Source organism: Helianthus annuus, chromosome 4 (assembly GCF_002127325.2).
Source record: "Helianthus annuus cultivar XRQ/B chromosome 4, HanXRQr2.0-SUNRISE, whole genome shotgun sequence".
NCBI classification, from domain to species: domain Eukaryota; kingdom Viridiplantae; phylum Streptophyta; class Magnoliopsida; order Asterales; family Asteraceae; genus Helianthus; species Helianthus annuus.
Window position 1 is genome coordinate 178,815,129 of NC_035436.2, and position 72,089 is coordinate 178,887,217.

Consider the following 72,089-nt stretch of genomic DNA (forward strand, 5'->3'; position numbering starts at 1 on the left):
ATTAGGTTGGGGATTTCGGTCTTTTAAAGTTGAAGCATGCAGCCTTTTTATCTGCTAGATCCGCGGAGGGACGGTAAGACCATTTTCTTTCGCTATTTTCTTGGTGAAGTGTCAAAACTGGCAAAAAAAATATTGATTATGGTTATGTCTTTTACAGCCTCAATGGATGGCACCTGAAGTTCTTCGTAACGAACCTTCAAACGAGAAGTACGATTCAGTTAGTATCTTGAAATTAGTCATTTGAGAATATGAGTTCCAACATAATATAAACTTTTAGTGCATACAACATTTTAATCGTTTTATGTCAAAATAATATTATTTTTGAAAAAGTATACTATTTGACGCGGCACAAAAATTTTAAAAAATACATTATTGATTCATGATAGAAAGTACTTCGGGCCATCCCAGCCCAAAACATTTGAGAATATGGTTGTCTTTAAAGACAAATAGCGTTGTTATTGTTTTTTTGTTATTTTGTTTTGATTATTTTTGGGTAAGTAGGGTTTGGAGTTTGGGGATTATTGATTCATCTTCTTCAATGAGATGAATCTGATGGTGAAGTATATGTATATCTTCTTCCTGTTGCCGGTATACGCCATCGTTGGTTCTTTGGTTGTTCAAGAAACTTCAGGTGATATTAATTCTATGAATTATTGTGGTCAGGTAATGATTCTTCATATTATTAAAATTGTCTCATTATATCATATTATTTCATAATAAATTATGTATAGATTTTAGGGTTTTAACTAGGGATATTGATTAATGAGGCTTTTTACATACCACAATTGCATGAACATTCAATGGGGCAATTTACGGTAGGCTTTAATTGCATTGATTATTCATCAATTTCTTCCTAGGAAGGTGAATGGTCTTAATTTCTATTATATGACCTCCACCCTCCCTATTGTTGTGGGCCCATATTCAGAGTTGTTACTCTACTGTCATGTCTAGCTCTGTTAGTGTTAATACATCAGGAATTGGTGTTGGCAACCAATTGGTCCTTGCTGACCTCCGTGAAGGGAGTACCGGCCCCATCACGGTTATGGTTTGCAGAAAGTGGGACGTCACAAGTGTCAATGGACGCTTCATGAGCACTGACTATGTCGTCAGTGATATAAAGGTAACTATCACCCTTTTAACCCCCGTACCCTTTCCCTTTTACGAGTTTCATCGTTATTAAAAGTCTGCTGTTTGGTTTACGCAGGGAGGTGTCATGCATTGTACCGCCCGGAATAACATTGCACATTACTTCTTTGACAAGCTAAAAGAGGGTGGGGTATATTTACTCAAGGGTTTTGTAGTCCAACGCACCGATCAATACCGGATTCTGAAAGACAACCCCTTTGTTATCGGGTTAAATGGCTCCATGGTAGTTAAGAAGGTTGACGATGCCGGTGGTTCATTTACGCGCTACCCGTTCTTACTTACGGCGTTTGAGGAACTCGAACCAACAGAGGGCAAGTACTTTCTTGGTATGTTTACTCTCCTCATGCTGGTGTAACGATTTTGCGGCGGAAATCAGGTTCGAAAACCAGTAGTAACACCACATAGTATGGAACTGATCTTTTATTTAGTTTGTAGACTGCTATGACCGGCTGAGAGAAATAAAAGGGAATCCACATAGAGTGGATAAGATCGCAAATTAGTAAAAGTCGGGTGTTCCATTGGTGTTAGGAAGCCTTTGACGTCTGTCCACATAAGCCAGTGGGAACCACCCGTTTCTACCTCTGCATTATCCTTCAACCCATCCCAAAGGGCTCACCCGGGTTGAAAATCATTTTACTCTTAAAATTTACAAAGACTACTAACTAAATGTAAAACATGTGCATAGTAAACGGGCAGTAATGGGCCAAACTGGTTGGAACATTTAAACGTAAGAACCATTTTGCTTTACGAATCTACAAAGACTGATGACTATCTAGTGTAGAATAGCAGCTACTCTGTCGTGATACGTTGTTTCTCCTTCAACCTTCGAATGCATTAGAAATTCTCTTGGGAGTTGGAACATTTAAACGTTATTCTTCTAGGTAAAAATTCACATGCACACAAATCATTGAAACAGAAAAGCCAAAAACCAAAAACATGTTCGTACGAGAAATAACCGAACGAATGGTGAAACCGGTTTTTAATTCAGCCCCTAGCTGTATTCGAATATAAATTCAGAATCCGGGTTCCACAAACCTTGCATATTCGGATAACCAAACTGAATGAAAATGAATAAACCAGACAATAACTGGTTCGATCAGCTAACTAAACCGAATAAATTAGTTTACTCAGTTGAATTTGGCTCAAATTTGGCTCAGTTAGGCTATTGGACACATTTATAATTCAGACTAATTTTCGTTATACTGCAGATGTTATCGGATATGTTACTGAGGTGGGGCCGCAGTCTGTGAAATCATCGGGTGCTCGCGCAGTTGAGTTCAATCTAACCAACGAACGGTAGGTACCTCATCCTTATTGCCTGTTTGGTCTTTCTTTTTCCCTAACCTAACCCTTTAAATTTTTGACCTTTTTTAAATTCTCACAGCAATCGCCGGGTTAGAGTGACGCTGTGGGGTGATCTGGGTGATGTTATGATTAAGAAGAAGGACGAAAACCCGGCTGTCTATTGTCTAATCCTGACTTCCATGAGTGCAAAGTTTTACCTGGGTACGATTGTTTTCCGACACGTAAATTATGATGCGTACTACTTAGAAAATCTTCACCTAACTTAAGATAATGCAGGTGTCCTTGGTTTGTCCAGTTCATCGTCAACTATGCTCATTGATTCCTCCGAGGTTCCCGCACTGCAAACTTTTAAGTCGTCTGTCAGGTACTGTTACAGCCTTTGTCACACACACTTTAATTATCTATTTTTTATACGTTTATTGCTCTGGCTGAATATGAAACTATGCTTCCCAGCTATGTTGCTATTGGAGATACTAGTGATCCAGTCACCGAGGAAGTGGTAAGTGTTGGTATCCTACAAGAGCTTGTGGACAGAGTTCGTGCTGACAAATCCAAAAAAAAAGGTATTCATCCCAACTGACTGTTTGCATTCGTCTCTCCCCTTATACCGATTCAACCAGTAAACCAGTACTTTACCCAACGCACTACTCAAACCCTTTTCTAAAAAAAACTGTCTTTGGCAGCTACCAAGAAACTAAAAGAAATGATTAATCAACTTTATGAGCTTTAAACCACCCTAATGATTGGTTGATAGTTACAAATTAAATCAAACAAGACCTTTTTCATAGGTTCAGAACTATATATTTGAGAAAGGGTACGTTGTTGTGATGGTAACGGCAACCTGGTGGTCCTCGCTTGGGTTGGTCGGGGGAATAAGTACTGAACTGCTACACACACTCTGCATTAAAACCATTCCTGCATACTAGATTTTATTGAATATAATTTAATAAACTCTCATATCCTGTTTTGTTTTTTTAAATCTTTTATTATTTTTAAAAGTTAGTATAAGTTAATGAATAAATCATTCCATCTTCGCCATTCTTAGATTAAAACATCAGAAGATGACCAGTGCCCAGAGTATGTGCAGACAACCATTATTCTGTATAAAACAAACAAGAACATAATTAGCATATGCTTTAAATTCCAAGATTCACCACCACCGCTACCGCCGGCGCCACCACACCACCACTGTGACCCACCATCGTTGGGTTCATACCAATCTCATTTCTTCAACTTTTGATCATAAAAAAAAAAAAAACCATAAAAAACATCTAGGGTTCTTAATTTTTTATTAATCCACTGCTAAACAGAACTGCCTAATCTACCAAATGTATGGAAATAGGGATTACCCTCCCCGACACAACCTGTCTATGTGCCTACTTGTGTTTTGTTCGTTGTAGGCCATCCTTTTCCGGCACGTTGTAGAGATTACGTCTATTAGAACCAAGAACAGCTGGTATCTTTTCGCGTGTTTCGGGAGCCAGTGTCGTAAGGGACTAACAAGAGAGGGCGGTTACTTCATTTGCAAGGCGTGCAAATCCAAGGTTGACTATCCAAGGACGAGGTATACACTTCAACATCTCATGCACAACTTCATGACTTTGTTCCCCTTCCCATATGATGCCATGATTCTTTGTTGTCCAGGGTGATTTGGTGCCCTTCTACCTTCACCACCAAACAATTTTGGCCCCGTAGTACCATTATTATTGATCTACTATACCCTGCTAGGTTTCGGATTCAAGCGGATGTAACTGATGGAACGATGAGCACCGTTGTCACCCTCTTTGATGAAGTTGCTGAGCAGTTGGTCAAGAGGACCGCAAAATCCTTGGTAGAGGAACAGCTGAATGTATGCGCACTGCTCATTACAATGTGGTTTTGAAGCATATGTGAAACTGCTACGATAACTTTTCTGGTTTGTATTTGGTATGCAGGATACTTCTATAGATGCTCCCATACTACCCTTCGCCCTCGAATCCCTTATTGGAACAAAACACACTTTTGAGATAAAGAGCCACACATACTACCGTTATGGAGAATATAAGAGCTTCAATTGCGCGAAGATTGTTGGCCCTGGTTTGGATGATACAGATGGGAGCGTTAAGGTTGTCACGTCGGATTTGGGTGCCATACCATCTGACTCCCCAAAGCGTGGTTCGAGCCTCCCGCATCCGACACCCGGAACTGGATGCAAACTTAGAAAGCTGTAAGTTACACCTACCAATTGTCCCCTGTTTTGAATGTTTACATGTTGGAACTTTGCGCCAATACATGCATTCCCATCTTTCTTTGCAGCTACGTTGAAGAATCGGATGACGATGATGAGGGGGTGTCCGTTGACCGTGTGCATGTTACCGGTGTGGTAGACAATAGTGGGGATGCTAAGAAGGGCTCTTGCTGATATGGCGGTGGTCATTTCTCATTTTCTTCAAGTGTTTGCGCTCTTGTGACTTTTTCTTTTATGGATTCAAATAATGTGGCGACATATATGACTTGTGCCCACACCAAAACTGTGATGTTTTACTATTGTGCAATATATGTAATTTTCCCGCCTTACCACTCTCTCTGGATTTATTAAAACAATTCAGCCACGTATTTACAACGCATAAAGATACTCCGCCTAAAAAGCGATGGTATAGTCCAAATAGGATCATAATATGCCACCTCGGAACATACGCTTCCAAATACGTTTACCCAACCCTTTTGTTACATCTTTAAAGTCACATATAACTTCCAATCACTGTAAAAGGGTTCTATAAATGTTTGTTCGGAATCATGCGTACTCCAATAGAATAATACCAATGAACAACGTAAAATAAGTTTTGGAATCATATAAGACTTACATGAATTTTTATCCAAGATGTTGAATAAATCATATAGATGAATGCAAATATACAAGCGATGACCGTGTCATTATACAACCTTCGTGAGCACTTACGTGGAAGTCTGCCTTACAAACAACAACGAAATAAGCAAATTATGACTTGTGCTAAACAAATACCTTACCACATACGACCTTTTCCGTCCGACTGTGCCTGTATATGTTATTTTGGTAAAAAAAACAGACGCGTGGCCAACAATATATATAATATTTAAACCAGCTTTAGCATGCATTCTTTAAGAATTATTTTGCCGTAGATGCTGTGCCTTTTCCTTCACAGCAACTTGCTTTGTTTTACCCCCCCCCCCCCCCCGCGGGGACATGTATGAATGCTTCATTTTGGACGATGTATTATGTAACATTGTATGCAACATACAGCTGGCTGTGCGCCCCTTTGTGATGCTCGAAGCCTCTTTCGCCTTTCATGCATATTCACGTGTTTTGCCTAACGGGTTGATCCAATACGTTTGTGGGCTAAAACTGCTTGAACAGGCTGGAACAAACAGAGGTATGAAACTTTTAATTGCAGTGTTACCCCCGACCCCGCATATGGAGTTTTAAATACTAAATTCTAACCCTTCCTGTTCCCTCATAAAAGACGAGGTTTGCAGGTTATGGCCTACTGCTCCTGATGTGGTTAGTAATTCGATACAGGCCCGCCGTTGTTCCCATACGTTGTCTGACGGAAAGATACAAACATATTTTGGCCTTACATTGATTAACAGCTGCAGCGATGCTAGCATCGTGGGTAGCAAACATTCTATCCATATACAAAGTCGTAATTATGTGGGTCTTGGTGGGAAGGTCGTGACATACTGTGGGCCTACCCTAACTACCATAGATGCATCTACTTCCTCTGCTGACCCCAACGCAGGTTAGTTATACTGTTCGTGAAAACGGAACCTTTTAGCCATAATGTCTGCTTACCGACATGCGTGCACGCACAAATTACAACTCTAACTAGGCTGCAAACAGTTTAGGCACTCCAATTTTGATGCCGCTGCTGTAAAGCCGCACACAATGGATTGGAATTTACTTTCTTAGTTAGTTATTTATACGTTTTCTACCTACTATGTTGCATTTATTCTATCTGCATGTTTTGTGCCTCTTGCAGGTTGCACTCAAATACAACCGCCAACTGTTACAGTGACCACTGGTACTGCCGCTAAAGTGCGCACAAGAGAATCAATAAAAGGTCGTCCCCATATTTCCTCATGAACGTCCCTTGGGACGCAGTACGCCTATTCATACTTTCTGGATTGCACGCTTACATTATCCCTCATCCCGCTACGAGCCCTACATAATAGTTGTTCTTTAAACATATGTTACAGGTAAAAACACCATGCGGAGCGATGCAGTGCAGACGCAACCTGTTTTATGTCCACCAACAACATATTCTCCCTCCGTACCTGCCCAAGGTCTGCAACGTTATCTACGATGTTTACTACTATCCTTTTATCATTTCCGTAACTATTACGTTTTTACAGACAATATTTCCTGCACTACACGGAATTCTCATCAAAACGTAGCGGGCCCATCGCGCCTGCGCCCTTCTTGGCCTAAAAAAACAGAAGGTAAATCTCCATCACCACCCTGTACCCGACTATCCTTCGACCCGTCTATCATGCAACTTAGGAATAACATTGCCATATTTTAATATGTTACCAGGTGTTCGTGTTCGCACCCCACGTAGGGCAGCGTTTGCATCAACAGGTATTTTCCAGCCCTATTTCTTGCCATGCACGTTTTGCTCCCTTTTGCATCTGGCTTTACTATGCTGTTTGATACGCTACTCTCAATCCGTGCGTTGTGCTAAGTTTGCTTGTTATAAATATCATAGGTGCGCATGTTAGGTACCAAAGCCTTGGCCGTCCAACCTTCACGTGCCATAATTGTGCAGCGATCATGTGGTATGAAGAGAGGAATAAAAATACAAAGTCGTCTGATGGGACGACTTTCTCTTCGTGCTGCCAGGATGGCAAGGTTTTGCTTGCTCGCCTTCTTGATCCTCCTGAACCATTAAGATCATTACTTGAATATAACGACCCGGAGACACTTAGATTCAGAGAACATATTAGAGTTTACAATAGCATGTTCTGTTTCACATCATTTGGGGGAAAGATTGATCATGCTATAAACAGTGGTCGAAGCCTATACACCTTCCGAATAAGTGGTCAGAACTACCACCGAATAGGCGCCATGTTGCCAGTTGAAGGTGAACAACCCAGATATGCTCAGCTGTATTTCTACGACACGCAAAACGAAGTTAAAAACCGTATAACTGCTTTGTTTGGCCAGACCCATTGTCACGACACATGTGATGAAGCAATTGTTGCGTCCCTCATCAGAATGTTAGACACCCACAGTCCTTTGGCTACCGCCTTCCGCATGGCACGCGACTGGTGCACTCAAAATGAAAGCAACAATTGTCAACTACGCTTACTAGGCCAAATAATAAACAATCCACAGTACAATCGCCCTAATGTGTCTGAAGTTGCTGTTCTTATCACAAATGACTTTGGGGACAACACCGAACCACGTGATGTTATCGTCAGCACAAAGCACGGCGCGCTTCAACGCATATCAGAATTACATCAGCTTTACATGCCTTTGCAGTATCCGTTGTTGTTTCCGTACGGAGAGACCGGGTTCCACGAGCGAATACACTACCATGACAACACCGGACGTCGGGCGACTAAACGACAATGTGTCACAATGCGGGAATACTACTGCTACAGAATCCATTATCGCAATAACGAAGGCACCACCCTGTTAAGATGTCACACCCCCAAAATCCACCTGCGGATACCACCCGCTTTGAGGGCGTGACTGACCAGGATCCAGCCACCAATTATACTGAATAATTAAGTTGGTAACAAAAGTAATATTTACTAACCATAAGATTAGCAAATATCAAGTCCAGAGTTTAAGGTTTCAAGTTCAAACAGTAATAAGTAGCGGAAGCATAAATAGTTTTAAACAATGTTCATAAGGTAAGCATGATAAATGCCCAACACACGGGCAGACGACCACTACACATCCCAAGCAGCTGCTCCAGTCACTGGCCACCTGCAAAGCATGCAGTAAGGGGTCAACAATAATGCTGAGTGAGTTCACTAGTTGTCCAGTTTTAATTACCAAAAACTTGTTTCACCTGTTAATTTATCCGTTTATACATGCCATGGGGAGCTACCCCAAAAGTTAGCGACTAAACTGTTTTTCCAATACCGAACACTAGGTAATCGTTTGCGTTTCCGCAGGATGCCCTGATGTCAATGTTCTATCATCATTGACGGATGCCTGAGTACATTAGTTCACGACCGATCCCATACCATGGCACGGTGTGAGGTTGGTAAAACCTAAATAGCGCTATCAACTAATAACCCGTTCGCCTGGCCCCGGCGACTAATCGGTATTATGTAGTAGGGACTTGAGTGATAGAGTTGCGTTTAGTGCCGTTTGGTTGCATTCCGCATAAACAGTAATTAACTAAAAGGTTTCCCAATGACAAGGGAAGGAAAAGTAAGTTTGTTCCCAATAACTAGGGAAGGAATGTAAATGGTATCCCCTTTACAAGGGGATAGGGTTGTTCTAGTCTCGTGTCCCAAACCACCGGGACGCATGCTTTTAAGTTGTGAACTCACCTTGGGTTGCTCGGTAGATATTTTACCCGGTCAAGTATGTTGGTCACCACGTCCTAACATGGTTACCAAATATGGGTCAAGTCGGGTACAAGTAACACATATATAGCAAACATGTATAACATGCGAATACACAAACAGTTGGGTTATTGGGTCAGCCCTATACATACAATCAGCAGCAACAACACGTAGTCCAGTCAACAGAAAGCCCAACAGTTAAAGCCCAATAACACCAAAATAGCCCAGTCGAGACAAGGGTGGTTGCGACTCGCAACCGAGGTTACGACTCGCAACCGAGGTCTCGGTTCATCACGTTTTGGTTACGAGTCGCAACCAGAGGTTACGACTCGCAACTAGCGGTTCCGACTTAGCAGCAGTGGTTACGACTCGCAACCGGATTCGACACACGTTGATTGCGACTCGCAACCGGGAGATCTCGACAAGACTTGATGTGGTCTCGAGTCGCAACCGAGGGTTCCGACTCGCAACCGCCGTTGCGTGCACCTGAAATCCTTCTAGAACCTGTGCAGTGTACTATCCAATGGTATTGCATTTTCATGTAATTTGTGTACTATTCCCACTAACATGTTTTGTTGTCTGAATATACGCCAAAACAGATCAAACAAGCAGAATTTCAAATATTCATCATGTTCATAACATATTCAAATTGTTCATCAAAATCACCAAATGTTCATCATGTCTAGACTATCCTTTAACCGACCCAAAACAAGTATTTTCCACCTTTCATTTGCAATAATATTGGCATTTCCGGCAGCCCTACGTTACACACATCCAAAACATTCGAAGCATGCCAAGTTACCCAACTAGATTTCATACTTGATCCTATTTCTAGCATGTATGACACAAGAACATATAAACACATAATATTCACCCTAGCTTATATCTATATCATTTAGTTATTTCAAGTCATGCATTTAGCTCACACAACACATTGTTTGATTTATCATAACAATCCATCACCTTTCAAACAAAATAAACCAACATCCAACTACTCAAAATAGTTTAAGCATCAAGAACCATCATTTTGAGGCAAACAACTATAGTATACTAACCGGTTAGATGTAAGGGTGTGAAGATCCGATGAATCGACTTTCGGGTGGTGATCTTGAGCTCGATCCGGGGGTCTTGGTGTCTCCGGTTGGTTCCGAGTAGGAAGAGGAGATGAGAGGAGGTTGATGATCTTAGGGTTTTAGGGTTTAGTGAGAGGAGATGGTGGTGAAAAATGGTAAAAGGGTGTGAGGGTTGGGTTATATAATGTTCCGAGTTGGGCTAGGGGGTTCCGGATTGGGTTTCTCGGTCACCAGGCCCAAACCGGCCTAACAGTTGTTGTTCACTCGAGACTAGGTGGTCTCGAGTCGGGTCTCGGGTTTGGTTGTGGTTTCGGCTCACTAATATAACACACGCGTATATATATATATATATATACATTATTGGCACATAGCACAAGCAAATCACGACTTTCATTTAATAACACACATATACGCAAAAATGTAATTACAAGGTGTTTGCTGGGAAAACCTAGAGTGTCACATTATCCCCAAGTTTTAAGAACTTTCGTCCCGAAAGTTAAGGCAGTCACTGTCAAGCTAGTGTAAGTGAGAACGTTTCAACGGGGTGTCACATCATCCCCCCGTTAGTTTGGAATTTCGTCCCGAAATTCGGTTGTAGCTTCAGCGCTGGGGTTTTCGTTTGGGAACAACTGGGGATACTTGTGCTTCATCTGGTCTTCCTGCTCCCAGGTATACTCTGGGCCACGTCGCGAGTTCCAACGGACTCGTACAAGAGGTATTTGGCTACGTTTGAGGATTTTGATCTCTCGATCCGTGATCTCAATCGGTTCCTCAGTAAAGTGTAGCTGTTCGTCAATAGTCAATTCCTTAAAAGGAATCACAAGTGTTTCATCCGACAAACACTTCTTCAGGTTAGATACGTGGAAAACGTTGTGTACCGCACTCAGTTCTTCAGGCAGGTTCAATCTATAAGCAACCTTACCGACCTTCTCGGTAATTTCGAATGGTCCGATATAACGCGGATTAAGCTTGCCCCGCTTACCAAAGCGAACCACACCCTTCCAGGGTGAGACTTTAAGTAGAACCCGGTCACCGACCTGGAATTCCAAGGGTTTCCTACGCTTATCAGCGTAACTCTTTTGACGGTCACGAGCTGCCGCCATGCGTTGTCTGATCTGGGCAATCTTTTCCGTTGTATCTACCACCATCTCTGGGCCCGTGATTTGACTATCACCGATTTCCGCCCAGCAGAGAGGTGACCGGCATTTACGACCGTACAATGCCTCAAAAGGTGCTGCCTGAATACTAGTGTGGTAGCTGTTGTTGTAGGAGAACTCTACTAGCGGTAGATGCTTTTCCCAGTTCTTGCCAAAATCGATCACACACGCTCTAAGCATGTCTTCTAGAGTCTGGATGGTGCGTTCGGACTGTCCATCCGTTTGCGGGTGATAAGCAGTGCTCATGTCCAAACGTGAGCCAAAGGATTTGTGCATAGCTTGCCACAATTCCGAAGTAAAACGAGCGTCTCGGTCGGAAATAATTGAGGTTGGCACTCCGTGCCTCGAAACTACCTCCTTTAAGTAAATCTCCGCCAAGGTAGAAAACTTGTCTGTTTCCTTAATAGCCAGAAAGTGTGCGGACTTGGTCAATCGATCTACTATTACCCAAATAGTATCATTTCCGCGTTGAGACCTAGGTAGCCCTGTAACAAAATCCATGGAAATTTGCTCCCATTTCCATTTCGGGATTTCTGGTTGCTGAAGTAGACCTGCTGGCTTCTGGTATTCTGTCTTGACTCTTGCGCAAGTCAAACATTTGCTGACGTATGCTGCTATGTGGGCCTTCATACCAGGCCACCAATACGTAGTCTTCAAGTCGTGGTACATCTTGTCCGAACCAGGATGTACTGAGTAGCGGGACTTGTGGGCTTCGTCCATCACGAGTTCACGTAAATCTCCATAGAGAGGGACCCAAATGCGCCCTGTTACATAGTAAGCACCATCTTCTTTCTGTTCTAGTCGTTGTCTCGATCCTCGCAGAGACTCAGCCCTGATGTTTTTCGGTTTCAATGCTTCAACTTGAGCATTTCGGATCTGGGTAGGGAGGTTAGACTGGATGGTAAGTTGCAATGCTCGCACGCGCTTTGGTATAGTGTCCTTTCGGCTGAGGGCGTCTGCCACGACATTGGCCTTGCCCGGATGGTATTTGATGGCGCATTCGTAGTCATTCAAGAGTTCGACCCATCGACGTTGTCGCATGTTCAATTCCTTTTGCCTAAAGATATGCTCGAGACTCCTGTGATCGGTGTAAATAGTGCACTTGGTACCGTACAGGTAATGTCTCCATATCTTAAGAGCAAAAACCACTGCCCCCAGTTCCAGGTCATGCGTTGTGTAGTTCCTTTCGTGTGTCTTGAGTTGTCGTGAGGCGTAGGCAATAACTTTCTCGCGTTGCATTAACACGCAACCGAGCCCATGGATAGACGCATCGCAGTAAACCACAAAGTCGTCAGTGCCTTCAGGCAACGAGAGAATAGGAGCGCTACAGAGGTTATTCTTAAGCTTCTGAAAAGCAGATTCCTGTGCTTCATTCCACTTGTAGGCGATGCCTTTCTGAGTGAGTATAGTGAGGGGTTGTGCAATCTTCGAGAATCCCTGAATGAATCTGCGGTAGTAACCTGCCAAACCCAAGAATTGGCGAACTTCAGTGGGAGTCTTAGGGGTAGGCCAGTTCTTTATCGATTCGATCTTAGCTGGGTCAACATGAATTCCGTTCTTATTAACTACATGGCCGAGGAAATGGACTTCTCGAAGCCAGAAGTCACATTTAGAGAATTTTGCGTACAGCTGCTCGTTGCGAAGGAGTTCCAGAATAAGGCGTAGGTGTTGTTCATGCACTTCTTGACTTTTCGAATAAATCAGGATGTCGTCGATAAACACGATCACGAATTTGTCGAGGTAAGGCTTGCACACTCGGTTCATAAGATCCATGAACACTGCCGGTGCGTTGGTCATTCCGAAAGGCATAACGAGGAACTCGTAATGACCATAACGAGTCCGGAACGCAGTCTTAGAGATGTCTTCATTACGAACTCTCAGCTGATGATAGCCTGATCGCAGGTCAATCTTAGAATAGTAGCTCGATCCTTGCAGCTGATCGAATAAGTCGTCGATGCGCGGGAGGGGGTAACGATTCTTGATGGTAACCTTGTTCAACTCACGATAGTCGATGCACATTCGGAACGTGCCATCCTTCTTCTTAACAAAAAGTACTGGGGCTCCCCAGGGTGATGAACTAGGACGGATAAATCCTTTATCCAAAAGTTCCTGTAGTTGCGTAGAGAGTTCCTTCAGTTCTGCAGGGGCTAGACGGTACGGTGCACGAGCTATGGGTGCTGCTCCGGGAGCTAGCTCGATTTGGAATTCGACCTGACGGTGGGGAGGGAGTCCAGGTAGTTCCTCAGGAAATACCTCGGGATAGTCTCGTACTACAGGAAAATCTTACATCCTCTTTTCCTTTTCATGGGTGTCGGTGACGAGTGCTAGGATAGCGGTGTGCCCTTTTTGCAAACACTTCTGGGCCTTTAAAAGCGAGATAATGCCTGTGACTTCTCCACCTTTGTTGCCTTGGACGATGAGGGGTTGGCCAGAACGACGAGGTATACGAACTGCTTTCTCTTGACAGAGGATCTCAACGCGATGTTTGGATAACCAATCCATACCAATGACGACGTCAAAGCTTCCAAGTTTGACAGGGAAAAGATCGATACTAAACGTGTGGCCAGACAGTTCTAGTGTGCAGTCGTGGATCATGTGCGTGGCCTCGATGTTCTTACCATTAGCTATCTCGACGATGTGCTTAGAACTTAATAATGCAGGCGAGTGCTTAAGTTTCTTACTAATGCGAAGGGATACGTAACTGGCATCGGCACCGGAATCAAATAACACAGAAACATAACGATCATCGAGTAGGAACTTACCCGCCACGACGTTGGGATCGTTCCTTGCTTCACCAGCTCCAATCACGAAAGCTCTTCCCCTTGCACCATTTCCAGCATTGTTGTTTTGCTCATTGTTCCCAGCTCCCTGATTGTTGTTGCGATTCTGATTCAGTTCAGGGCAATCCTTTCGCATGTGCCCTGGTGCCCCGCATTTAAAACATGCCCGGTTGTTTCCCTGCTGCTGTTGCTGTTGGGGTTGTTGCTGATTCTGCCTTGCTGGGAACTGACTCCTACAATCCTTGGCTTCGTGCCCCATCTTGTGGCATCGCTGACACTGGCCCTTGTTACACGCCCCATTGTGGTGCCTGTTACACTTGTTGCACTTAGGGTAGCTTCCCCGGTAGCCACCCTGTTGCTGAGTGCCCTTGTTGTTGTCAGTTTTCCTTTGCTGAGCTGGGGCCTGAGTAGAGTTAGCATCTTTGCCCTGATTTCCATCCCACTTTCGTTTGCCATCACTGGAAGTTCCTTCCGCAGCACTGATCCTTTTGGGCAACCTGCCCTCCTCCACAGCCTGGTTGGTGAGTTTGTGGGCAAGACGAACCACGGGCTGTATGGCAGTGAGGTTGGCCGAGGTTACGTGGCTCCTGATTTCCGGGACTAAACCCTTGATGTACAATTCGATCCTTCGATACATGGGTCGGGACATGTTTGGACAAAGAGCAGCGTAGTCGTTGGACAGCTTGGTGTAGGTCTCAATCTCTGACCCAACCATCTTGAGTTCATAGTACTCGTCCTCGAGTTTGTGGATGTCATCCCTGTGACAGTACTCTTCCTTGATCATATCCTTGAAATCTTCCCATGCAGTAGCGTTAGCAGTCTCCAAACCAAGCATTTGAATTTGCGCCTTCCACCAAGAAAGTGCGCTTCCCTCAAGAGTACCAGTAGCAAACTTCACCCAATTAGCAGGGGGACACTCGCAGACAGCGAAGACAGCTTCGACCTTCTCGATCCAGTGCAGGAGGCCTATGGCACCCTCAGTGCCACTGAATGGAAGAGGCTTGCAATCCATGAAGGTCTTGAAGGTACAGACACGTGGTTGCACAGGCGCAGGCTGACCTATAGGGTGAGCTGCGAAAGCTGCAGCCACTGTGTTGAGTAAGTTAGTGAACTGAGCCTGGGTCATGTTGACGTTTCCTCGTCCGCGTCCACTCATTGTCTTCATAACCAGAAAACATAATATGAGTGTGGTGTCGTAACATAGCGAGAATGAGATAGAAGAGAGAAGGAGTATCTATCTAATCAGGCAAACTAGTACGTATAGTAAAGCAGAAAGCATAAGACAAATAAACAAGTAAATACGGGTCCGAGCTATGAGGTCAGATAAGTTGAGCCTTGCACTTGGAGTGTAGTGTCGTCACGAGTCACGGGTTATAGTCTGGTTTTTCTCAAAAAGATTTCCCCTTTTTAAAACCAAGTTCACTATAACCAATGGCTCTGATACCAATCTGTCACACCCCCAAAATCCACCTGCGGATACCACCCGCTTTGAGGGCGTGACTGACCAGGATCCAGCCACCAATTATACTGAATAATTAAGTTGGTAACAAAAGTAATATTTACTAACCATAAGATTAGCAAATATCAAGTCCAGAGTTTAAGGTTTCAAGTTCAAACAGTAATAAGTAGCGGAAGCATAAATAGTTTTAAACAATGTTCATAAGGTAAGCATGATAAATGCCCAACACACGGGCAGACGACCACTACACATCCCAAGCAGCTGCTCCAGTCACTGGCCACCTACAAAGCATGCAGTAAGGGGTCAACAATAATGCTGAGTGAGTTCACTAGTTGTCCAGTTTTAATTACCAAAAACTTGTTTCACCAGTTAATTTATCCGTTTATACATGCCATGGGGAGCTACCCCAAAAGTTAGCGACTAAACTGTTTTTCCAATACCGAACACTAGGTAACCGTTTGCGTTTCCGCAGGATGCCCCGATGTCAATGTTCTATCATCATTGACGGATGCCTGAGTACATTAGTTCACGACCGATCCCATACCATGGCACGGTGTGAGGTTGGTAAAACCTAAATAGCGCTATCAACTAATAACCCGTTCGCCTGGCCCCGGCGACTAATCGGTATTATGTAGTAGGGACTTGAGTGATAGAGTTGCGTTTAGTGCCGTTTGGTTGCATTCCGTATAAACAGTAATTAACTAAAAGGTTTCCCAATGACAAGGGAAGGAAAAGTAAGTTTGTTCCCAATAACTAGGGAAGGAATGTAAATGGTATCCCCTTTACAAGGGGATAGGGTTGTTCTAGTCTCGTGTCCCAAACCACCGGGACGCATGCTTTTAAGTTGTGAACTCACCTTGGGTTGCTCGGTAGATATTTTACCCTGTCAAGTATGTTGGTCACCACGTCCTAACATGGTTACCAAATATGGGTCAAGTCGGGTACAAGTAACACATATATAGCAAACATGTATAACATGCGAATACACAAACAGTTGGGTTATTGGGTCAGCCCTATACATACAATCAGCAGCAACAACACGTAGTCCAGTCAACAGAAAGCCCAACAGTTAAAGCCCAATAACACCAAAATAGCCCAGTCGAGACAAGGGTGGTTGCGACTCGCAACCGAGGTTACGACTCGCAACCGAGGTCTCGGTTCATCACGTTTTGGTTACGAGTCGCAACCAGAGGTTACGACTCGCAACTAGCGGTTCTGACTTAGCAGCAGTGGTTACGACTCGCAACCGGATTCGACACACGTTGATTGCGACTCGCAACCGGGAGATCTCGACAAGACTTGATGTGGTCTCGAGTCGCAACCGAGGGTTCCGACTCGCAACCGCCGTTGCGTGCACCTGAAATCCTTCTAGAACCTGTGCAGTGTACTATCCAATGGTATTGCATTTTCATGTAATTTGTGTACTATTCCCACTAACATGTTTTGTTGTCTGAATATACGCCAAAACAGATCAAACAAGCAGAATTTCAAATATTCATCATGTTCATAACATATTCAAATTGTTCATCAAAATCACCAAATGTTCATCATGTCTAGACTATCCTTTAACCGACCCAAAACAAGTATTTTCCACCTTTCATTTGCAATAATATTGGCATTTCCGGCAGCCCTACGTTACACACATCCAAAACATTCGAAGCATGCCAAGTTACCCAACTAGATTTCATACTTGATCCTATTTCTAGCATGTATGACACAAGAACATATAAACACATAATATTCACCCTAGCTTATATCTATATCATTTAGTTATTTCAAGTCATGCATTTAGCTCACACAACACATTGTTTGATTTATCATAACAATCCATCACCTTTCAAACAAAATAAACCAACATCCAACTACTCAAAATAGTTTAAGCATCAAGAACCATCATTTTGAGGCAAACAACTATAGTATACTAACCGGTTAGATGTAAGGGTGTGAAGATCCGATGAATCGACTTTCGGGTGGTGATCTTGAGCTCGATCCGGGGGTCTTGGTGTCTCCGGTTGGTTCCGAGTAGGAAGAGGAGATGAGAGGAGGTTGATGATCTTAGGGTTTTAGGGTTTAGTGAGAGGAGATGGTGGTGAAAAATGGTAAAAGGGTGTGAGGGTTGGGTTATATAATGTTCCGAGTTGGGCTAGGGGGTTCCGGATTGGGTTTCTCGGTCACCAGGCCCAAACCGGCCTAACAGTTGTTGTTCACTCGAGACTAGGTGGTCTCGAGTCGGGTCTCGGGTTTGGTTGTGGTTTCGGCTCACTAATATAACACACGCGTATATATATATATATACATTATTGGCACATAGCACAAGGAAATCACGACTTTCATTTAATAACACACATATACGCAAAAATGTAATTACAAGGTGTTTGCTGGGAAAACCTAGAGTGTCACATAAGAGGCGGTCGTTTATTCCAACAGTATTTGGTTGACTCATACGCAGCTATCGAAGAACAAAGGTTGCGCTGGATGAGGAATAACCAAAATGAGCTGCGCGTTGAGCTCTATCATAATGTTTGTGACGCTGTGACGCGTGGGGATACAAATGCTGAGGCTATCGGGCAACGTATAGTTTTGCCGGCAACCTTTACGGGCAGTCCAAGATATATGATCCAAAATTACCAAGACGCCATGGCTCTGTGCCGTGCTTTTGGGAACCCCGACCTGTTTGTAACGTTTACAGCTAACCCAAAATGGCCTAAAATCGAAGACATGGTGTCTCTCATACCAGGACAAAAGTCTCATGACCGTGCAGATGTTGTATCACGTGTTTTTAAGCTAAAGCTGACCTTCTTGATTGAAGATATTATGAAGAAACAAATCTTTGGCAGCTGCAAAGTAGGTAAAGTTTGTAATGCCTCGCCTCTTTCTTTTGCTATCAATTCTCCCACAAATACTAACCTTTTTTAACTTTCTAATTTTCCCCTTTTCCCTCGCTGACTTGAATCTTTGTCCCCTTAGTTATATACAGTTATTTATACAATTGAGTTTCAAAAACGAGGCCTACCGCACGCGCACCTTTTGTTGTGGCTTGAACATTCTGCCGCGTCTCGCACGCCGGCTGGTATAGATGATTTGATTTCAGCAGAGATCCCATCGGAAATTGACGATCCATCCGGCTATAAGGCTGTAACAGATTACATGTTGCACGACCCATGTGGGAATGATGCGCGCAGTGCTCCGTGTACAACAGATGGAAAATGCATGAAACACTTTCCGAAACCATTTTACCAAGAAACAACAATTGACGAAGACGGTTACCTGGTTTATCGACGACGAGATACCAAGATCTTCTTTAAGAAGGGCAAAACGAAGCTTGACAACCGGTTTGTCGTCCCATACAACCGCTATCTCCTCTTAAAGTACGAATCGCACAACAATGTTGAATGGTGCAACCAGTCCCGAGCGATAAAATACCTGTTTAAATACTTAAACAAGGGGCCAGACAGGGCTACAATGGTTGTTCAGGAAAACATTGGCAATAACGGTGAAAAGCGTACACAACAGATTGTTAAGGTCGATGAGATTAAAAACTATCTGGATTGCCGGTACTTATCGCCATGTGAAGCTGTGTGGAGAATGCTTGCATTTCCTATACATTACTCATTCCCATCCGTCATGAAGCTAACGTTCCATACACCTAATCAACATCTGCTCACGTTACGTGATTCGGACAGCTTGACGGCCCTGTTAAACCGGGACGGGATACGAGACACAATGTTCACCCAATGGTTTGCGCTAAACAACAGAGAAGAAGCGGCAAGAGAGTTAACGTACGCCGAGATACCAACAAGGTATGTGTGGCAAGAGGATAACAAGGTATGGAAAACGCGGTTGGAGCGGACAGCCATTGGGCGGATTGTGTATTGCAATCCAGCAGTTGGGCCAAAGTATTATCTAAGGATGTTGTTGGGAATTGTGAGAGGGCCTCAAAGTTTCGAAGAAATAAAAACGGTCGACGGAGTCGTATATGCAACGTTCAAAGAAGCCTGCTATGCGTATGGCTTGCTTAATGATGACAAGGAGTGGAATGACGCCCTGTCAGAGGCTAAATTATGGGCGTCCGGTTCCCAACTACGGGAATTGTTTGTTACCATGTTGTTGTTTTGCGAAGTGAATCGCCCGGCACAACTGTGGGCACAAAATTGGGAGATACTATCTGATGATATTTTGTACCTGAAACGTAGGCTCTTCATGTTCCTAGGGTTACATTTATCAGACGACCAGCTTAAGAACTACTGCCTGATTGAACTAAATGAACTATTGGAGAAAAATGGAAAATCGTTGGCGGATTTCACAGATATGCCACAACCGGATACGTCGCTCCTCGATAAGATGGATAATCGTCTAATCAGGGAAGAGTTGAGTTACAATAAAAAAAAGTTGACAGTCGAACAGGATCGATTATATGCATCACTGAACATGGAACAAATGGTCATATACGACACAGTCATTGATTCTGTTACCACCCGAAAAGGCGGGTTCTATTTCGTGTATGGTCCGGGTGGGACAGGCAAGACGTTCCTGTACAAAGCCATTCTGTCACGCTTAAGATCTATGGGCATGATTGCCCTTGCGGTTGCATCTTCAGGTAAAAAAATAGTTCTGTAATGTTGTATTATTATTCTCGTGATACATAATGTATGTGGTCGCGTACGCAACTCCATTTTTACTCACTTTACCTATCTCCGCACGTCAGGTATCGCGTCCCTTCTATTACCCGGTGGTCGGACAGCTCATAGCCGCTTCGCTATCCCTATAGAATTACTTCACAATAGCACGTGTGCCATCAAACAAAATACCCAGTTGGCACACCTGTTACAAGAGGTAAGGTTAATCATCTGGGACGAAGCACCAATGATGCAAAAATATGCTTTTGAAGCACTTGATAAAACACTTAGAGATATCTTGGGGTTTCCTACCTACGCAAACAGGGAACGCGTGTTTGGTGGCATGCCTGTTTTGCTTGGTGGTGATTTTAGACAAATCCTTCCCGTCATCCCAAAGGGAAAAAGAGAAGATGTTGTTCAGGCATGCATAAATAAATCGTATCTGTGGAAAAGTTGTGAACTCTTCAGACTCCACCGTAGTATGCGTGTCAACGAATACACCTCAACAGGTGTGCTAGACATGGATAGGCAATGTTTCAACAAATGGTTGTTAGAAATCGGCGATGGAATCGTTCCTTCAAAAGCCAAAGAAGGTGAAGATGAGCCAACCTGGATCGAGATACCCACCAGGTTCATCGTTAATAGTTGTGGCCTTCCTGTGGAATCGATTGTTAACGCTGTCTTCCCGTCGTTTACAGAAAGGCAGGTCGATGACGATTTTTTGTGTGAAAGAGCAATACTAACCCCGCGCAATATAGACGCGGACGAAATCAATGATTACATGTTTGCACAATTGAGGCGGACCACAAAGACCTACAAGAGTTCGGACGAGATATGTCGCACATCCACGGATGTATTAGAACAGGAACAACTCTATCCGTCTGAATTCCTAAACTCTTTGACATTCCCAGGTACCCCCACCCCCCACCCCCCGGCACTAAAATATTAGTTACAGACAAAAAAATTGTTTCCAGCTAAATTCTTTAATTATTTGACATTGTCAGGTATGCCACCGCACGCTTTGCATTTAAAAGAAGGCCTCCCTATCATGCTTTTAAGAAATGTGAACCCCTCGCAAGGATTATGTAATGGCACCCGCCTTATTATCACAGACCTTGGGAAATTTGTTATCAAGGCTAGGATACTTACTGGGTCTAATCGTGGAGATACTGCATTAATACCGAGGATAACCCTTTCATCCACGAAATCAAAATGGCCATTTATTATGAAAAGACGCCAGTTCCCAGTGAAACCATGCTATGCAATGACCATTAATAAAAGTCAAGGCCAATCATTAAAAGTTGTTGGTCTGTATTTGCCCCGACCTGTGTTTAGCCATGGTCAGCTTTATGTCGCGCTTTCAAGGGTTACGACACCTAAAGGTTTAAAGATTGTCATCGTCGGGGATGGCAATGGTAGCATGAAAAACCATACCAGAAACATCGTTTACAAAGAAACATTTAACAATTTGGTGACATCAGATCAGACACAATAAACAATACTTGCCGTACCATATATTTTTGGACTACCAAGAAACTTTTATCACCTTTATCGCTGTTAATCCAACATAATAACTGATGCATGCCCTAAACCAATTTTTTTTGTTTGTTCCATCCCAAACACAACAGCTATATACGTACCACGTTGAGTATTATGCATCTACCCTCCGACGACCAACTATCCCCATATTCTGCCAGTAACGCCAACGCAACAGCTATTTATGTGCCACGGGTGGTGGGAATGTAAGTCTTTATAGCTTCCACTAAATTTTGAAAACTCATAGTCTTTTTTATTTCTTGGTTTTTTGTTTGTTGATTTTATTCCGATACATGTGCTGATTGGTTTATTTGTATATTTTAGGAAGAAAAGGCACCGATGATTCAAAGACTATTGTTTGTTGCTGGTTTGAACACATTTACACAAACGCATCTTGGGACACGGTTGCCAGCTGTCGTTGGGGGGGGGTCATACACTTTCGTGCCCACTACTATTTCAATCATTTTGGCTGGTCAATATAGCGACATCGTTGATCCTCAAGGTTGCTAAATGTGTTGAGCTTGGATTGTATGAGTTTGATTTGCCCTTAGTATGCATATATAAATATGTGCGTGTATATATATATATATTATCTGCATATAGGGGATATGTATATAGATTGCTGCTAATTATGCCTAAAAAAATTAGTTTTATATGCTTCCTTAATGTTCTGTAAGTTGCTAAATGTGTTGAGATTGGATTGCCATAGATTATGCCAAGAAACTTTTATCACCTTTATCGCCGTTAATCCAACATAATAACTAATGCATGCCCTAAACCCAGTTTTTGTTTGCTCTGTTCCAAACACAACAGCTGACAACCAGCTATCCACATAGTCTGCCAATAACGACAGCGCGACAGCTACTTCTGTGCCACAAGTGGTGGGAATGTAAGTGTTTACAGTTTCCACTAAATTTTGAAAACTCATATTCTTTGATATTTCTTAGTTTTTTCTTAATTTTATTCAGAGACATGGGATGGTTGGTTTATTTGTCTATTTTAGGCTGAAAAAAGCAACAATGATTCAAAAACTATTGTTTGTTGCTGGTTTGAACACATTGACACAAACACATATTTGGACACGGTTGCCATCTGTCGTTTTGTGGGGGGGGGGTGTCATACACTTTCGTGCCTACTACTGTTTCAATCATTCTGGCTGGTCAATATAGCGAAACTGTGGAACCTCAAGAGGTGGTTACACACTTGCACATCAACCTTTTATAAAACTTATAGTGTTTCGTTCAATATTACATCCAATTGACTCCCACATGTTGATGATTATATAGAAAATTGAGAGGATTATGAGAGGGACTCAAGGAACTGCTGCTATTGTTGCTTCAACTCTTCAAATTGTGCTTCGTTTTAGTTAACTTTGGCCTAATATCACACGGTTAGTTTTGAATCATGTTACACATTCTATCTTTTACCATTCAGAATTTAATTGGTTGGAAATGTTTCTGTTTTTATGATTTCAGATTCATGAGACCATTATCTGCAGTTTCATTGGTGGCTCTAACCGGTTATAGATCATAAGAGCTTGGTTTTACCTTGGTATGCATATCTAAATATGTGCGTGTATATATATATACTTCATATAGGGGATATGTATATAGACTGATATAGATTTATAGATTTATATAGATTTAATAATGTAGATTTATATATGTATAGACTCCTCATATTCAACTTCCATAACATCAAATTATTACTATTGACACAAACACATATTTTGACACGGTTGCCATCTGTCGTTTTGTAGGGGGGGGGGGTCATACACTTTCGTGCCTACTACTGTTTCAATCATTTTGGCTGGTCAATATAGCGACACTGTGGAACCTCAAGAGGTGGTTACACACTTGCGCATCAACCTTTTATAAAACTTATAGTGTTTCGTTCAATATTACAACCAATTGACTCCCACATGTTGATGATTATATAGAAAATTGAGAGGATTATAAGAGGGACTCAAGGAGCTGCTACTATTGTTGCTTCAACTTGTCACACCCCAACCAATGGCGGAAACATCGGGATGAGACGAAGTGTGAAGATTGCTCGAGACATCATAACGCTATTTGTGACAATAATTTAATAATCCAAATTTCATTTCCAAACTTCAAGTAATCATTAATACAAGATCCAAATAACAACAAGTTTAATCAAAATAACAAATCAACATAACCAAAATTCGATACAACATATTAAACCTAACGTCTAAAGTGTGTATCTAGGCATCGTGCTACCTCTTTCATTTCATCATCATCAACCTGTAACATGTTTAAAATACATTTCAATGCAAAAGCAAAGGCGAGTATACAAGTTTGGTACATACATAGCATAAGATAAAAGTGTGAACAATTCCTCATAGCAAGCATGCGATTCAAGATAAACATTAAATATGGCATGTGTATAACATATCAAACCAAGAAAACGCAACTTGCTCATGACATAACCAAAGTTTCAGTAGAGGCGGGTCGTTAATCCTATAGCGCTACATATGTCAAGGTTTGGCTCGTACGAAGTTAATGATAAGTTCAACACATAAGAATCACCCAAATTTAAAGTATCAAGTCATCACATATACAAGCATGTTATAGGAATGTTCATGTGTTTAGACAAAAGTTCATGTGTAAGTTTCAATAGGTAAACATGTTACACCCCAAAAGTGGTAAAAGTAAAAAGGGGAAAAGTACGAGTATACTCACGGTTTACAAGTGGTGACTTGAAATTCCGAGAGCAAGTTTGTAGGTGAATTAGTTCGGAGCACCTTGTCCTTCTACACAAGGAAACGTAGGTGTGTGAGTTTGGCGTATAACAGAAGATTATAGATTCGGAGTTTTTAAAGTATATAGAAAGTAACATAGGTGAAAATAATCATCTTGTACATATAACTCTTGTTCTTGACACTATTGAAACTCAAAAGAGTTGGTATGATTTCATGGATTCTAAGATCCATTAGAGTCGTAACAAGGGCATGGTCATAGATGATGTAACGTCCACTTAACAAATAACTATTAAGTCATCATCAAGTCTTAGTTACTTAGATGTATACATATAGAATAACTTAGATATTATATAGTTTACAAGTCTTATGATTCAAGCATGAGGTAGGAGATTAATGTCTCCATTTAGGTACCTCTTTGTGTCATAGAATGCATACATGAGGTAGGAAGAACAAGCTTCCATTTAGGCACCTCTATTGTTCACCACTACACTTGTTGTTATAAACAACAAGGAGGGTCATGAACATACAAGTATTAAGGTAATAACAACAACTAATCTAAAGAAAAACATCAAGTAATGAGTGGATTCTTATGAAGGATAGCCTAGGCTAAACCAACCATCACACATACATCAAGTTTCACACTTGAACACTACTTGTGGGTAAAACCCTAATTAAAACAGAAAGTTTGTGAGGTTTTAACCTCTGATTTAAGTGTCTCAACCATGTTTTTAAGCTTAACCAACCATAAGAGAGGTTGTAAGCATTAGGACATTGGTGTGAGATGTGTTAGACACAAGTTGGATAAGAAATAACATGTTGTTGATTAATAGTAAACAAAACAGAAAGTTTTAGTCCATTTTAGGGCAAATCCAAGCATGATTCTTCCAAGGAAAAACCAAGGATTCAAACCCAAGGACATAACAAAGCAATAGGAAGAAGAACCAAGTGATTTGGTTAAGAAATAAGCAAGTTACACTCACTTTAGTGAAGTTACAAGAATCTGTCCAAAAACTCAGATTTACTGCAGATTGAGAGTGAATTTGTGAAGATTAGAGAGTTGTGAAAGTGTCAAATGGGTTGGAGAAGGTGGGTATTTATAATGAATGAGTTAGAAGGTGATTGGAGGTGATTAGAGGTGGATTAAAGGTGATTGGGTGGGTTGGATTATTGGGATTTCGTGCATGCAGCTCAAGGAAACACACATTCTGCCGAAACAAGGGGCTCGCGTGACGTCTAGGACCCTCGCGTCACGCGGCTCCCTAGTGCCGGCAAGTTCCATAATTTTGCATTTCACCCCCTGAAGTTTATGCTTGAGTCTATTAGGTGCATTTTTGATAGTTTAGGGACTTGTTTTGATATAAAAGCATAGTATAAGGTGTAGTTAAGCATGATGATCATAACCAAAGTATGTTTAAGCGTATAAATGTCATAACCAAGTATCGTTCTCGTTCAAAAGACGTTCAATGCATAAGTTTAGATTAATTACAAGTTTCGCACATAGTTTCCAAGAATAACAATTAGACATTGATTGATTCACGAAGTCGAACATACGAGCATTCATAGAGTGTGTATAACATAAATGTAACAAAATACAAGCTTCATTAATGATCCAAGTCTCGGTTTGATAATGATTACAAAGAAAGGAACAAATACAAGAATACAAGGTTTCCAAAAATAGAAATACGAACAAAGCTTTCTATAAATGGAAAGTACAAAAGAGCCGGGCGTTACAGTCTCCTCTCCTTTAGGAAATTTCGTCCCGAAATTTAGGAAGACTCGAGGAAAAGATGAGGATACTTCGACTTCATTTCACTTTCAAGCTCCCAAGTAAATTCAGCGCCACGTTTTCCTTCCCATCGAATCTTGACAATAGGAATTCGACTGCGCCTCAATTGCTTGGTTCCTTGGTCCATGATTTCGACCGGTTCTTCCACAAAGTGAAGCGTTTCATTGACTTGCAAGTCTCCGAGGGGAACGTGAAGTCCTTCGTCAGCTAGACATTTCTTTAAGTTGGATACATGGAAGACAGGGTGTACATTGCTGAGTTCTTCGGGCAGGTCCAGTCTATACGCAACCTCGCCAATCCTCTCGAGGATTTTGAAAGGACCGACGTAGCGAGGTGCGAGTTTCCCTTTCTTGCCAAATCGAACCACGCCCTTCCAAGGGGATACCTTGAGAAGCACGAAGTCACCTGTCTCGAATTCCATAGGTTTGCGTCCTTTGTCAGCGTAACTCTTTTGTCGGCTCCTGGCTTTCAATAAGTTGTCTCGAACCTGTAAAATCTTGTCCGTCGTCTCTTGTATAAGCTCGGGACCGGTGAGTTGGGCTTGACCAATCTCGTGCCAACAAATAGGCGAACGGCACTTACGACCATACAATGCTTCGAAAGGTGCCATTTGAATACTCGCGTGATAACTGTTATTGTACGAGAATTCGACCAAGGGCAAGTGTGAATCCCAGTTGCCACCAAAATCTATTACGCATGAACGAAGCATATCCTCTAAGGTTTGGATAGTACGCTCGGTTTGACCGTCAGTCTGAGGATGGAAGGCAGTGCTAAGGTTGAGTTTAGTACCCATAGCAGATTGAAAAGTTTGCCAGAGACGAGACGTAAAGCGAGCATCACGATCAGAAATGATGTCGATGGGAATACCATGACGACAGATTATCTCCTTCATGTAGACCTTAGCCAATTTCTCGACTTTGAAATCTTCACGAATAGGGAGGAAGTGAGCTGACTTGGTCAATCGATCAACGATTACCCAAATGCTGTCATGACCAGCCGTAGTGCGAGGAAGCTTAGTGATAAAATCCATGGCAATGCTCTCCCATTTCCAGATCGGAATTCGTGGTTGTTTGAGTAAGCCAGAGGGACGTTGATGTTCAGCTTTCACTTTGGAACATGTTCAGCTTACACACTTGCGCATCAACCTTTTATAAAACTTATAGTGTTTCGTTCAATATTACAACCAATTGACTCCCACATGTTGATGATTATATAGAAAATTGAGAGGATTATAAGAGGGACTCAAGGAGCTGCTACTATTGTTGCTTCAACTTGTCACACCCCAACCAATGGCGGAAACATCGGGATGAGACGAAGTGTGAAGATTGCTCGAGACATCATAACGCTATTTGTGACAATAATTTAATAATCCAAATTTCATTTCCAAACTTCAAGTAATCATTAATACAAGATCCAAATAACAACAAGTTTAATCAAAATAACAAATCAACATAACCAAAATTCGATACAACATATTAAACCTAACGTCTAAAGTGTGTATCTAGGCATCGTGCTACCTCTTTCATTTCATCATCATCAACCTGTAACATGTTTAAAATACATTTCAATGCAAAAGCAAAGGCGAGTATACAAGTTTGGTACATACATAGCATAAGATAAAAGTGTGAACAATTCCTCATAGCAAGCATGCGATTCAAGATAAACATTAAATATGGCATGTGTATAACATATCAAACCAAGAAAACGCAACTTGCTCATGACATAACCAAAGTTTCAGTAGAGGCGGGTCGTTAATCCTATAGCGCTACATATGTCAAGGTTTGGCTCGTACGAAGTTAATGATAAGTTCAACACATAAGAATCACCCAAATTTAAAGTATCAAGTCATCACATATACAAGCATGTTATAGGAATGTTCATGTGTTTAGACAAAAGTTCATGTGTAAGTTTCATAGGTAAACATGTTACACCCCAAAAGTGGTAAAAGTAAAAAGGGGAAAAGTACGAGTATACTCACGGTTTACAAGTGGTGACTTGAAATTCCGAGAGCAAGTTTGTAGGTGAATTAGTTCGGAGCACCTTGTCCTTCTACACAAGGAAACGTAGGTGTGTGAGTTTGGCGTATAACAGAAGATTATAGATTCGGAGTTTTTAAAGTATATAGAAAGTAACATAGGTGAAAATAATCATCTTGTACATATAACTCTTGTTCTTGACACTATTGAAACTCAAAAGAGTTGGTATGATTTCATGGATTCTAAGATCCATTAGAGTCGTAACAAGGGCATGGTCATAGATGATGTAACGTCCACTTAACAAATAACTATTAAGTCATCATCAAGTCTTAGTTACTTAGATGTATACATATAGAATAACTTAGATATTATATAGTTTACAAGTCTTATGATTCAAGCATGAGGTAGGAGATTAATGTCTCCATTTAGGTACCTCTTTGTGTCATAGAATGCATACATGAGGTAGGAAGAACAAGCTTCCATTTAGGCACCTCTATTGTTCACCACTACACTTGTTGTTATAAACAACAAGGAGGGTCATGAACATACAAGTATTAAGGTAATAACAACAACTAATCTAAAGAAAAACATCAAGTAATGAGTGGATTCTTATGAAGGATAGCCTAGGCTAAACCAACCATCACACATACATCAAGTTTCACACTTGAACACTACTTGTGGGTAAAACCCTAATTAAAACAGAAAGTTTGTGAGGTTTTAACCTCTGATTTAAGTGTCTCAACCATGTTTTTAAGCTTAACCAACCATAAGAGAGGTTGTAAGCATTAGGACATTGGTGTGAGATGTGTTAGACACAAGTTGGATAAGAAATAACATGTTGTTGATTAATAGTAAACAAAACAGAAAGTTTTAGTCCATTTTAGGGCAAATCCAAGCATGATTCTTCCAAGGAAAAACCAAGGATTCAAACCCAAGGACATAACAAAGCAATAGGAAGAAGAACCAAGTGATTTGGTTAAGAAATAAGCAAGTTACACTCACTTTAGTGAAGTTACAAGAATCTGTCCAAAAACTCAGATTTACTGCAGATTGAGAGTGAATTTGTGAAGATTAGAGAGTTGTGAAAGTGTCAAATGGGTTGGAGAAGGTGGGTATTTATAATGAATGAGTTAGAAGGTGATTGGAGGTGATTAGAGGTGGATTAAAGGTGATTGGGTGGGTTGGATTATTGGGATTTCGTGCATGCAGCTCAAGGAAACACACATTCTGCCGAAACAAGGGGCTCGCGTGACGTCTAGGACCCTCGCGTCACGCGGCTCCCTAGTGCCGGCAAGTTCCATAATTTTGCATTTTACCCCCTGAAGTTTATGCTTGAGTCTATTAGGTGCATTTTTAATAGTTTAGGGACTTGTTTTGATATAAAAGCATAGTATAAGGTGTAGTTAAGCATGATGATCATAACCAAAGTATGTTTAAGCGTATAAATGTCATAACCAAGTATCGTTCTCGTTCAAAAGACGTTCAATGCATAAGTTTAGATTAATTACAAGTTTCGCACATAGTTTCCAAGAATAACAATTAGACATTGATTGATTCACGAAGTCGAACATACGAGCATTCATAGAGTGTGTATAACATAAATGTAACAAAATACAAGCTTCATTAATGATCCAAGTCTCGGTTTGATAATGATTACAAAGAAAGGAACAAATACAAGAATACAAGGTTTCCAAAAATAGAAATACGAACAAAGCTTTCTATAAATGGAAAGTACAAAAGAGCCGGGCGTTACAGTCTCCTCTCCTTTAGGAAATTTCGTCCCGAAATTTAGGAAGACTCGGGGAAAAGATGAGGATACTTCGACTTCATTTCACTTTCAAGCTCCCAAGTAAATTCAGCGCCACGTTTTCCTTCCCATCGAATCTTGACAATAGGAATTCGACTGCGCCTCAATTGCTTGGTTCCTTGGTCCATGATTTCGACCGGTTCTTCCACAAAGTGAAGCGTTTCATTGACTTGCAAGTCTCCGAGGGGAACGTGAAGCCTTCGTCAGCTAGACATTTCTTTAAGTTGGATACATGGAAGACAGGGTGTACATTGCTGAGTTCTTCGGGCAGGTCCAGTCTATACGCAACCTCGCCAATCCTCTCGAGGATTTTGAAAGGACCGACGTAGCGAGGTGCGAGTTTCCCTTTCTTGCCAAATCGAACCACGCCCTTCCAAGGGGATACCTTGAGAAGCACGAAGTCACCTGTCTCGAATTCCATAGGTTTGCGTCCTTTGTCAGCGTAACTCTTTTGTCGGCTCCTGGCTTTCAATAAGTTGTCTCGAACCTGTAAAATCTTGTCCGTCGTCTCTTGTATAAGCTCGGGACCGGTGAGTTGGGCTTGACCAATCTCGTGCCAACAAATAGGCGAACGGCACTTACGACCATACAATGCTTCGAAAGGTGCCATTTGAATACTCGCGTGATAACTGTTATTGTACGAGAATTCGACCAAGGGCAAGTGTGAATCCCAGTTGCCACCAAAATCTATTACGCATGAACGAAGCATATCCTCTAAGGTTTGGATAGTACGCTCGGTTTGACCGTCAGTCTGAGGATGGAAGGCAGTGCTAAGGTTGAGTTTAGTACCCATAGCAGATTGAAAAGTTTGCCAGAGACGAGACGTAAAGCGAGCATCACGATCAGAAATGATGTCGATGGGAATACCATGACGACAGATTATCTCCTTCATGTAGACCTTAGCCAATTTCTCGACTTTGAAATCTTCACGAATAGGGAGGAAGTGAGCTGACTTGGTCAATCGATCAACGATTACCCAAATGCTGTCATGACCAGCCGTAGTGCGAGGAAGCTTAGTGATAAAATCCATGGCAATGCTCTCCCATTTCCAGATCGGAATTCGTGGTTGTTTGAGTAAGCCAGAGGGACGTTGATGTTCAGCTTTCACTTTGGAACATGTGAGACATTTTGAGACGAAAGTGGCTATATCCTTCTTCATTCCAGGCCACCAATAGGATGTACGCATATCATGGTACATCTTGTCGGCACCAGGGTGAATAGAATACTTCGTGTTATGGGCCTCCTTCATCAGGAATTTGCGAAGATCATCACGGTCGGGAATCCAGATACGATTGAGATAGTATAAAATGCCATCAGATTTGGACAGGAGACTATTTTCAGCACCACATTGCATCTCGTTGTAGAGGTTACCCTCATTAACGGATGTGTACTGAGCGTTACGTATGCGATTTTGAAGATCGTGGACGAGTTGGAAACAACGGATACTCTTGACGTGAGTTTTACGACTAAGAGCGTCGGCTACTACATTTGCTTTACCTGGGTGGTATTTGATTTCGCAATCGTAGTCGTTTAACAATTCCACCCAACGACGTTAACGCATATTCAGTTCTTTTTGGTTGAAGATGTGTTGAAGGCTCTTATGGTCGGTGAAGATCACACATTTAGTACCATAGAGGTAGTGTCGCCAAATCTTCAATGCAAAAACGACTGCACCAAGTTCAAGGTCGTGGGTAGTATAGTTTTTCTCATGAATTTTGAGTTGCCTCGATGCGTAAGCGATAACCTTGTCACGTTGCATAAGAACACAACCAAGGCCGAGGTTTGAAGCGTCGCAATACACGACAAAATCATCGTTACCATCAGGAAGCGTTAGGATAGGAGCATTGCAAAGCATGTCCTTGAGCGTTTGAAAAGATTCCTCTTGTTCGGGACCCCAAACAAAAGGTCTCTCTTTTTGAGTCAAGGAGGTCAAAGGAACAGCGATTTTTGAAAATTGGAGATAAAACGACGATAGTAATCAGCAAGACCAAGAAACGAGCGAACCTCAGACGGAGATTTAGGTGCGATCCAATTTTTCACAGCTTCGATTTTTGCGGGGTCAACGTGAATTCCAAGTTTGTTGACAGTATGACCAAGGAATTGAACCTCTTTTAGCCAAAATTCACACTTGGAGAATTTGGCGTATAGACGTTCAGCACGAAGGAGTTCAAGGATAAGGTGCAAGTGTAGCTTATGCTCTTCTTGCGTCTTAGAATAGATGAGAATATCGTCGATGAAGACGATCACAAAACGGTCCAAGTAGGCTTTGCACACGCGGTTCATTAAATCCATGAAGACAGCAGGTGCGTTGGTCAAACCAAAGGGCATGACCACGAACTCGTAATGACCATAACGTGTACGGAAAGCGGTTTTAGGTACATCTTCTTCGAGTACTCGAAGTTGATGATACCCAGAACGAAGATCGATCTTTGAAAAGCAGGTCGCGCCTTGCAATTGGTCGAAGAGGTCATCAATGCGAGGAAGAGGGTATCGGTTTTTGATAGTAAGCTTGTTGAGCTCACGATAGTCAATACACATACGAAATGATCCATCTTTCTTTTTGACAAACAAAACGGGAGCGCCCCAAGGAGAAGTACTAGGGCGTATAAAGCCTTTGTCAAGAAGCTCTTGAAGTTGACTCGAGAGCTCTTGCATCTCAGAGGGTGCCAAACGATAGGGGGACTTAGCGACAGGTGTAGCACCAGGCACTAAATCGATGCGAAAATCGACAGAACGAGCAGGAGGCGGACCAGGAAGATCGTCGGGAAATACATCAGGAAAATCACGTACGATAGGGACATCGCTTATACTTGGGCCTTTGTCCTTCTTTTCCACAACGTGGGCAAGAAAAGCGAAGGTACCCTTGCGTAAGCATTTGTTCGCTTGGATACACGACATAAGCTTGAGACCTTGAGAAGGTTTCTCACCATAGACGTGTAGAGAATCACCGTTTGGAAGAGGAAGGCGGATAAACTTTTCAGAACAAACAACTTCAGCACGAACTCGCCTAAGCCAGTCCATGCCTACTATGATGTCAAAGCTACCCATTTGCATAGGTATAAGGTCGATCGAAAACGTATGATCGTTGAGAATTAAGGAACAATTGGAGAGAACGGAATTGACAGTGACAGTTTTACCATTAGCGACTTCGACAGCGAAAGATTTTGGCAACTTAGAGCGTTTACACTTGAGCAAAGACTCGAATTCTAATGACACAAAACTTTTATCGGCACCAGTATCAAATAGGCATGAAGAATAGACATGGTTAACGAGAAACGTACCAGTAATGACGTCGTTTGCGTTTTGAGCCTGAGCTGTGGTGAGGAGGAAAGCTCGACCCCTAGCGGGTTCTTGAACCTGTTGCTGTTGTTGCTGGGGTTGTGGCTGTGGTAGTTGCTGTCGAGGCTGTTGTGGTTGATATCGTTGAGGACACACATTGGCCATATGGTTGGTATCACCACACGTGAAACATGCTCGCACAGGAGCGACTTGGGTTGGAGCTAAGAGAGCTTGGTTTTGGTTGACATGAGTGGTGTAGCGGCAGAATGGGGCGGTATGCCCACCTCGGCCACACCTGTCGCACTTCCGACATTGAGTGTTTAGAGGGTGATGATATCGGCACTTGTCACACTTTGGGTGCGTTCCAGTATACACCTTGCGTGGAGTTTCATTGTTGGTAAAAGCAGGCACAGTTTGTAGAGGTTGTGGGTTTGGCGGAGTGACGACCGCACAGTTTTGGCTTGAAGCCTTCCGTTTCTTGCCTTGGTTTCTCTTAGACTGTTGGGAGGGTTTGGGCTCATCAGAAGAGTCAACGGTAGCTTGGTGTGCATTCTTTGTTGAAACCTTGTCATAGGTTCCATGAAGAACGCAGTTGTTGTTAAGTTCGGTGGCTATACGAAAAGCATCTTCAATGGTTTGGGGATTAGCAGAGGCAAGGTGGTTTGTCAGGGAAGGTGCAACACAACGGACGAATTTGGCTACGGTTTTGGGTACGGTTTCAACTTGTCCAGGACAGAGAACACTGAGTTGTTTAAAGCGCGTAATCAGACCATCCATGTCGCTCCCCTTCTGAGTAAGGTTCCAAAATTCGTTCTCCAATTTTTGGAGTTCATGAGGAGGACAGAAGTGGTCTTTCATAAGCTGTTTGAGATCGTCCCAAGGCATAGCATGTGCAACCTCGTTTCCCCTTTTGTTGCGTTCAGTCGTCCACCACTCGAGTGCCTTTTCACGAAACACCCCAGTTGCATTCAAGGTTCTTAGTTCGTCAGGGCAACCACTTTGCAAGAAGGTAAGCTCGATGGCATCAAACCAGTTCATCATGGCGGTAGCGCCATTCTTGCCGGTAAATTCTAAGGGTTTACAAGCCATGAATTGCTTAAACTGGAAGGTCGGTTTGGGTTTGTCTGCCTTTGAGTCAACAGAGCCATGCGGTGAATCGGTTTGAATCTTGCTAACGATGTCGGGTAGGACTTTAGCAAATTGTTTGGCCATAAATTTCATGCAATCTTTTTGAGACATGGCGGTAGAAGTCGAACCCTTCTTTGACTTGCGTCTCTTGGAGGAACTAGACGAGATCTAAAAGATTGAAAAGGAGAAGGAAAGGATGAGACTTTGATCATTAATTGAAAACAAGGTTTGTGTATGTAAAAGCAAGTAAATGTTTCATGTACCAAGTAAAGTTCACATAGAGCATAAGTTTCCAACATGCATTCAACAAGTATAACACGTAAGTTGCGTAAAGAGGTATAAATTTAGTTTGTTCACGAGGATTATTATTGTTTGTGATTGCGGTAACGTGCGAAATGATTAAAACGACATGTCGAAACGAATGAACGTTCAAGTATAAAATCACATATAAATTGAGATACATAAAAGAGAGGCTCAATAAAACATAGGATTGTTTCGGGTAGAGAAACGTCGACAATTCCAAAGTGGGTCGAAAGTCCTTTCGATTTAGAGATATTGTGCTTTGGCCTATAAGTAAGATACTCTCGTCGAGAAGCGATTAACGGTATCTTACCCTTCCAGTTACTACACATCTCTAAATGATTGGAACATTCGGGACTTTGGCGAGAATAAAAATCAAGGAATGGGACTTAATCGACAAGATGCGGGTTTCACCCCTAACTTGACGATTTCGTACCCTAAATGTGGTTGGTACTCGTCGGCCAAAATAAAATTTTGACACTTTGACAAGGGTCCACTAGAGTTGAAATGGAAATTACCATTAAGTTGTGGATGTCACTCCTAGCTTAATGGTGAAATTTCGTGCAAAAATAGATTAAAGGTAGGGTGAGAGTCGTTTACCAAATTGTGGGTTTCACGCCTATTTTGGTAAAGTTGTCTCGTTGATGTTACAAGAGTATAAAATAGCATAAGTGTATTCGTGTTAGCCTTAGGAAAGGCGCATAAGTTTAATAACAAGAAGTGTAGCTAGGAAGCATGTAAGGTAGAGTACAAATGTTTTAAACAACAAATAAGAGACAAAGTTCCTAAAACTATAGACTAGGGCAAAAGCATGGCAATTTTCCTAATTCCTATAGTTATGGCTCTGATACCAATCTGTCACACCCCAACCAATGGCAGAAACATCGGGATGAGACGAAGTGTGAAGATTGCTCGAGACATCATAACGCTATTTGTGACAATAATTTAATAATCCAAATTTCATTTCCAAACTTCAAGTAATCATTAATACAAGATCCAAATAACAACAAGTTTAATCAAAATAACAAATCAACATAACCAAAATTCGATACAACATATTAAACCTAACGTCTAAAGTGTGTATCTAGGCATCGTGCTACCTCTTTCATTTCATCATCATCAACCTGTAACATGTTTAAAATACATTTCAATGCAAAAGCAAAGGCGAGTATACAAGTTTGGTACATACATAGCATAAGATAAAAGTGTGAACAATTCCTCATAGCAAGCATGCGATTCAAGATAAACATTAAATATGGCATGTGTATAACATATCAAACCAAGAAAACGCAACTTGCTCATGACATAACCAAAGTTTCAGTAGAGGCGGGTCGTTAATCCTATAGCGCTACATATGTCAAGGTTTGGCTCGTACGAAGTTAATGATAAGTTCAACACATAAGAATCACCCAAATTTAAAGTATCAAGTCATCACATATACAAGCATGTTATAGGAATGTTCATGTGTTTAGACAAAAGTTCATGTGTAAGTTTCAATAGGTAAACATGTTACACCCCAAAAGTGGTAAAAGTAAAAAGGGGAAAAGTACGAGTATACTCACGGTTTACAAATGGTGACTTGAAATTCCGAGAGCAAGTTTGTAGGTGAATTAGTTCGGAGCACCGTGTCCTTCTACACAAGGAAACGTAGGTGTGTGAGTTTGGCGTATAACAGAAGATTATAGATTCGGAGTTTTTAAAGTATATAGAAAGTAACATAGGTGAAAATAATCATCTTGTACATATAACTCTTGTTCTTGACACTATTGAAACTCAAAAGAGTTGGTATGATTTCATGGATTCTAAGATCCATTAGAGTCGTAACAAGGGCATGGTCATAGATGATGTAACGTCCACTTAACAAATAACTATTAAGTCATCATCAAGTCTTAGTTACTTAGATGTATACATATAGAATAACTTAGATATTATATAGTTTACAAGTCTTATGATTCAAGCATGAGGTAGGAGATTAATGTCTCCATTTAGGTACCTCTTTGTGTCATAGAATGCATACATGAGGTAGGAAGAACAAGCTTCCATTTAGGCACCTCTATTGTTCACCACTACACTTGTTGTTATAAACAACAAGGAGGGTCATGAACATGCAAGTATTAAGGTAATAACAACAACTAATCTATAGAAAAACATCAAGTAATGAGTGGATTCTTATGAAGGATAGCCTAGGCTAAACCAACCATCACACATACATCAAGTTTCACACTTGAACACTACTTGTGGGTAAAACCCTAATTAAAACAGAAAGTTTGTGAGGTTTTAACCTCTGATTTAAGTGTCTCAACCATGTTTTTAAGCTTAACCAACCATAAGAGAGGTTGTAAGCATTAGGACATTGGTGTGAGATGTGTTAGACACAAGTTGGATAAGAAATAACATGTAGTTGATTAATAGTAAACAAAACAGAAAGTTTTAGTCCATTTTAGGGCAAATCCAAGCATGATTCTTCCAAGGAAAAACCAAGGATTCAAACCCAAGGACATAACAAAGCAATAGGAAGAAGAACCAAGTGATTTGGTTAAGAAATAAGCAAGTTACACTCACTTTAGTGAAGTTACAAGAATCTGTCCAAAAACTCAGATTTACTGCAGATTGAGAGTGAATTTGTGAAGATTAGAGAGTTGTGAAAGTGTCAAATGGGTTGGAGAAGGTGGGTATTTATAATGAATGAGTTAGAAGGTGATTGGAGGTGATTAGAGGTGGATTAAAGGTGATTGGGTGGGTTGGATTATTGGGATTTCGTGCATGCAGCTCAAGGAAACACACATTCTGCCGAAACAAGGGGCTCGCGTGACGTCTAGGACCCTCGCGTCACGCGGCGCCCTAGTGCCGGCAAGTTCCATAATTTTGCATTTTACCCCCTGAAGTTTATGCTTGAGTCTATTAGGTGCATTTTTGATAGTTTAGGGACTTGTTTTGATATAAAAGCATAGTATAAGGTGTAGTTAAGCATGATGATCATAACCAAAGTATGTTTAAGCGTATAAATGTCATAACCAAGTATCGTTCTCGTTCAAAAGACGTTCAATGCATAAGTTTAGATTAATTACAAGTTTCGCACATAGTTTCCAAGAATAACAATTAGACATTGATTGATTCACGAAGTCGAACATACGAGCATTCATAGAGTGTGTATAACATAAATGTAAGAAAATACAAGCTTCATTAATGATCCAAGTCTCGGTTTGATAATGATTACAAAGAAAGGAACAAATACAAGAATACAAGGTTTCCAAAAATAGAAATACGAACAAAGCTTTCTATAAATGGAAAGTACAAAAGAGCCGGGCTTTACACAACTCTTCAAATTGTGCTTCGTTTTAGTAGACTTTGGCGTAATATCACACGGTTAGTTTTGAATCATCTTACACATCCTATCTTTTACCATTCCGAATTTAATTGGTTGGAAATGTTTCGGTTTTTATGATTTCAGAATCATGAGACCATTATCCAATTGACTCCCACATGTTGATAATTATATAGAAAATTGATAGGATTATGAGAGGGACTCAAGGAGCTGCTGCTATTGTTGATTCAACTCTTCAAATTGTGCTTCGTTTTAGTAGACTTTGGCGTAATATCACACGGTTAGTTTTGAATCATGTTACACATTCTATCTTTTACCATTCAGAATTTAATTGGTTGGAAATGTTTCGGTTTTTATGATTTCAGATTCATGAGACCATTATCTGCAGTTTCATTGGTGGCTCTAACCGGTTATAGATCATATGAGCTTGGTTTTCCCTTGGTATGCATATCTAAATATGTGTGTGTATATATATATATGTATATATATAGGATAGGAGTTGGCCAGAAAGTCCAAATTTCCTAAAAAGTGTAAAAAGTCATAAAACACCATAATGTCAACCATAAAACACACCAAAAACCCACAAATAATATGATGAAGATTACTAAAACATCATGTATGTGGGTTTTGTGTTGTGTTTTAGATGTTAAGGCTCTGATTGTGGAATGACAAATATTATTGTGTTTTATGTTGTTTAGCATTGTGTGTTTTATATTCATAATTCTACGATGGTGTGTTTGAAGTTTTTATGGACTATTAGAGTTTGAATATGGTGTTTTAGTAATATTCATTCTATTATTTGTGAGTTTTAGGTGTGTTTTATGCCTGAAATTATTGTGTTTTATGACTTTTTACACTTTTTAGGAAAAACACACTTTCCGTAGGATCCCCGCTCTATATATATATATATATTATCTGCATATAGGGGATATTTATATAGACTGATATAGATTTATAGATTTAATAATATAGATTTATATATGTATAGACTCCTCATATTCAACTTCCATAACATCAAATTATTATTATTGGTTATCATTAATGCAATTAGATGTGTGAGCACCTTTACATTCTCATATTCAGATCCTGTAACATCTTTGCATTTAAACTTCCATTAAAATGAAAACTGCCATAGGTCATCCCAAGAGCCTACTTATCATGTCTCTATAAATACACAGCCATATTCAAGCATCCTACCTTTCATTATACAACCTGTGGCTGAATATCGAAAGACACCTGCAAACATGAAGAAAACTACTGCTGTTGCTAACTGTACAGAAAGTTTGGCGACTGTTGAAGAAATATTAAACCATGGTCGAGAAAATAAGAAACACACGGTACCAACACTTTCTATAATTTAGAATGTTTCCCCCATCATTATTATTATCCATACATTAAACGTGTTTCTTCTAATCCATGCAGAATGCTGAGTTCAATTGTCGTGTGGTGATTAAAGGCGTACGTAATAGCGAAGAGTGGTTCAGACTTATGTGTGGAGGAGGAAAATGCATGAAAGGTGTATCGCATGATCACGGGGAGATGTGGTGTGAAGGCTGTGAAAACCCAGTTATGTTTCCCCGAGCAAGGTTCGTCTTTCATATTCTATAGTTATGTGCATTGGCAAACGTCTTTATACATTTTCACATCTGAATAAAAAAAATATTTCAACAGATTCCATCTTCAACTTAATGTGGTCGATTCCACGGCTAATGTGGTCATCGTGTGCTTCGATGACACCGCACAGTTTCTAACAAGCACCACTGCTCAGTCTATACTCAATGTGGAATCGGGTCTCTCGCACATCTACACCGTTTCTTCCGCAAGCAACCAGGATAGCTTCACACCAGTCATGATAAGGACCTCTAACGGTAGCATCTCAACGCTCCCAAACTGCTTACATTCACTTATAGGCACCACCCGAACCATCCAAGTTGATACATCCACATACTACCATCATGGGGCCTTTGAGAGCTTCAACTACAAACGTGTGCTCCCAGACGAAACCAATTGTCAATCCGTTGGATCTACCACTCCTACTCCCATGACTAGGAAGGGTAAAGGGGTGATGACAATTCCAACACCGGTTAAGCTCAAAGAAAGAGTCAGCAAGTACATGTAAGTTTCTATATATACTTTTGACTTACGAAATTCCATGAACCACGTAACTACCTGTCCATTTGTATTGTGTTTTAGAAAATGTTCAAAATTGAATAATATATGCTACAAACATCATGTTTATTTCTTTATGACTACAATGACACCACCGGTTTTGATATGTGCTTTTTCGACTTGATATGTTTATTTCGTTTGGATATTTAAGTTAAATCGTTAGATTATGGTTTTCCCCCTATTTTTACATGCCAAATAGCTAAATGGAATTAATTGATCTTCAACGAGTTTGAACTGTAGTTCATAGATGGGAATTTACTTGAACGAAGTTACATTCTTTCAAGTTTTTAGTGCAAAATAATGGAAATATATAGATCGTCCAATTTAAGGTTCAGCCTAACATTTCCCTTCTTTTTTCACAGCCCTAATTATGAAGATTCTGATTCAGATGGTTCTGTGGGTAGCTAAGGGGAACGTCGACTGCATGGTCATGCATTAGCAACAGAAGATTTCGTGGATTATTGAATAAAAATGGAGGCTTTATGAACTCCTTTAAGTTTTCCCCTGTAATGTATGTTTTTAGACTTGGCAAGTTTCCTGTGCTATGCACGTCTTAAATTTTGTGTGGCCAGCTTATGGTACAAACTCTTATCACGTTTTGTATGGCTTCTCTTACATTGTCTTTTGGCTAATTATCTTTTATCCATACATAAACATTTTTCCTAAACACACAACACAATGAAGGAAACTAACTGTTGGTCATGCCGTGCATCGCACGGGCCTTCCCTCTAGTGTTCTACGAACAAATTAATAAAGAACTTCTATCTTCTAAACAGAGGGAGTAAATACAAATAATATATATTATTATTAATAACAGAAGAAGTAAATACAAATAATATATATTATTATTAATATTAATTCAAAGTTGAAAACAAATCTTTATCTTTATCTAAATTGGATTTAGTTTAATTATTTTTTAATATTAAATTATTTGATAGAAGAGAGAAATTAAAAAATAAGGTGAGAAAACACTAGAGAATGACACGTGTCAAAAAAGATTTTCATTTATTAGTATAGTAAGATAAGATTATAAAATAATAGGATCAGAATTTAAGAAAAACGGTGAAAAGTGGGAAAACGGTGAGAACGCTTATGGATCGTCAGATCAAAACAATCTATATACTAGATTAGCGTGGTGACGTTTTCGTAAATAACATCAATTTTATTACTTGGAACGTGCTTCATTAAGGGTAAACATCGTTTCTTACATAAACGCCTTTAAATATAAAACGCCAACTAAATACAAAATGCCAAATAATAAAAAAAAAATTATTTTTCCTACGTAGTTTTTTCTGTATTTTAGTTAGTGTATTTTATCATCGTGGCCTACAAAAACGCCATTAAATATAAAACGTCAAACTTGAAAGATTGGACATGTTACAGAGTTAACAGATAGAGTTGAACAAAACAGTAAATACAAACAGTAACTGAAATGGCAGATACTTTATTAATAGCATTCATTATAATAATATCCCGCCTAAACTATGCGCCAAAACATCCTATAAAGAGAAACGTCTCAGCACATTCCATTGATCACACGAGAAAACAAACGTCATGTTTCCTAAATACCACTCACTGTAAAACGTCAAAAAGGTTAAAAAATCAAAGATGGCAAACATCGTTTCTTAGATATTCAGTATTGTTATGCATGAAGTTTCACTGAATGGATTGTTAGGTGAGGGGGTAACTTAATAAGATTTTGTTGCATGAGATGGACAAATCTTCAAGCAAAAGAGACTGATGCCAGTCATATGCCATTTTCTGTTCTTTGTTTTTGAAGAAGGTTTGGATGAAAATAAGAGACCGATCCCAGTGTAAATGCTATTTTGGACTACATGATGATCATGAAGATTACGAACAAATAGCATCCACCCACACGGCATCGATCTATGTCTCCAACATCCACAAAGCCACTTCAACAACGAACAACAATAAAGTCACACCAAAACCAAAATGCCATATATTTGTGACAGTTCTTGTAGTTTCAAATAAGAAAGAGACTGATGACAGTGAAGATTTGGAGGAGAAATTGGATTCGGATTTTTAGTTTATTTTTTTCGCTTATATTTTTTATGTGGTTTGTTATCTAATTTTCCACTAAAAAAATACATTATTTCTCTAAAAAAGATGCTTGTAAAACACCAAGATGCCACAAACGGCAAACTCCAAAACTATAATAAAATTACTTTAGACAAGTATTATTAAAAACTCCAAAAAAATGTATAAAACAATGTGCAAGATAATAGAACAATGTGTCATCTTTGTCTAAACGCCATTAAAAATACAAAATGCCAAAATCTAAAAGATGGGACGTGTTACAGCCTTAACGGATGAAGCTGAACAAACAGTAACTACAAACAGTAACTGAAACGACGGAAACTTTATTACTAACATTTATTATATTAAAAGCCACTCCATGGGTACTTGAATTTATTTATCTTTACAAAACGCCATAATTACCTGTCACGTTATAGGACTGCATCCTACATGGCGGCAAAAAAAAGTCGTTATATAAGTAGAACAGGTAAACAAAACTTAACACTCCACACATTCTCTAAACATGCCACACATTGTCTAAAACGCCATACAACTTAAAAAAATGGCTCAGGTTATTACATGGAGGTTTGAGAGGTCGGAGAGACGTTTCGTCCTAAAGTTCTCTGATAGGAGAAGGGTGAAGGTCAAGACAATCAAGGCCATACTTAGTATGGATGAAGCCGTTCAGAGGGATATTCTGGCCCTTGGGATTCTAAGGGCCGACGGTTGTGAAAGGACTCGAAAGGTAATAAGAAGATTGAAGAGAAAATTTCCAGCAGATGATGATGATGATGATGATGATATTGACGATACTGGTCTACCAACAGTTATTAGTTGGGGTTTAGATGAACAAGGAAGAACGGTTAAAGTGACTTATCGACACGGGGTGGAATATTCATTGTCGATGGACGAAATGCTGAAGACAGAGATACTACATTTTCTTGAACAATTCTGTGATTTAGCACCTTCGAACGATGCAAGATCCAGGGTTGTCATGATATTTAAGTATAGGTTGCAGCAAAGATGAGACGAGATAATGGCGTTATACGCCAATGCATAATATGATGATGATGAATCTGAAGAAAGTGATGAACAAAGTGATGGGTACATCTCTGATGTAATCTCATATACAGAAGACTATTAGTTTGCTTTGATTTCTCTTATTGTAATCTTTTGAATTATTAATGAATTATTAAGAACGCCATGCATGCCAAAAAATTTACTTTTACATCATACATGGGATTAATTCAACTGGTGAAATCTACAAAAACGCCAAAAAATTGTAAAGTTTGAATTATTAAAGGTATATAATGAACTTGGTAACACCATGGACGCCAAGATGTTAGAATTATTAATTAATTTTAATGAATTTGGGAACGCCATAAACGCCAAAATATTTACTATGTGATACAAAAACGATTAATTCAACGAGACAGATCTAAAAAGGACCAGTAAAATGACAGGCAGTTATTGAATCTAACTACACGCCAAAAAAATCTTAGACGCCAAATTGTGACACACGCATTGGAAAAAAGGAAGATAAAAAAGACAAAAAGCCCCCCCCCCCCCGCCCTGATTATATCGCGCGCCACGTGTTCGACGAGGATCCGTTCTCACACTTTTAGGAGTTTTCTCCTGATCCCGTTTCTAAAATAATATTATATTATATTACTCTAAGTGTTAACCTTCAAATTTTTATCTTTATCTTTATCCATATTATTTAGAGTTAAAGTTATGATATGCACAGATTATCTAAATGCCTCTAGTTAACACAGATGGTCCAATAGGTATTAATTTTGTAAATATGTTGATCTCAGCCCCTAACGACCGTTAAATTTACGAGTGTGTGTAAAATGTCTATTTTACCCCTTTAAAGGACAAAACAATTACTTATATACATGTATAATGAACAAACCATCAAAACCCTAACCAACCACACCTACCGCCACCATCTTCTTAACCCCTTTTCCACCACCATAAACTTGTCTCTACCACTTGTGCTTCAGATAGATACAGTAAATGACTAGATTAATAGCTGATGGTGTTGTTTCTTGGCGACAAATAGGTGAGTGAGTATTCGGATTTAGTGGAGAGTTTGGATTCAGATTTAAGTAGATGACAGTACAGGTACATGAAAATATATCTCGTCTAAATACTTGTTTGGACACTAAGATTTTATGTGTTCTCATGAGTCCAAACTTGCCCATTAGAATCACAAACGAGGAATAAAGAACAAAGATATTATAACCTAAGTTCATAACATCTAACCATAATCCGGTTAGTATCATGAATTTGACTAAATATATATTTTATATTATATAGTATAAGTCCATCATATAATATCATATAATTCATGTAAGTCAAGTATGGGGATAGGATGATTAACATCCATTAAACCTCATTGATTGGATTCACCAAAGCACAAGGTTATCAACACAGTTGATAACCCGGTTGGTCATGAAAAATAATAAGAATTACAAAATAACTAGTTTCCCAAGTAGCCAAGTAAGATCAACTCGGGTGTTCCATACCCATCATGGCAAATGTTGGAGGTGCGGCGGGGTTGTGTTACTTTGTGTCTTGGAAGCTACATGGATGAATATAATAAAAACAAGCAAGTGAGACAGTGGAACTAGTTTGGAAAGCCAGGGCTCTCACGGTTCACACTTTCACCAAAACACAAGTCTCACCATATTGAAGATGGTGAGCTTGGATGGGTTCAACACTTGTAGGTTGTATAAACCTTGTCAAAACAGAAGTTTAGAGGGTGTTTGCACCTCCAAACTTAGAAGAATCAACCCTAATCAGGCTCCATAACCATATGTTTGGTTAGAAGCAAGATGGGTGTAAGTTTGAATAAGTATAAACAAGTTCATAAAGATTTACATAAAAGTTCTTCCAAAACAGAAAGTTTGGACCTCAAAATGGTGATGTTCCACCTTAGTTTACCATGGTAAATGTCACACCCCGATTTCCACGTGTATCACCGGTGGGCCCGGTGGGGGATTACCGTGACGATGTTGGCAACAATATAGTCAAACCACACAATTATATAAATGCACAGCGGAAGCTTTAAAGATAAATATATACTTCAACCTCTGGTGATAATATCAAATGTATTACAGAGTCGAATGTATCCACAGCGGATCAAAATAAATAAATATTGTTCATTCAGATACGGCATCGAGTTTGCGAGACTACTCGTGATGCTTAGGAAGCTAATACCAGCCAATTTCGTATAGTACCTGCACTTAATCTTTTGGGGAAAATACGTCAGTTTACACTGGTAAATACATTCAACTGACACATTTGAAAATGTTTATTAAAATTGATTTGAATGCACAAGGCACAAACTCTTTTATAACTTAGGAAAATTATTAAAAATCTTGTGAACGTTTTACATGTTCTTTTATGCGTTCAGTAGCCCGGGTCGTGCCGGGTTAAAGATTTATAGACACACCACATTGCGTAAAACCGTAGTATAAAAACCAACGGCTACGTCTTTTAATTTAATGTCGACAATATATACCGGGTGTACGCCTACACCGGGATGTCGATGGTCGTGGCCATTTCGTAAAATGATGCCAAGGATATCCGGGACAACGGTCATTAAACCCCCCAAAGGCTTTTAAGAAACAAAACTGTTTAAATGAGCCTATCATATTATTTAATTAACCACCTAAGCGATGGAAAAATATAATGCTCAATCAAGCGGTATTAACATACCGTAACCCAAGCCCATATAGGGGAAATAAGTTAAAGTATTTACCTTTGCAAGTATATATCCTTAGTTCGATTAAATTGCCGATAGCTTTTACCGGGGCTCCTAATCTGGAACGAAGGTTTTAATTAACCTCTTAGAATCCTAACGGGTCCTTATATTAGCCGTAGCCTAGACCGGTTGGTTCCGATATATATATAGATATGGTTTAATCGCGCGAAAAGGCGAAACCGAGAATGGAGTGTGATTCTGACCCAACAAGTTCAGAGACTTGTTTTATATGGGTTTATGGTTCACACTCTGGAACTTGGGTTCAAATAATGTAATTTGACCCGTATCGGCTAAATTATGAAAACTAGTTTCATAAGCCGAACCGTGCGCGCAATAGGCGAAACGGTTAACCATGAGAGTCCTACGCTTATTTCCTAGGTCAATATGCCTTAAAGAGGTTGTGGTATCAGTAGGATACGTTCCGTGATGCCCGTAACGAATTTAAGTTGATATTATGCCCCGTAGGGGCTTTTCGGTCATTTTAAAGACTTTTAAAGAGCTTTTCGAATTCTACAGGAAATCTGAGTTTCCCGGACAGTTTATAAAGTCTAAAATACTTTATTTATTATTTAAAATCAGTAGCAACTGGAATCGGGTCAAAAGACCTTGTAGAACTCAAGTTTTGGCCGAAAAGGGCATATTCGGTATTTGCCGAACCGTAGCCATAACCGCAGGTTATGAGCGAGGTAAAAATTTTTAAAAATCTTTAAAATTCCCAAAATATTATTTTAATACAGTGGGTAAAAGTTTTGGTGACGAAATCTTGGTTTAGATAGGCGTTATGCTAAGTGCGCCGTTTATTACAAAAGTTTACTTTAATTGCGCTATTTAGCATAACTCTCATCCTAGACCTCGGATTGACGTGAAACTTTAAGGACATGCTTATAATTTAGTAAGCAAGGTTATGGTCCGTTCACGTGTCCGAAATACTCGTTTTATTTTCAAAATGGCGTTACGGTCAACTTTTAGGCGATTAACGGAAATGCGCAAAAGACTCAGATAACTCGTGAACCGATCACAGAGGTTTATACCATCATGTAACCTGGTCCTAAGAGAGTCCTAAGGTATATCTATACCTCACTAAAACGGGTCAGAACTGAAGTCAATGCAAAAGTCAAACTTTTGCGACATTCGGCTCCGAACCGGGTCAATATAGCAAACGGTCGATTCAAACGAGCGCAAACAAGTTTATATACTTATTATCATGTTTTATGAACATCAAAACAGGTCTCATAACGTATACATTACAGATTATGTAGAAAATGGCAAAATGACTTTCTGTTGACTTTTTAAGTGCGCGTTTGACTCGATATTTGACATAGTTAGAGTGGTGATCAGAGGGAACCCTTTTAGGGGTTTATTACCCACATAAATACCAACTCAAAACTACTTTTTATTCGTCATAAGACTGAACCATCACTGATTTATTTTAAAGTCAAACCGTATTTACGACGGTTTGGTTTTTAGCTATTTACTAAGGAAATGTGAAACCACAAAGGGTTAGATCACTTACAGAAGCTTGAGAGAAGACTTAAGAACACAGAGGAATGCTTGAGAGCTCTTGAAACGATCAGATGAGTGTGTTTGAGGTGTGGTGAACTTATGAGCCAAATGTGGCTATTTATAGTGTTTACAAGGCCATTAGATCATCACAACACATGCTACAAGTGATCATGGATGATGGGCAGGTGCCCCTAAGTGATATGGGTCGAGCATAGGGTGCCCATGCCTCATTTATTGGTTGTTGGTCGTTCAAAGGCTCCAAAAGGCAAGTAGTTACAAGTTTTCTGCATCTGGGCGTCCCACGCGGCCCGCATGGGAGTTCCCATGCATTTTTACGCGGGCCGCCTGAGTTTAAGAAATCAGGCGAGTAAATGAGGAGGCTCGCGGCACGCCTCAACTTAAGCCAAAACCTCACGCGGGCCGCGAGAGGTTATGTTTTCAGAAATTTTAAATATTTTGTCATGATTACGAAATCCTGGTAATTAATAACGAAATCTTTCGTAATGATTTACCTGACCTTTCGGGTTTGAAGGGGTAACTTTGCGGTTTGGCCCTCGGTTAATTACAACTAGGGACCTCGTGTTATTTACCCGCGTTGTTAAGTCCCCGGTTAGTTTATTAATTATTCAGAAAGCCTTAACTTTCATTATTGACGCTTTTAACCCTTCTCCTACGAATTCGATCGTAACTTTCTCGTTTCATAACGAAACTTCGCGAAATTTATATATTATATTTTAGTGAGTGTATAATACCGTTACAAGCCTTGGGAATGTCAAAGGGTCACTCAGAGGTATAATTAAACATGTTGACACGGTTAACCCCTGTAGCTTGTAATCTCTCACTTTCTTTCGCGTTTCGCTTCTGTACGATCTATGATTTATTCGTTTGAAGGTTCAAGCATTATTTAGGGTTACTATACAGTATATTACCCTTGTTGACATTTATAACCCTCGAATTTATATACTTTCAAGGTTTGTCAAAATTAGTCCTTTATTTAATATCAATGCCACATGTAAACAAATGACACGTGTTAACACATTATTGGACCCAAAAATTCGAGGTGTTACATCCTCACCCCCTTAAAATAAATCTCGACCCGAGATTTACTCAAATAAATAGGGGTACTTTTCTTTCATTGTGTCTTCGACTTCCCACGTATATTCGGGACCTCTACGAGCATCCCATTTGACCTTTACAATCGGTACATGCTTTCTTCGAAGCTTCTTCACCTGTCGATCTTCAATCGACAAAGGTTTTTCTATAAATTTTAAGTTCACATCTATATGCACATCTGTGTGTGGAATCACCAATGATTCATCGGCGAAGCACTTTTTGAGATTGCAGATGTGGAACACATTGTGAATTCCATTGAGCTCTTCAGGCAAGTTCAACTTATAGGCGACTGACCCGACCCGTTCAATGACCTCAAAAGGTCCTATGTATCTCGGACTCAGTTTGCCTTTCTTGCCGAAATGCATCACCCCCTTCCAGGGTGATACCTTAAGCAACACTTTTTCACCTACTTCGAAGTGAAGATCCTTACGTTTTGGATCAGCGTAGCTTTTCTGCCTATCGCGGGCAGCCTTGAGACGTTCCCGGATCTGGGCAATCTTGTCCGTTGTCTGGAAAACAATCTCTGGTCCTGATAATTGGACCTCTCCTACTTCCGCCCAACAAACAGGCGATCTACATTTCCTACCGTATAATGCCTCGAAAGGCGCAGCCTTTATGCTGGTGTGGTAGCTATTATTGTAGGAGAATTCGATTAGGGGTAGGTTCTTATCCCAGTTACCACCTAAATCGATCGCACATGCACGAAGCATGTCTTCTAGCGTTTGAATGGTACGCTCACTCTGACCGTCCGTCTGTGGATGGTAAGCCGTACTGAAGTTCAAACGCGTGCCCAAAGATTGCTGGAAACTCTTCCAGAAGTGAGACGTGTACCTGGTATCCCTGTCGGAGATAATAGTCACAGGTATGCCGTGTAAAGCTACAATCTTATCAACATACAGTTGGGCTAACATATCGGAGCTATATGTCTCCTTGATGGGTAGAAAATGAGCTGATTTAGTCAGCCTATCGACTATGACCCATATTGTATCGTTTCCTTTCCTGGTTTTGGGTAACTTGGTTATGAAATCCATAGTTACGCATTCCCACTTCCACTCGGGAAGTTCAGGCTGTTGTAGCAAGCCAGACGGCTTTTGGTGCTCGGCTTTGACTTGAGCACAAGTCAAGCACTTTGCTACGTGGGCGGCCACAGACTTTTTCAAGCCTATCCACCAATAGTTTGCCATTAAATCTTGATACATCTTGTCTGCCCCAGGATGGACTGAGTATTTGGAACTATGGGCTTCCTGGAGGATAACATCTCGTAGTCCTCCATAAATCGGAACCCATATACGTCCGTTCAGTCTAAGGATTCCATCCTTGCTAAGAGTCAACTGCTCCTCAGTTACTCCTAACTTTTCATTAGGATAATTAGCTTCCAACACAGCCTCTCGCTGTGCAGCTAATATCCTCTCAATCAAATTGTTCTTGACTTCAATGCTCTTGGCATTGATTCGAATAGGTTTTACCCTTTCCTTCCTGCTCAAGGCATCAGCGACTACATTCGCCTTGCCGGGATGGTACCTGATCTCGCAATCATAGTCATTCAAGGTTTCCATCCAACGGCGCTGCCTCATGTTCAACTCCTTCTGGTTGAACAGGTGCTGGAGGCTTTTGTGATCAGAATAAATCACAAATTTAATACCATAAAGGTAATGCCTCCACAATTTTAGTGCAAATACAACGGCACCCAACTCCAAATCATGGGTGGTGTAATTCTTTTCGTGCACCTTTAATTGCCGTGAAGCGTAGGCAATAACCTTGCCCTTCTGCATAAGCACACACCCCATGCCTGTGTGTGATGCATCGCAGTAAACTACGAATTCTTCTGTACCCTCAGGTAATGTCAACACAGGTGCGTTGCTTAGCTTTTGCTTCAGTATTTCGAAGGACTCTTGCTGCTTTGGGCCCCAAATAAACTTTTCTTTCTTCTTGGTTAGGGAAGTCAAGGGCGCATCAATCCTTGAAAAATTTTCAATAAACCTCCGGTAGTATCCTGCTAATCCCAGGAAACTACGAATTTCGGTAGGCGTCTTTGGCTCTTGCCAGTTCATGACTGCCTCTACCTTAGCGGGATCCACTTGGATACCACGCTCACTCACAACGTAACCTAAAAACTGAACCTCTCGTAGCCAGAATTCACACTTTGAGAATTTGGCGTAGAGTTTCTCACGCTGTAGTAATTCGAGAATGCAACGGAGGTGCTTCTCGTGGTCAGCTTGGTTCTTGGAGTATATAAGGATATCGTCGATGAAGACTATGACAAATTTGTCCAAATACGGCTTGCAGACGCGATTCATGAGATCCATGAACGCAGCCGGTGCATTCGTGAGCCCAAAAGGCATCACTAGGAACTCGTAATGACCATAGCGAGTCCTAAATGCTGTCTTATGTACATCCTCATCTCTGACCCTTAGTTGATGATAGCCTGACCTCAAGTCGATCTTTGAGAAATAGCTTGCTCCTTGCAGCTGGTCGAACAGATCATCGATTCTTGGCAAAGGATATCTGTTCTTTATGGTAACTTTATTTAGCTCTCGATAGTCGATGCACAACCGCATCGATCCGTCCTTCTTCTTTACAAATAGGACTGGTGCTCCCCAGGGAGATGAACTAGGTCTGATAAAACCTTTCGTCGGTAGTTCATCCAACTGGGTCCTCAGTTCTTTCATTTCCGTTGGAGCTAGCCTGTAAGGCGCTCTTGCTATCGGAGCCGCTCCAGGGATGATGTCTATTCTGAACTCCACCTGTCTATCTGGTGGCAAACCAGGTAGTTCTTCAGGAAAAACTTCGGGGTATTCGGAAATGACAGGAAGATCCTCGATCTTCGGCTTAGGTTCTTCTATTATCACCTGAGCCATGTAAATTACGCAGCCTCTGTTCAAACACCTTGAAGCTTTGAGCATAGATACGTCCTCGGGTAACCCGTACTGCGTATCTCCTCGAATGGTAAGAGATTCACCACTCGGAGTCTTCAAAACTATCTGCCTTTTGCCGCAGATGATTTGGGCCTGATTATGGGATAACCAATCCATGCCTAGCACAATGTCGAAACCCGCTAATTTGAAGGGAAGTAGAGATAAAGGAAAAGAATGGTTCCTAATGGATATTTCACATCCCTCTAAGACAGTGGAGACGGTTTCTATCGTGCCGTCTGCTAACTCTACTTCGTATTTCACATCAAGGGTTTTGATAGGCATATTTAGTAGTTGGCAAAATTTCTGGTCTACAAAGGATTTATCAGCGCCAGAATCGAATAGTACTCTTGCAAATATATTATTTACGAGAAAAGTACCTGTAAGCACGTTGTCGTTCTGGACCGCTTCCTTTGCATCCATGCGGAAAACTCTCGCATTTGACTTCTTGGTCTCTTCCGCCTTCTTGGCATACTTAGGGCAGTTACTCTTGATGTGCCCCTTTTCATTACAACCATAGCAGGTTGCATCCTTGATCTTTTTGCACTCCACAGTCTTATGATCCTTGGACTTGCATAGTCCACAGGAAGGAGTCTTTGATTGCGACTGTGAGTTTGATGCAAATCTGCACTTCCTAGAGTGGGGTTTCTTGCAGATTTTGCAGTTGAGCCTTTCACCAGCTTGCCCATCTTTCTTGGCCTCAGCCCCTTTCTTGCCGTCACCGTTTCCACGGTGCTTCTTTCCAGATCTTCGTGAGGTATCATCCTCACGTTTCCTCTTCTCAGCCTCCTAGCTCCTTAGGGTCCTCAGGCGGACCGCGTCTAAAGTGAGAGACAAGGAGAGGTCAGTAACTGACCTGAAGGTCGTCGGCCAGGAGGCCTTTACACTTGCCTTTATCGCAGGCTCCAAGCCCCCAATGAAACGGGCGATTCTTCTAGACTCTGGTGTCACAAGGTACGGAACCAGGCGAGACATCGTATTGAAGCTCATCAAATAAGCCTGGCAGTCCAGGTTCGTCATTACCAGTGACACAAAGTCAGCCTCGATCTTCTCAACCTCATGCTGAGGGCAGTAGTTTTCCTTAATGAGAGCAATAAATTCCTCCCATGTCATCTTGTACAAAGCAGACTTACCAGATGCCTGCACCAACGCTCTCCACCATGCCAGGGCCTCGCCCTTAAATGGCTGGGACACATACTTCACCACATCCCTCTCTGCACACCCGCTGATGTCCACAATAGTGTCCATCTCATCTAGCCAGGTGATACAATCAACAGCACCTTTCTCCCCTGTAAATTCCCGGGGCTTACAAGATACAAAGTATTTGTAGGTGTAACCCTTAGCATTGGATGCATCAGTATATTCTCTATCGCGATGAACGCTGTTCTCAGTGGACGAGTGTTTGTCGTCATCTTTCTTGGGTTGAGAGGGTGGTTTGGAGTGTGTCTTTGGTTTAGAGGGTGGTTTTGATACGGTTCTGCCTTGGGACTCAGTATATTGACGATCAAGAGCTGCCTGAACAGCATTGTCAATCAGAGCTTTTAGCTGTGCGCCTGTCAGATGCACTGGCGCATTGTCGTAGTCATCTTCATTTGTATGGCTGTTCTCTCCATTGGGATCCGCCATTGTAACTTGAATCTGCTACAGAAGATAACAAAATTTTATTCAGGAGATTATTATATAATTGTCTTTTATGACAATTTGTCAACCATGGTAACAGAGACCATATTTGGTTAACTTATTACTCATTAATTATTAGGGTTTGAATATATCCTATTTCAGCTATATAAATAACATTGGCGGCATAAAGCCTAATTACGAGGATGTTTTATATTATTAGCCGAGATTTCAGAGAATCAAAGGCATAGAGATTTGAACCGTAGTTCTTTTATCTCCTTCTGACAGAGAGTCATAGACCACCACTGCCTTTTGTCCTTATAAGACAATTGTTATGGCCCATAGGCACTACACCTCTAATGGATGTTTCAATATGGTTGGCCCGTAGGCACTACATCACTAATGGATGTTTTAATAAGATTGGCCCGTAGGCACTACATCACTAATGGGTGTTTTAATACGATTGATCACTTGCATAGGTGATTTAACCCATGATTTATAAATCATTTAGTTGGGCTTTGAAATCCTTAAAGGATTATTGTATAAGAATGACGCGCGTGATTTTAACGAATCACATCTGCCATGGTTGTTAACATGCTTGCAGCGGTTAACAAGGAATCTGAATCTTTTAATTAAGTCCTACCATCTTGGCCGGATCTTAAAAGACACCAGGCTAGGTTTCACTCTTTAAGATTTTTTTTATTTAGGCAGATCAATTTAAAAGGATTGGTTTTGATTTATTTCATACATATTAAAACAAAACTCATAACATACATTCCATAATCTTAAATACAATTACATATTGCCCTAAACGGGTCTTTCAAATAGTACATACCTCCATAGAGGTTTAAAAATAAGTGACAAGTCCACGCAGGGACTGATATAAGATAGGTGTCCATGTAAGGACTAAAAGATAAGTCCACGTAGGGACTGAAATACGATAAGTGTCCACGCAGGGACTTATTTCAAAATAGAAATTACATTAGTACAACTATTAAGGGCTAATGGTCACGTTTCTTCTTTTTGCCCTTTAGTAGGTTCGCCAAGCCTTTGAGAAATCCTCGGTGGCTCTTTTTCTCTTCTTCGAACTCTCTCTCCACACGATCTAGTCGATGGAGTATCTCTTCCTGTTCAGAAGGAGAAAATCGTGGTTGTGGCGCGTGTTGCGGAGCTGGGGGTCTGGGAGGTATTGGATACCCATGAGCTGAGTAGTCCGGTGGTCCCATCTTCCCATGAGCTCCGTCAGGGTAGCGCGTATTATATCTAGCCGACACCACATATGGGTCGCGTTCATAATTGTAGTTGTATTGTGCTTGTGACGGTTCGAACGGGTTGTAAGCCGTTGGACCCGTGTAAGCAGGTATGGGTTGGTCATACCCAAATGGTGGCGAATTTGGTGCAACTGGTGCGGAGTTCGCCTCCTGTATAGGACTTGAAGGTCCTTCTTCTTGTAGTGGCGGATAGTGGCTACTACTAGAGTGTCGAGGGGTGCTGAAGTGGATACCCCCTCCTCCTCGTGTGGACATACGAGCATTTGTCCTCCTACGCCTTGGCGGATCAGGCATTACTAGTTGCGCCGGTGGCGGAGGTGGTGGCGTAACTGCCTCAAAGCGTGAATCCTCAGAGGGATCCTGTGGATGTCGCGGTTGTTGTGATGTCTGTTGAGGTGGCGTGTAGTACCACTCATGTCGGTCGAACAACGCTTGGAAACTGTCTGGTCCCTGATAGGGTGTGCCATGGAAGGATGACCCATCAGAGACTTCTATCGGATGCGTGGGCGTACCACGAGCAGGTTCAGTTGGATCAGTATCTTCATCCATATGGTCTTCGGAGAAGTGATCTTGTGGCCCTAGTGGAACAAAGCCTGAAGGTTCCTGTATGTAGTCAGCTGGATTAAACTGACCTATGAAGTATGGAGTAGGGTCGTCATAATTCCGATGCGATACCGAACGTTGTAGAGGTATGAAGGAAGGTTGTGGGTTGTTGGGATCATTTTCTGAGTTTGGCCCAAAGGAGTGCCAGTAAGATGGCATCGAGCTGTGCGAGGTGGAATGCCTCGCGGGTTCGTAAAGGTCTCTTCGTCGTTGTGGTTCTTCGCTCCTTGTCATTGAAGGATGTCTTGTTCCTGATGGTCCAGCTTCGTTATCGTGATGTGTCACGACATCTCCTCTGCCTCTTCTTCCCCTTCCGCTTCCTTGGAATATAACAGGTGGCATTTTCCTGCTCCAAAACTTATTAAAAATCGAATTGAAAATAAAGACAAAAAGGAGTATTAATCCGAATTTGTCCTAAGTTATTGTCTAGACTCAAGTATGTGCAATTGTGTCATTGAGATTAAACACAATAGGGTAGTGTTTAATTCACTCAACGTTGGCTCTGATACCAACCTGTCACACCCCGATTTCCACGTGTATCACCGGTGGGCCCGGTGGGGGATTACCGTGACGATGTTGGCAATAATATAGTCAAACCACACAATTATATAAATGCACGGCGGAAGCTTTAAAGATAAATATATACTTCAACCTCTGGTGATAATATCAAATGTATTACAGAGTCGAATGTATCCACAGCGGATCAAAATAAATAAATATTGTTCATTCAGATACGGCATCGAGTTTGCGAGACTACTCGTGATGCTTAGGAAGCTAATACCAGCCAATTTCGTATAGTACCTGCACTTAATCTTTTGGGGAAAATACGTCAGTTTACACTGGTAAATACATTCAACTGACACATTTGAAAATGTTTATTAAAATTGATTTGAATGCACAAGGCACAAACTCTTTTATAACTTGGGAAAATTATTAAAAATCTTGTGAATGTTTTACATGTTCTTTTATGCGTTCAGTAGCCCGGGTCGTGCCGGGTTAAAGATTTATAGACACACCACATTGCGTAAAACCGTAGTATAAAAACCAACGGCTACGTCTTTTAATTTAATGTCGACAATATATACCGGGTGTACGCCTACACCGGGATGTCGATGGTCGTGGCCATTTCGTAAAATGATGCCAAGGATATCCGGGACAACGGTCATTAAACCCCCCAAAGGCTTTTAAGAAACAAAACTGTTTAAATGAGCCTATCATATTATTTAATTAACCACCTAAGCGATGGAAAAATATAATGCTCAATCAAGCGGTATTAACATACCGTAACCCAAGCCCATATAGGGGAAATAAGTTAAAGTATTTACCTTTGCAAGTATATATCCTTAGTTCGATTAAATTGCCGATAGCTTTTACCGGGGCTCCTAATCTGGAACGAAGGTTTTAATTAACCTCTTAGAATCCTAACGGGTCCTTATATTAGCCGTAGCCTAGACCGGTTGGTTCCGATATATATATAGATATGGTTTAATCGCGCGAAAAGGCGAAACCGAGAATGGAGTGTGATTCTGACCCAACAAGTTCAGAGACTTGTTTTATATGGGTTTATGGTTCACACTCTGGAACTTGGGTTCAAATAATGTAATTTGACCCGTATCGGCTAAATTATGAAAACTAGTTTCATAAGCCGAACCGTGCGCGCAATAGGCGAAACGGTTAACCATGAGAGTCCTACGCTTATTTCCTAGGTCAATATGCCTTAAAGAGGTTGTGGTATCAGTAGGATACCTTCCGTGATGCCCGTAACGAATTTAAGTTGATATTATGCCCCGTAGGGGCTTTTCGGTCATTTTAAAGACTTTTAAAGAGCTTTTCGAATTCTACAGGAAATCTGAGCTTCCCGGACAGTTTATAAAGTCTAAAATACTTTATTTATTATTTAAAATCAGTAGCAACTGGAATCGGGTCAAAAGACCTTGTAGAACTCAAGTTTTGGCCGAAAAGGGCATATTCGGTATTTGCCGAACCGTAGCCATAACCGCAGGTTATGAGCGAGGTAAAAATTTTTAAAAATCTTTAAAATTCCCAAAATATTATTTTAATACAGTGGGTAAAAGTTTTGGTGACGAAATCTTGGTTTAGATAGGCGTTATGCTAAGTGCGCCGTTTATTACAAAAGTTTACTTTAATTGCGCTATTTAGCATAACTCTCATCCTAGACCTCGGATTGACGTGAAACTTTAAGGACATGCTTATAATTTAGTAAGCAAGGTTATGGTCCATTCACGTGTCCGAAATACTCGTTTTATTTTCAAAATGGCGTTACGGTCAACTTTTAGGCGATTAACGGAAATGCGCAAAAGACTCAGATAACTCGTGAACCGATCACAGAGGTTTATACCATCATGTAACCTGGTCCTAAGAGAGTCCTAAGGTATATCTATACCTCACTAAAACGGGTCAGAACTGAAGTCAATGCAAAAGTCAAACTTTTGCGACATTCGGCTCCGAACCGGGTCAATATAGCAAACGGTCGATTCAAACGAGCGCAAACAAGTTTATATACTTATTATCATGTTTTATGAACATCAAAACAGGTCTCATAACGTATACATTACAGATTATGTAGAAAATGGCAAAATGACTTTCTGTTGACTTTTTAAGTGCGCGTTTGACTCGATATTTGACATAGTTAGAGTGGTGATCAGAGGGAACCCTTTTAGGGGTTTATTACCCACATAAATACCAACTCAAAACTACTTTTTATTCGTCATAAGACTGAACCATCACTGATTTATTTTAAAGTCAAACCGTATTTACGACGGTTTGGTTTTTAGCTATTTACTAAGGAAATGTGAAACCACAAAGGGTTAGATCACTTACAGAAGCTTGAGAGAAGACTTAAGAACACAGAGGAATGCTTGAGAGCTCTTGAAACGATCAGATGAGTGTGTTTGAGGTGTGGTGAACTTATGAGCCAAATGTGGCTATTTATAGTGTTTACAAGGCCATTAGATCATCACAACACATGCTACAAGTGATCATGGATGATGGGCAGGTGCCCCTAAGTGATATGGGTCGAGCATAGGGTGCCCATGCCTCATTTATTGGTTGTTGGTCGTTCAAAGGCTCCAAAAGGCAAGTAGTTACAAGTTTTCTGCATCTGGGCGTCCCACGCAGCCCGCATGGGAGTTCCCATGCATTTTTACGCGGGCCGCCTGAGTTTAAGAAATCAGGCGAGTAAATGAGGAGGCTCGCGGCCCGCCTCAACTTAAGCCAAAACCTCACGCGGGCCGCGAGAGGTTATGTTTTCAGAAATTTTAAATCTTTTGTCATGATTACGAAATCCTGGTAATTAATAACGAAATCTTTCGTAATGATTTACCTGACCTTTCGGGTTTGAAGGGGTAACTTTGCGGTTTGGCCCTCGGTTAATTACAACTAGGGACCTCGTGTTATTTACCCGCGTTGTTAAGTCCCCGGTTAGTTTATTAATTATTCAGAAAGCCTTAACTTTCATTATTGACGCTTTTAACCCTTCTCCTACGAATTCGATCGTAACTTTCTCGTTTCATAACGAAACTTCGCGAAATTTATATATTATATTTTAGTGAGTGTATAATACCGTTACAAGCCTTGGGAACGTCAAAGGGTCACTCAGAGGTATAATTAAACATGTTGACACGGTTAACCCCTGTAGCTTGTAATCTCTCACTTTCTTTCGCGTTTCGCTTCTGTACGATCTATGATTTATTCGTTTGAAGGTTCAAGCATTATTTAGGGTTACTATACAGTATATTACCCTTGTTGACATTTATAACCCTCGAATTTATATACTTTCAAGGTTTGTCAAAATTAGTCCTTTATTTAATATCAATGCCACATGTAAACAAATGACACGTGTTAACACATTATTGGACCCAAAAATTCGAGGTGTTACAGTAAACTTGTGGAAACACTCCTAGAGGTGTTCCAAGCTTTCAAGAAGAAGAAAAGATGAAGAAAACATGAAGAAATGTGAAATAGGCGCTTACTTTGGTACTTAGAGAATTCTACCACAACTTGCAATATCAATTGATTTGGGAGTGTTTTGAGAGTGTATGAGAGTTGGGAAAGTGCAAATGAGGTGATGGCGGCTTGGTTTTATAACGGGGGATTAGGGTTTAGTGTTTAATGAGGTTTAAAGGTGATTGGGGAAGAAATGGCCAATCTGCATGAAGGAAACAACCTTCTGCGAATTCAGGGTCCTGGCGTCACGCCAAGCTAAAAGGGGTGTGGCTTCGTGTGACGTTGCGCCCCTTTTAGCCAAGCCAGATTCATTTATTGTAAAACAGTGTGAGGACAATTTTCCATATGAATAGCTTAGGTAATATCTATTAACCTAGTCCAAATTGTGCGGAATCCAATTTAGTTAGGCGACAATACAAGATTACTTAATTTTTCATTGTTTTCATTAATTTGTTAACATTTACAATCTTGAAAACAAACTGACAGAGCTTCACCATCTAATCAGCAAAATCTATAAAACTTACTAACTAAGTCCTCATGACTATTTATACTAACACGAGACACCTTCATGCGGACTTAGATACATTCGTACGTACGAACTAACCACTTCCGTGCGGACTTAATCATTTTCGTACGAACTAGATTACTTCCGTACGAACGTATCACATCCGTGCAGACTAGCTTACATTCTCGCGGATGTGTACCTCCGTACGGATGTAACTTTACAAACATCAAAACGTAATCTGACAATTTGTCCTATTACATACTCGACACGACTCGATGACGTAGGCAACATGCATAGTGTATTAAGAATCTCCCCCTTGGGTGTGGCCGCAGTCTCGATCGGTCTTCAAAACTTTAACTACTTCAAAATCCGAACGTCTGAAGAAATACTTCCTAGGTCGTTGACGTTTCAGCTCAGCGTAAGACATCGGTGTTTGATCAGTAAGAATTGCTTGTTAATATATTGAAATCTTCTGATAGATGCCTTGAAAATTTCTGAAGTTTCTTCATCGTTCAACGTATCATATTGTTCCCCCTCTCTTTCAGCTTCCTCATCATCATCATTATTATTATTATTATTATTATTATTATTATTATTATTATTATTATTATTATTATTATTATTATTATTATTATTATTATTATTATTATTCATATCAACATTTTGAGCATCAGAATTCGAAATTCTCGGTTATTACACTACTATTTTTTTTAATTTTCACATTTTACCAGTTTTAACAACCCTCTAAGTTAACCAAGTCCAAGTTAATGACATTGGTCACCTGATTTTTCTACCAAGTTCAAGTTAAAGACCTTGGTTGAACACTTTGTGAACAAACTGATGTTTTCTGTCAACGTTAAGTTTCAAATTAATGAACTTGTATTCTTTTCAAAACATTTCTTATTTTAGATTAGCTCCCAACCCGTTGTTCTCCAGTTTCTGTTCAACAACTTTGGATTTTGAAGATTAACATTCCATCATCGGAAGTCGAAGATAAGATGGAATATATATTTTTTTTTTGAATTTTCCAAAGTTTATGCCAAAACACACTGAAAACCTTTTTGATTTTTGAAATGAAATAGCTATGTCCATACATATTTACAGACATTTTTCTGAGTTTGTGTAAGAGGATCATATCAGTTCTTGAGACTTGTCACAAGCACCGTTGATCTGATTAAAATTTAAGTCTTAAACAAGTCAACTTAGATTGTCAGTATGTTTGTCCTTTTAAACCTGTACACAAAGTTCAATTGTTTCAAGATACAGTAATTAGATGTCTTAAAACTTGACTTAATAGTGTTCCCCACCTTAGAATATACTCCTGTATCAAGATTCCCTAGATTTCATCTTATAGGTGAATATACCCAATTGATATCTACATCTGGGTTATGCGAGGCCTTGAGAGCTCAGGTTAGTACCACCGTACAAACAAAGAGATGAAGGCTCGACTTAAAAGTGGAGTTCCATATTTTGGAATATTTTGACTGCAATTGTTAGATCTTTCAATACTTCCAATTTTGATGTAGTTTAGGGTTTTAAAGAAAAAGTATTCTACAAGTTCTAGGCCATTGCTGGCACAAAATCAGAAGAACTTGTATAATACCCCAAATATCAACTAGTTATAAAGACATAGTATCTCAGAATCCAACAAGCTCTCAAACAAAATTTCGGTGTACTAAGCATATATCTGAGAGATTTTAAACCACTAATTAAGAAGTTTTGTTATGTTCATATCTCGAAAACAATTTACTGAATGTGCGAAGTCTACTGGCACATTATCAGTGAAACCGTTTAAAAACTTTTTGACACTGCATTTCTTTAACATGCTGTGATAGTCCACTGATATACTATTATTTCCTCTTTTATCCACGAAAACTCTATTTTTTGTCTTTTACTAAATTTTTTTACTTTTCAAATTTTATATGTTTTATTTTTTTTTCACAACATATTTCTCCCCCTAAAATCAAAAACAAATTTTTGGATTTTTTTTTTTTTATTTTAAAGAAAGAACTTGAAAATAAAAACTTTGAAAAACTTGTGAGGATTACTTCAAATCGTCATCCATCTCGACTTTACACTCTTTGTTCCCCCTCCCCTCATGATGATAACACTTTTCAAAACCATTGATTTTAATACATATTCAATCTGACTTATTAAATGATTCTGTATAAAAATCAGCTTTCTGTTCATCAATGAGGGTTTTGTTTGATTTTCAATCTTTTTCAAAAATAATTATATGTATGGTAAATAAATACATATATGATTGAATTTGGTTAAAAAAACACAAATTTATAAGTAAATAATCTAGTATTGTAATCATGGTATGTTATTAACATTCATGGAGTTTAAGGATCTATCAGTGTGTAGCTTGCACCCTGACATATGTGCCATAAGTAAGTAACCAACCCGAGACAACTTTGACATCATTGAGATCACAAAAGCACTCCTAAGGTACCAACCAGGAGTGGAGCGCGCCTCAAGCTCGATAGATCTATACCTTTTGCACCTTGGTCACTAAGCGATTAATGGTTACTAATGTCATCATTCTACTTACGCACGTTGATTGTGTTATCATCTAAACCCATAGCTAACATACCGTTTGTTATGACATGTATTTCCCCTCGATTGTTTTAAAAACAAAACATTGAAAGGATGGACATGAACTCACAGGTTTGCGTTCCGCGTATCGTACTATTGTACTCGAGCGTCCGTACGCGTGTGTAACCTACATGTGTACTAACTTTATTAGACACTTAGGTCTTATTGGAGCTCGTACAAGTTGTTCATGTTGAATTCTTATTATGTTTTCACTTGGCATATTTGGAACAACTTTGTATTTTAGAGTGTTGGTAGTTTGTTCGTTTGATTGTTATATATATATATATATATATATATATATATATTTCTTTCACAGCGGTATATATATTTTGTATGTATTGAATCATGTGTGAACGGGCCTCGCCCTTCACATGTCCTTGTGCCTTGCACGCGTGTCATTGGGCCTCGCCCATGTCATTGGGCCTTGCCCATGTCCTTGGGCCTAGCCCATGTCATTTACGTTATTGGGCCTTGCCCATGTCTTTATGTTATTAGGTCTTTCCCATGTCTTTTATGTCATTGGGCCTTGCCCATGTCTTTTATGTTATCGGGCCTTGCCCATGTCTTTATGTTATTGGGCCTCTGCCCATGTATTTATGTCATTGGGCCTCTGCCCATGTATTTATGTCATTGCGCCTTGACCATGTTTTAATGTTATTAAGCCTTGCACATGTTTTAATGTCATTGGGCCATTGCCCATGTTTTAATGTTATTTGGCCATTGCCATGTTTTATTGTTATTAGGCCATTACCCATGTTTTATTGTTATTGGGCCATACCTATGTTTTATTGTTATTGGGCCATGCCCATGTATTCAAGCAACTAGGCCTATCCCAAGATGAGTTTTATGAGCCCATACTATTAATAATCTTGCATTTTGTAAAATTTACTAAGTATGATGTGTTCATCTTCTCATAAAAGAACACTTAGTAATTTATAAGTTTCAACTTTCCGGATTTTGTTATCGGCAATATATATATCCGAGGTGTCTAAAAATATATTATTTTAGACGCGTCGTCGTAGTCGTTTGATATATATATATATATATATATATATATATATATATATATATATATATATATATATATATATATATATTTTTGCGTCGCAAGATCGCCCAAGCGTCGTAGTAGCTCCTCATGATGGCGATACGCTCGTTTTGTCGTCAATGAACGTTATATATTCCTTTATTGACTGAGTCGTTTATACGTCTTATTTGGTCGGTTGAAATATATTTTACTTCTTAGGAATATATTCTTAGAATTTGCCCATCGTCCGTAGTGTCCGCTCGTCCGTTTAATTCGTTTAGGGATAACATGTAAGTAAGTTTCATGTATCCATTACTTAACATTTCCTTGGTTATATGAGGATATTGTGTATATGTATTCATATGTATTTTATACTTGTTTCTTACAAGTATTTCTTGGTATCATTGGTGTATTATTTAGATCACCCTGATAAATCTAAATACATACACTTAACACATAATATATACAGCTTGATGAGTTTTCTATATATATATATCCCTAAAAATATATATATTTATAAGTTTCCACTTTTAACTTATAAAAATCCTTATAAGTATTTAGAAACTTATTTAGGTGTTTAATACTTAAACTTTTCACCAAAAAGTTCGTTTAACCATGATTAAAATCCTTAAGTGCGATTAGCTATTTAAATTACACTCTAACCCCCGTTTAATCACGATTATGATTTTAGAAAATTTCGCCATAGTTTCTCCTAAACCATGGCGTTTCCCACGTTTTCAAAACGCGTTTAAATCATCAAATCAATTTTCTATATCACCACAATTTACCAAATATCACCAAGATCATTTATGACACTAATCACACTTATTCCTTCAAAGTTCCTCATAAGCATTACTTTGGTTAACTTTCAAGACTTTAAAGTTAACCATTTTTCAAGTTAATCATTTATGTAAACTTGATTATACTTGTTTTACACTTTTTGAAATCTCTAAGTCTTGTATTCTTCAAATTTACTAAAATACCAAGCCTTTTTACAAGCACTTTTTATAAACAACATTACGTAAACTTGTTTTATGTTAAAAACCAAGTTCACAAGTGTTTTAAAGCCTTGATTCATCACCATTCTATGTTTTATCTTTCAAAAATCACTAATCAAAGTTTATACACATAATGCTCATGATCTTTGAAGTTGATGATCTTGTGTGATTTAAACATACATATGTTTAAATCACATTTTTAAGTGTAACATGGCAAGATTAACACTAATCTAAATTACTACATGATATAAACCACAAGATCATCATAAATCTAGTCTTTAAACCACTAATCTTAACAAAATCAACATAATCATCAAGATTACAAACTAGTTACACTAATCTACACAAATAATCACATAATAAGTTATGATTATTAGGTTTGAGATTAGGGTTTTTGATTAACTTTTTCTTAATTTTCAAGATAATCAACTTGTACTTTTGAAATCTACACTAAGTAAGAAGCTTAAATATGGGTTAAAGAAAGCTTACAACTTTGCACAAGCTAAACAAGCTGATTAAGAAGTGATTAAGCTTCCAAGAACTCCCCATAAAGCTTCCTCATGCTTATATGTTCTTGTAATGGCTAGATTAGGGTAAAAATGAGGTGTTTATTGGTGGTTTAGGGTGGGGTTTTGGGGTGGTGTATGGCTGCCGAAATATGAAGGAACAAGAGGGGTTTTTGTTGTTGAATGTTTTTGTGAAAATGTGAAAGTGATAAGGTGAGGCATGATGTAATAACTTGTATATTTCATCATTTTTAATAGTCAACAACAAATCCTAGCACCATGCTTCCATCCTTGCAAGTTTCAACAAAATTAAAGTGGGTGGGACCCACCTTGGTGACCGAAATTGACTAGGGGGTATTATGTAATTTTTTTATAAAAAGTTGTTAATTTATTAGATATTTTGGTGATTAATCAAAGTATGGTGATTAGGGGTTTAATTGCACCATTATGGGGTAATTAGGGATTCAGAATGTTAATCGACGTTAACTAGTTCACTAAACTAGTAGAAATTGATACATTAGATGCTTTCCGTTTGGTTATCGGCTAGTTAACGACACTTTTACGTCGTACCGACGGAGGTTTGTTGCAAGTTGTTATTCCGCCATCATACGATGCATGAAGTGTTTTCGAGTCCCAAAATATGCTTAACTAGTTCGTCATGTCTTCCGTTTGGTCGTTTTGGCGTCAAAAATGTCTTTTACTAGCTTGTCGGTTCAAAAACGGACAAGTTGTGGGGGTTGCAACATAACATCAAAAGTTTATGTTTCGGACACCCCATTAATATCCTCGTATTGTTTTCATGTATTTGTCATCATTTGTCATATTTCTGGAGTCTCGGAAATGCTAAATTAATAGTTCGGACGAGTTAGAATTGTTATATTTTTAACCGAACAGACGATTTTGTGATTAGGGCGTTGTACCGGAAAGTTATGTATTTTTGCGAGATGCGTTTCCAAATTAGTGTTTTCATATATATATATATGGACTTAGTTATGTTATTCGTATGTCATTTTTCATCGTTTCGTTTTATTTTCGCAGTCTTGCTGTAATGAATAGTGTGACCGTAAATAGTGCGCACAACACTTTCTACCAACACTTTTAGGGCATTATTTAATTGGTTTTGCGACACGACGAAAACCAACATATGTTATAACATTATTTTCTTGTCCTAACACTGTTATCTAATATACGTCACAGTTACGTAATTAAATTACGCTAAATGCATGAGATTATATACTAAAAATAGTGAGTAGACTGTACGGAATTTCCGGTTATTTGCCATTTGTCACATTATTTAGGTCGCCGAAATTGATTGTCGGTTACCGAGAACTGGGCGAAACTGAGAGAGTGGAGTGCAAAAGAAACGAGTGATTGTCCTGTCTGGGTTTTTATATGCAAAATCCAATTAGACTGATTCGATGATTAACGTTGATTGATTCGGTTCGAGAAAATAGGGATTGGAGAGAGAGAGAGAGATGAATATAATTTACAAGATTGGATTGGAATAGGAGGATGAGCAATTATGGGATGAAGATGAGAGATTCCAGGGTTAGGGTTGGGGAAGATGGTGTTTAGTGATAAGCACATGGTACCCGGTACCGATACTGAACCGGTACCGGTACCGAATTTACCAAACCGGGTACATTTTTGGTACCGATTCGATACCGACTTTTGACATTTTTGGTACCGGTTCGGTACCGGTATTTACCGGATTTTACCCTCATATACCGGTACCGAACCGTACCGTACCGGGTATATTCGGTACCGGTACCAGTACCTACTTTTGGGGATTTTCGGTACCGGTACTTTCGGTTCCGGTACCGTTTGGTACCAAGCTCATCCCTAATGGTGTTTATTTAATAATGAACATTTTAAATAAAAGAATGAAATGGCCGGCATACCCTTAAGTGGATAGACATAACTGAAATTTTTAACTTGGTTAGTGTTAAAGGACGAAAGATGCAATGCGTTTTCCAAATAAAAAATTGTGACTGTAATTATTGAAGTTAAAGGCTATCTATTGCAATCCGCTACGAAGATAAATGACGAAAAATGTAATTTACCCTTAAATATTATAACAATATTTACACAACAATTCCACATGATAAATGATAGGAGTCTAAGTCAAACACGTTAGTTATTTTGTATTGAACTCAAAGGTCTAAATTGGTTGCTCGTTTAATACTTTATAAAACCCAACTTATACTAACGTGGAGAATTTAACTTTAAAAGATGTTCCTGAAGAGTTGAAATAACGGTATTCGAGTTTGACGAAAAAAAAAAGGTTTAAAGCTTTACTATGCAAACAAATAGAAAGATATTTTAATTTGCGTATTTCTGAACAGTTTATATTTACAGTTACAAAATCATCCACAACTAGAATTAAGCACCCCCGCGTTGCGGCAGGGGTCTAAAACTATGCCAAATAACATCAATGGTACACCGCTGGTAGCGACCACCAATACTGAAGTTGCGGCGTGTTAATGCGGAAATATAAGACCGAAACATATAACATGAAAAAATAACTATGTCGATTTAGGACACACGCGTTGCGACGAAGTTGTTACATGGAAAAAATAAGACGTAAAAACATTGAAGCACACACGCACGTTACGTCGTGTTAACTTGCAAAATAACGTAGAGAAGAATAACTAAGTCAATGTAGGATCCGCCCGTTGCAGCGAACTTGCCAAAGGGGGAAAATAGACACATTGCGACATACCTGTCAAATGTGAAAAAAATAGACGAAAAACGTTGAACCACACACACGCCGGGACGTATTAGCTCGCAAAATTTAGAACGAAACGTAAAACGAAAAACTAGCAAAAGATAAAAAGTATAGGGACCAAAGTTGTAAATAAAAAAGTTTTGGGTTAAATTACAAAAAATGTAAAGTTTTGAGTTAAAACTAAACAAATTAAAAGTGTTAAAATACAAATGATTAAAACTTTTGGGTTAAAAAAGAAAAATCACAATTTTTTTTTAAAAAACCCCCGATGCTTGGAGTACAACACATAATGCAACAATTTATTGCAAATTTATATTATGGAAATGCAACGTCTATATTATTGTCCATAACATTGCTAAAGGTCGAAGGATCCACGAGCTCTCTAACCAACCATTCCATGAAATATGAATATGGTTATGTCGCTTACCTAAGATAAAAGAAACATGGTTTAGGATAATATATATATTAAATAATGTTTTTTTTTTTTGTTGGCAAGAAATCACACTTGGACGTAAAAGTCGGGAAGGCACATGATGGACGGCCAAAAATCGTCAACCACACGTTCATGGTTGGTCGGCATAATGAAAGAAAATATCCAAGAATAGTAAAGCTTAGAAAAGAGGTCTAAATGTGCATGGTTTATAGTCTAGTGATATTTTAGGGGTGAGATAAGATTTTAGGAGCAATAGATCCTAGGTTCGATTCTTATAAGGGGGTTTTTTCTATATTTATTGGGTTTCCTCCTGAATTGGTGTATAGACATTATGCCTAGTAGAGATGGATATGATCGGATGGTTCCGCTAGTGGCACGATGATACTCCAGTGGTTCGTCAGTGATCCAAATTTACTGTTAAAAAAAGGTCTAAACTCTAAAGTGAATAGAATACTTTTTAAATAGGGAAAATTACGGCAGTAGCCGTTTGACCAAGGTGTTTACCAAAATAGCCATTTGACCAGGCTTTATGCACCTTCCCATCCAAGTGAACCCCCATTTTATGCACCTTCAATCCAGCCACAACCAAGCGGACACGTGTCCCTCTTACCTGAACCGGCTTTATGCCGCCACACATGTCAGCCGAGCCGCTACAAGTACAAGCCGAGCCGCTTCGCCCCCTGCCCCACAAGTACAAGCCGAGCCGCTACAAGTACAAGCCGAGCCGCTTCGCCCCCTGCCCCACAAGTACAAGCCGAGCCGCTACAAGTACAAGCCGAGCCGCTACAAGTACAAACCGAGCCGCTTCAGTAGTATTTTTTAAAAATTATCAAAATACATCAAAAAAATATCAAAATACATCAAAAAAATATCAAAATACTCTTTTCTCCATATTTTTTATGAAGGCCGTCTAAGAAAAATATCAAAAAAAATTATACACATACTAGCGGCTTAGATCCAGGGTGTAGCGGCTTGGAATGGGGCAAAGCGGCTCGGCTTGGCCATGAAGCGGCTCGGCTTGGCAGTACCACAAAGCGGCATAAATCAGATATTGGGCGAACCGGCTCGGCTTGGGCATGAAGCGGCTCGGCTGACATGTGTAGCGGCATAAAGCCGGTTCAGATAAGAGGGACACGTGTCCGATTGGTTGTGGCTGGATTGAAGGTGCATAAAATGGGGGTTCACTTGGATGGGAAGATGCATAAAGCCTGGTCAAATGGCTATTTTCGTAAAAAGCTTGGTCAAGCGGCTACTGCCGTAATTTTCCCTTTTAAATAATTTTATTCCATTAAAAATATATTAACATAATTCTTGTGAATATGTACAAAATCCTGCATTTGTATCGGTATTTATTGTTTTTTTAAATAATATTTTATTATGTATACTAAAAGGGAAATAATTCAATGTAAAACAAGCGGGCGTAAGGTGTAAACACCAAATTTTCAAAGAACAATTCGAATATGAATATAAGTTTGAATCATTGCTGATTCACGTTTGCTTATTGGATTACAGCTTAAAAAAATAAAGCGATGTGGTCATAAGGAAGATAACGTGTATTTATTTATTTATTTTTAATTTTAATTTTAATCATAGTTTTATCACATCGAGTTCTTTTAACTCCCTATTTCCTTTCAGCTTTTATCATCTTGTTTCGGATTAATTGGTTGAATTGTTGAACTTGAAAACGACCATATAAATTTATTGTCAATTACATAAACTCTGACCTAAACCATCAAAATCATGAATCCCAACACATGACACGTTTAACCAGCTCATCTAAACAAGACAAATGAGTTGTAAATGGTTTAACAATAATCACGTGATACATCATGGTTGTAAATTGTAATCAAGGTATTAACATGCTTAAAAGAGTTGGCGGTTTGTAGAAAAATGGATAAACAAGTTGTAAACTACTCAATGGATTAACACTTTAATAAATAAATTAAACATATTAACCTGAAAACAACTCACTTGATAATCGTGTAAGATTAAATATATTACGTATTAATATTTAATCTATAGCCATCTTAATCATTTACATTATAGAGATCAAAATATATTAGAACCTATTATTTAATTAGTTGGTAATTGTTGATGGACCATATTACCCTTAGTAACTAATTAGGTTTCCTCCTGGGTGCTTATATAAGGAGAGTTATGTGGAGGTTTAGGGGTTACTCAGATATACAATTCACACACCCCATTAGCCATAACATCATCACGAAACCTCCTCTCCATAACCGATACCCCTTTTCGGTTCTCTAAGTCCCCATCATCAGTCAGCACCCTAAGGAGGAACCAGATCAAGATGACAGGCATGTCGAACTCCATTACTGGATTCTCCTCTGCACTATCTGCTGTGGCAGGTATGATTTATATTGTTTTCTTCATGCATAAACAGAACTGAACCAACATGTGGTATCAGAGCATATGTTGATTAGTCAGTTCTGTTTTCGTATCCATAATTCTGGGATTGAAACTTGGAAAACGGAATTTTTTTTGAAACCTTATGAACATAACAGCCGATTTCGAGTCATGGAGATCGACTCGAGATCTCTGTTTTCGGGAAAAGATTAATTATTTGTTCACCGAATTAACTGGATTATGTTTTTTAACCGAAATCTATTTAGAAAAAACTAATAAAATTCAGGTTTCGGGTTCCAGAATTTATGTTTTATGTTTTAGGGTTCATCATGTTCTTGAGAAAATTCGAAGTATTCTGTTATGTTTTGGAATGATTTAGGATTAATGGGTGTTTTTTCCATGTTTGATCTAATTTTATCTTTTAATTTTTATTCGAAACTGTTATTAGATAAACAGTTATTATTTTCGAAATATGTTATAAAATTAGATCACTTTAAAACAGGAAATAATATCTCATAATCCCTTAGTTTTCGAATTTTCGGTTATGATATCACAATTAACAGCTGTTAGCAAGGTTGCTACTCGCAACCATTACGTCATCACTCGAAACCATGAGGTTGCTACTCGCAACCATTACGTCATCACTCGAAACCATGAGGTTGCTACTCGCAACCATGAGGTTGCTACTCGCAACCATTACGTCATCACTCGAAACCATGAGGTTGCTACTCGCAACCATAACGTCACGACTCGAGACCGTAGTTGCGACTCGCAACCATAACGTCACGACTCGAGACCGTAGTTGCGACTCGCAACCATAACGTCATTACTCGAAACCGTAGTTGCGACTCGCAACCATAACGTCATTACTCGAGACCGTGGTTGCGACTCGAAACCTCATTATTTTAGGTTGTTTAAATGTGAACTAAAGAAAAATGATTGGTTTTTGTAATTATTTAGTTAATTAATGAGGATCAAATAATGTTTTACAAAACCAAAATGGCTTTACTTGAATGAGCTTCTGATGCATCATTTCTGGCCAAAGCTGACTTGATGCATCTACTTATCATCCAAGTATCACGAAAGCTATGTTGTGTGTGCATCATAAGCATGAATGTCTTAATTTCTGGCCAAAGCTGATCTAATTCATTCATAGATGGCATACTCAACAATTGCATAACTAAAGTGTTTGTCTCAATTTCTGGCCAAAGCTGATTTGTTACAACCACTTTGCACATATGCTTAAATGATTACACTTCTGGCCAAAGCTGTTTTGTCTTCGTTTAAGTAGAACTTTAAGTAGTCTATTATTTTGATGTTAGTAATAGACATATCACAACCTCTTCACATAATGATCCTTATATTAATGATCCTCAATTAATTTTTGTGATCATTTTGTCTGCCTTATTCTTAGTACCCATAATTTTTACTCACTATAATTTTCTTCTATAAATCTATATCTCATCCACTCTAATTCCTAAGCCTAAAATGTTTTGCTTTATTTAAAGTTTCTATAAGAATTAGCTCTTAAATTAAATCCTTGATTATCTCTTAAGACACGATGATCCTTATTGCTCTCTTCTGATAAGGCACTACGGAAGAAAAGTAGAGCATGATGATTAGGATAAATCGAACATGATGTCTCTTATGATAATCAAGAACTCTCTAACATAATTGCTATCACTAAAGTTATTCCAGATTAAGTTTTTCCTAAGACTAATCTATAATTGTGGAATAATCACAATAACTCCTAGGTGCATGTCTTCATTTAAAATTATAAATTATAAGGTTAAGTGGTATATGTGAATATATTATAATGTACAATACCATGACCCGTAAAGTTAAGGGCTTACGCATGGAAATAAGTACATTTTCCAGTACATTACATACTAAGTTTTTTTTTTCATTTGTACAATTTGATGCATTATAAATCAGCTATAACACCCAAAAGTACCAAAGTATAACGAGTGTGTTGATAAGCAACATATGTACATAGAAATAAATGTTTGAAACTGGAAAATAAGATGTTATT

General features: G+C 39.7%; 2 protein-coding genes across 2 annotated transcripts; both read left to right on the top strand.

The window, feature by feature from the left end:
- The first annotated feature begins 543 nt into the window (after window positions 1-543).
- Window positions 544-2,446, top strand: LOC118491592. Its single transcript, XM_035989481.1, has 4 exons — window positions 544-663; window positions 926-1,120; window positions 1,205-1,472; window positions 2,355-2,446. The coding sequence occupies exons 1-4, from the start codon at window positions 544-546 to the stop codon at window positions 2,444-2,446; spliced, it is 675 nt and encodes a 224-aa protein (XP_035845374.1).
- A 447-nt stretch (window positions 2,447-2,893) lies between these two features.
- On the top strand, window positions 2,894-21,571 carry LOC118491593. Its single transcript, XM_035989482.1, has 13 exons — window positions 2,894-2,950; window positions 3,852-4,015; window positions 4,096-4,300; window positions 4,386-4,657; window positions 4,747-4,813; window positions 5,711-5,840; window positions 6,447-6,488; window positions 7,001-7,045; window positions 7,173-8,093; window positions 17,910-18,308; window positions 18,438-20,057; window positions 20,166-20,987; window positions 21,081-21,571. Exons 1-13 carry the CDS (start codon window positions 2,894-2,896, stop codon window positions 21,569-21,571), a joined length of 5,235 nt encoding a protein of 1,744 aa, XP_035845375.1.
- The last annotated feature ends 50,518 nt before the right edge of the window (window positions 21,572-72,089 follow it).

Excerpts from the sequence above, each read along its gene's own strand:
- LOC118491593 (XM_035989482.1), top strand. The coding sequence starts at position 2,894 with ATGCTTCCCAGCTATGTTGCTATTGGAGATACTAGTGATCCAGTCACC. Across the intron at positions 4,016-4,095 it reads GTTGACTATCCAAGGACGAG|GGTGATTTGGTGCCCTTCTA; the intron begins GTATACACTTCA and ends TTTGTTGTCCAG. Across the intron at positions 7,046-7,172 it reads GGCAGCGTTTGCATCAACAG|GTGCGCATGTTAGGTACCAA; the intron begins GTATTTTCCAGC and ends TAAATATCATAG.
- LOC118491592 (XM_035989481.1), top strand. The coding sequence starts at position 544 with ATGAATCTGATGGTGAAGTATATGTATATCTTCTTCCTGTTGCCGGTA. Across the intron at positions 1,121-1,204 it reads ATGTCGTCAGTGATATAAAG|GGAGGTGTCATGCATTGTAC; the intron begins GTAACTATCACC and ends TGGTTTACGCAG. Across the intron at positions 1,473-2,354 it reads AGAGGGCAAGTACTTTCTTG|ATGTTATCGGATATGTTACT; the intron begins GTATGTTTACTC and ends GTTATACTGCAG.